The sequence below is a fragment of the Musa acuminata genome, chromosome BXJ2-1, assembly GCF_036884655.1.
Source record: "Musa acuminata AAA Group cultivar baxijiao chromosome BXJ2-1, Cavendish_Baxijiao_AAA, whole genome shotgun sequence".
NCBI classification, from domain to species: Eukaryota; Viridiplantae; Streptophyta; class Magnoliopsida; order Zingiberales; family Musaceae; genus Musa; species Musa acuminata.
In genome coordinates this window covers 7,746,754-7,805,009 of record NC_088338.1, presented here as the reverse complement: position 1 = coordinate 7,805,009, position 58,256 = coordinate 7,746,754, and the positions used below count along the sequence as shown (strand labels likewise).

General features: G+C 38.5%; 7 protein-coding genes across 8 annotated transcripts; 4 read left to right on the top strand and 3 right to left on the bottom strand.

Moving 5' to 3' along the window:
* The first annotated feature begins 468 nt into the window (after positions 1-468).
* On the top strand, positions 469-2,367 carry LOC135597949 (putative pectinesterase 10). The gene is made up of 5 exons (XM_065091460.1): positions 469-683; positions 749-926; positions 1,112-1,309; positions 1,659-1,897; positions 2,148-2,367. The coding sequence occupies exons 1-5, from the start codon at positions 469-471 to the stop codon at positions 2,311-2,313; spliced, it is 996 nt and encodes a 331-aa protein (XP_064947532.1). The 3' UTR covers positions 2,314-2,367.
* Positions 2,368-10,164: 7,797 nt separating this feature from the next.
* On the top strand, positions 10,165-11,828 carry LOC135598724 (3-ketoacyl-CoA synthase 3-like). The gene has a single exon (XM_065092986.1). The coding sequence runs from the start codon at positions 10,298-10,300 to the stop codon at positions 11,687-11,689; it is 1,392 nt and encodes a 463-aa protein (XP_064949058.1). The 5' UTR covers positions 10,165-10,297; the 3' UTR covers positions 11,690-11,828.
* Positions 11,829-12,313: 485 nt separating this feature from the next.
* On the bottom strand, positions 12,314-16,418 carry LOC135598725 (peroxisomal membrane protein PMP22-like). The gene is made up of 7 exons (XM_065092987.1): positions 16,161-16,418; positions 15,937-16,035; positions 15,020-15,121; positions 14,839-14,914; positions 14,087-14,157; positions 13,916-14,001; positions 12,314-12,637 (listed from the first exon to the last, which is right to left on the bottom strand). The coding sequence occupies exons 1-7, from the start codon at positions 16,230-16,232 to the stop codon at positions 12,595-12,597; spliced, it is 549 nt and encodes a 182-aa protein (XP_064949059.1). The 5' UTR covers positions 16,233-16,418; the 3' UTR covers positions 12,314-12,594.
* Positions 16,419-22,399: 5,981 nt separating this feature from the next.
* LOC135598723 (cyclin-dependent kinase inhibitor 4-like) lies at positions 22,400-24,744 on the top strand. Its single transcript, XM_065092985.1, has 3 exons — positions 22,400-23,222; positions 24,031-24,225; positions 24,340-24,744. Exons 1-3 carry the CDS (start codon positions 22,726-22,728, stop codon positions 24,407-24,409), a joined length of 762 nt encoding a protein of 253 aa, XP_064949057.1. The 5' UTR covers positions 22,400-22,725; the 3' UTR covers positions 24,410-24,744.
* Positions 24,745-24,926: 182 nt separating this feature from the next.
* Positions 24,927-28,042, bottom strand: LOC103992693 (large ribosomal subunit protein bL28c). Its single transcript, XM_009412506.3, has 2 exons — positions 27,664-28,042; positions 24,927-25,263 (listed from the first exon to the last, which is right to left on the bottom strand). The coding sequence occupies exons 1-2, from the start codon at positions 27,923-27,925 to the stop codon at positions 25,031-25,033; spliced, it is 495 nt and encodes a 164-aa protein (XP_009410781.2). The 5' UTR covers positions 27,926-28,042; the 3' UTR covers positions 24,927-25,030.
* Positions 28,043-28,796: 754 nt separating this feature from the next.
* LOC103992704 (phospholipid--sterol O-acyltransferase) lies at positions 28,797-46,192 on the bottom strand. The gene is made up of 16 exons (XM_009412518.3): positions 45,799-46,192; positions 45,453-45,588; positions 44,021-44,165; positions 41,836-42,005; positions 41,671-41,747; positions 41,293-41,506; positions 41,046-41,220; positions 38,762-38,861; positions 34,469-34,563; positions 33,301-33,352; positions 33,097-33,168; positions 31,235-31,403; positions 29,842-29,946; positions 29,684-29,768; positions 29,457-29,539; positions 28,797-29,232 (listed from the first exon to the last, which is right to left on the bottom strand). Exons 1-15 carry the CDS (start codon positions 46,132-46,134, stop codon positions 29,458-29,460), a joined length of 2,013 nt encoding a protein of 670 aa, XP_009410793.2. The 5' UTR covers positions 46,135-46,192; the 3' UTR covers positions 28,797-29,232; position 29,457.
* Positions 46,193-53,663: 7,471 nt separating this feature from the next.
* On the top strand, positions 53,664-57,183 carry LOC135598722 (very-long-chain aldehyde decarbonylase GL1-6-like). Of its 2 annotated transcripts, none has more exons than XM_065092983.1 (10): positions 53,664-53,818; positions 53,981-54,204; positions 54,295-54,527; positions 54,627-54,846; positions 54,968-55,343; positions 55,414-55,521; positions 55,603-55,806; positions 55,894-55,992; positions 56,438-56,611; positions 56,805-57,183. In XM_065092983.1, the coding sequence occupies exons 1-10, from the start codon at positions 53,759-53,761 to the stop codon at positions 56,967-56,969; spliced, it is 1,863 nt and encodes a 620-aa protein (XP_064949055.1). In that variant the 5' UTR covers positions 53,664-53,758; the 3' UTR covers positions 56,970-57,183. The 2 variants fall into 2 exon arrangements, with proteins under 2 accessions (XP_064949055.1, XP_064949056.1); XM_065092984.1 differs by having other exon boundaries at positions 56,719-56,838.
* The last annotated feature ends 1,073 nt before the right edge of the window (positions 57,184-58,256 follow it).

The following is a 58,256-nucleotide window of genomic DNA, read 5'->3' as shown; positions in this document are numbered from 1 at the left end:
TAATCTGAAAAGAAAAAAATATTAATATAAATTTGACTTCCAATGTAATTGACAAATATTAACTCTAATTTTATTATATATGCAAATTCTTCAGCTTTGCAATATGCAATTTTTCTCCTAACATAAAGAATTGAAAACTCTTTTATCCTTAGAAAAACTCACTTAGTTACATTTATGCAATGCGCCAAATGGAATTCAAATTCTCTTTCTTCTGTTAAGATAGAGTTCAGATTTTTTAATTGCAGCGAAATTGCCAAATCAAAAGAATAGCAACAGAAAGATTTTTACAACCGTATCTCTCTCACTGTATCTAAGTAGTATTCCCTTCCGCTGCCGATCCATTTCTCGCTTGCATATACGTGTTTCCAAATGCTCCAATTGAGGTGGCATCTCTCTCACTGTATCCACACTAAGTAGTATTCCCTTCCGCTGCCGATCCATTTCTCGCTTGCATATACGTGTTTCCAAATGCTCCAATTGAGGTGGCTCGTCCTCTTCCTCTCCGTCTTCTCCTTCGTTTCACTACGTGCTCCTGTGGCCATTGCAGCTGCCTCCATCGCGAGAACCATCGTCGTCAACCTCGAGGGCGGTGGCGATTTCAAGAGCATTCAGCAGGCGATCGAATCCGTTCCTGACAACAACAGCAAGTGGACGAAGATTCACGTCGCTGCTGGCGTCTACAGGTAGGTTCTCCTTCCCTTGCTTTATACCTTGAAAGAGCTGGTCGTTCATGCGGTGGGGTAAGCAGGGAGAAGGTGAACGTGAAGAGCACCAAGAGTTACGTCGTACTGGAAGGAGATGGAGCTCAGACGACGTCCATCGAGTGGGGAGACTACAACGGCGACTCCAGTGGCCATGACACTAACACCAGTGCAACCTTCACGTCATATGCCTCCAACTTTGTTGCCAAGAGGATAACCTTCAAGGTTTCACTGATCTATATCTCACAGTCTCTGGCCCGAGTAGCTAAAACAAGCATACAAATCAATCCATATACTGTTCATGGCCGTGAAGCGATCTAATCATTCTACTGTAATAATCGACGAAACAGGTTTATGTGCATGGATTAGGAGTTCAAACGAACGATTTGATGAGTCTATATTTGATGCAGAATACGTACAATGGATTCGCCAAACTGACCCCCGCGGTGGCCGCTTGGATTTTTGGAGACAAGTCTGCCTTCTACTATTGCAGCTTCATTGGGTTTCAAGACACTCTCGCTGATACGCTTGGAAGACACTACTTCAAGGGTTGCTACATCGAAGGTGTGACCGACTTCATCTTCGGATATGGCCAATCTATTTACGAGGTATCATTTTGATAATTTTAGATCATGTCTAAGTTACATCGATCCGACTCGACATGCAAATATAAATAATGCATGTCCTAATGATACTTACTCTCTGTACATACTCTCCTAGTTATCTCATTTAATAACAATTGCTCGTATAAGCCTCTTTTATCTTCAATTTATTCCTTCTATTGTGTACTTTTCAGATTGAAATATGTTGGTATTATATCTATTAAATTTGGAAGTTTTGACCTACAAATTTCGAAAATAGCTCTTTAAATCGACCTACTAATCAAATAAAACATGCATGAAACATGATTTATAGTTTCATATGTTGTGTCTGATCAAATTGTTGTGGGTCACGCAGCGATGCAAGATATCAACAGTTAAAAGCCTTGAGAAGCCAGGATATGTGACGGCTCAAGGGCGAAACAATGCCAGTGACAATAGTGGCTTCGTGTTCAAGTGGTGCACCATCTCAGGGCCTCAAGCAACTTACTTGGGGAGGGCATGGAAACACTACTCGAGGGTGATATTTTACCATACCTTCATGTCAGCCATCATTGTTCCAGAAGGATGGTATATTTGGTTTTCTAAAGGTTACGAGTAAGTTAACGAATGGTATTTCTATGTTTAACTTTTATTTATCGAAAAAAGATGATCTATTACTAATTATAATTGATTTTTCTAAGGTTTCTTAGCAAGTAATCAAGTGACATTTTTACGTTCGATTTTAGTTTATCACAAGAAAAAAAAATGGATATACTGCACGAGACTTACGACATTATTTTGTATGTTATTCATTGTAATTTTTTACTGTTAATCTGAATTTATCTTCTTTTTTTTTGTACATCAGAGGTGTTGTAACGTTTGCAGAATCGGGATGCACAGGACCAGGATCAGACCTCTCAGGTAGAGTGACGTGGGAGAAGCAGCTGAGTGACGATGAGCTGAAGAAGTTCATTGATATTTCATATATTGATGGGGAAGGATGGCTCGAGGCACAGCCTCCACTTGATTAGGGTGCACACATCTCGTTCCCCCTTATCACTAATTGCAACTTACGGTAGCTTCTATCCCATCCACTGTGTGGTTTGCCTTTGTTGTTCTTGGAAGCTGATAAATAAGAAAATTTCTGGCTTTCTTGATCTTTTTCTGGCGTGAGTTGATGATGTTTGCAATGGAGGAAGACATTTGCTAAGTTATGATTTAAAAACAACAATAATAATAAAGCTGAAAAGTCTTAATTACTCGAAATACATAAATATTTTATCATCATCAAACTCTATAAAATTATAGTATTTTAATATTTAAATCTTTATATATAGTTTCTACTAGTAAATACTTAGATTTCTATAATATCAAACACTCAGATTTTGCCATCATCCAATCATATACCATCTTAGATGGTACGATTCCTCATTTTATCACTTACCGAAGCAACACAACAATAAGCATTCTAATCTGTTCTATAAAACATTACTGGTCTAACAATGATAATATAATTTCTAGTGTGAAAAAGCACTTTCTTTCCTAGCATTCCACTGAGAGAATGCCACCAGCCATTCTGTTGCTTATCATTGTTGGTCAACAACAAGAGCATCTAGCATGTATCATCATTGCTCTACAAATAGCATCATCATTGCTCGGTTATTGTCCTCGTTCAACAGAAGCAAATTTTCTTTGGTTGAGAACTTTAATCACTTCAATCCTCTAGTACGAATCAGAATTTGAAAAACTATTTTACAAATCCCTAAACTTTCAAAAACTCTTCGTTGGATACTTTTTTCAATATAATGTCTTTACTCATGTTATTTTTGTAGGGACTACCTTTTTATTTCAAAACCCTGAGTCTCCTACTATGCGACCTATTCTAAATATATATATATATATATATCATTGGAGTACACCGTTGATCCCATCAACCGATTCTCCCATAATAGATCTATACTCTCTTCTTCTCCCGATTCAACAGCTCCTCACCCCCTCCATTGTGTCTCTCCCTTCTTCACAAGGTTCCCCTACTATTGAAGTAATGCCCTTGGAAACACAACCACTATCTTTATCCTATCCTAGGACCAATAACACTGAAGTCTCTCAGCCTACCCCAACCAATGTTAATGCCTTTCCACTGCCCATACTTATAACACACCCTATAGCCCCTGGACATCCAATGATAATACACTCCAAAAGTGGTATCTTTAAACTACGATAAGTTCTTGACCTATATGCTATCACAAAATCCTCATTAGAGACCAATGAACCTACCATAATTACTCAAGCCCACAAATCTCCATACCGGTGTAAATCCATGTGTGAAAAATATGATGCCCTCCTCCGTAATTCTATATGGACCCTTGTACCTTCTTATCCCACATAAAATATCATCGAGTGTAAGTGTGTCTTTCGAATTAAGCAGAACCTAGATTGATCCATTGCCAGATATAAAGCACGTCTAGTGGCTAATGGGTTTCATTAATGTCCTAGCGTTGATTTCACAGAGATATTTAGTCTCGTTGTTAAGCTCACAACAATCCGATTTATTCTGAGTTTAGCCATCTCATAAGGCTAGCATTTATGACAACTCGATGTTAACAATGCCTTTTTACAGGGCACCCTAACTGACGATTTCTTCATGCAATAACCTCCTAGCTTTATCTACCCTCAGTGTCCAAGGCATGTTTATAAACTACAAAAAGCTATTTATGGACTTCCTTAAGCTTCAAGAGCTTGGTACACCGAACTTGGCTCGTTTTTTACATCAACTAGCTTCATCACTCTAAGGCTGATACCTCCCTATTTCTCCATCCCCAAAGTGGTAATATAATATATCTTCTGGTATATGTGGATGATATTATTGTCATAGGCAACAATCCTATGGATATCAAGGCATTTCTCAAGCATTTAGTAGATCAATTCTCCCTTAAAGATCTAAGAACCTTGAGCTATTTTTTTGGGAGTGGGAGCAACATACACATCTTCAGGACTCTTTCTATCATAAAGAAAGTATATTCAAGATCTATTATCAAAGAGGAACATGCAAGATGCAAAAACAGTTACAACTCCTCTATCTACTAGCGAGTCACTCAAATTATCTGATGGAAGCCCTGTTACGGACCCAACTCAATACCGCCAAGTCCTTGGCTCCTTACAGTACTTTTCTCTCACCCGTCCAGATATCTCATTTGCGATCAATAAATTATCATAATTTATGTATCGGCTATCTACTATGCATTTGTCTACAGTCAAATGAATCTTGCGATATTTTCACGGGACTCTCAATCATGGCCTCTTCTTCCGTAAACACTCCCTCATTCATCTTCATGCCTTTGTTGATGCTGATTGGGTAGGGAATTTTGATGACAAAACATCCACGTCGTGGTGTAAATCCAATCACTTGGAGTTCTAAGAAGCAAAAGACAATTGAACGATCTACAACTGAAGCTGAATACAATGCCATTGCAACTGCTACTGTAGAACTCAATTGGGTCACGAATCTACTCTCACGAACAAAGTAAAATTCGATGATTATATGCTTCATTCAAGAGTGAAATACAGGATTAGCATATAGATATGTTACTTCGATATTGTCACAATGCATATATGGAGGATCAAAAAATATGATAAATAGTTCGTATAGCAACAATTGAATCCAACAATGGTAAATAGTTATAGAAATAACTGTTCAATATTAAACCTCCATAGAAAATCTTGTAATAGAGTATTTTTTTCTTGGAATTCCAAGAGATTGGATTGTGACCAAGAAATATAACATAACCACTAGTAGATGTCCAAAAAATGCATGAAGCATTAGAGGAAAGATCTTTTGAAGAAATTAGTCATGATTAATTGCGTCCTTTAAGTACTGGAGAAGATATTTAACGGTGATCTAATGGTTGGAAGTAGGGTTGTGTATAAATTGAGATAATTTATTTAATGTATATGCAATGTTTGAATGAGTGAATGTCAAATATTATAGACTACCAACAACTTGACGATACTCAATGGCGTAACTAAGATTAACTCTATCCGATAAGGTAAGAAGAACACTTATAGAGATCAGTATAGTAATAGTATTGACTTTAAATATACTTTTATTAAGGAAAAAATAGATCATCTGTCATGTGGATGACTTAAACACTAAGAAAATAGCTTAAGAACCCATGAACATTGATAAAAAATTTGTTTCCAAACTACTGAATAAACTGATTAATTATTATTAGTTTATTACTAGTAATAATTACGTCATCTATATAAACTAGTAATAATTAAGTCATTTATATAAACTAGTAAAAATATAATTATGTCCTCATGAGAATAAATGAATAATGAATTATCAAATTAAAAATTATAAAATCCAATTAAGACTAGATATATTCAGAGTTTATGATACCAATCAAGATCAGCAGGGACTTGATTAAGACTATAAAGAGCTTTGGGTAACTTACATACATAATTAAGCGATGATATTTCTTGGTGGCATAGTCTTGCACATCACATATTTGACAAGTGATTTTACTGTTGAATTGTTGTTGATTTTATTATTGAATTGTTGTTCTAATTTATTGACACTTTTGTTGTGGTGTTGTTGTATATTAACTTTGTTGTCTTACTAGTTGTGGATCTTACTTTTGTTGCTAGAGGTGCATTAGCAATACCAAATGTATCTATTTGAGTTTTGATAGTTTACATAATGTTAAAAATAGATTTTATATTTTTAGAAAATTTAAAGAGAGTTTTTCTAAATTGTATAAGCTATTGATTGACATATATTGTTTCAAGTTTAAACCACATCTTATACGAGGATTTTTGTAGATGTTATTATTGAACTGTAGGAATATATTACGAAAGTAGCAATGGCGACGGGCCGCTGGCTTTGGTGAAAAAGATGACAGGCAGATGGCAGATGGCAAATGGCAGATCGAGGGGCCATAGTTGGCGACCCCCGAGGATGAGGAGGCTGAGAGGAGGTGGCGGGCGCTTGGCCTGTCGTTATGCAACAGCCGAGAGGTGGCGGCGGGTGCTTGGCGGGCCTCTGGCTGTCTGAAAGCTGGAGGGCAAGACCTCCGCCGAGCTCCGCTGGAGGAAACAAAGTAAAGGATGCTAAGGGCAGGGTAACAGTTCGGAGAGGACGCTGTTGTTGCCGCCAACGACAGTGAGAGATGATTTTATTCTGCTCGGGGCAGAGAACGCTCGGAGCAGTGATCATCAAAGTGTGGTGGTTGGTGAGGAAGAAGAGGGAGAGTCTCGCCGGAGTTCCATGAAATGGGCAGCAGTGAGGATGGAGGGCAGCACCGATGAGGAAAGAAGCATCGGTGAGGGCAGCGCTGGAGGCGCCACACTGGGAAAATCGATCGCAGTAGAGGAAAGAAACTCCTCGGATGCTGCGTTTTAATGCTAAACAACCGAGGTCACCACCGCTCGTCGAAGAGGAACTCGCAGCGGCAAAACTAGGTCTCGGATCGCCGGCCAACAGGGAAGGGGGGACTTTGCCGGTGAGGAAGAACTGCTTCGCCGATCGACGCTTTGCCAGTGAGGAAGAACAGGCGGGCGCTTCGCCAAGAGGAGGATGCTCAGAGAAAACTGAGCACGGCAGATTAGCAGAGATGAGGGACTATCGTCGTCGCACGGCGAGGAAGGGAAGCGGTTCTGAGAGCACTCTGTGAGAAGAAGGGGGAGCACTACTTTGACGGCTGCAGATTTGTGAGCAGCGTCGATGGAGGAGGGAGTGGCGGTCGACGAGGCAGAGGTGCCAAGGCTTAAAGCAAAAAGATGGGAGGCGGAGGGTGCGGTGGATGCTGAGGGTGAGGCGGCTAATGCGATGCTCGGTGCAAAGATGAGCACTCGAGAAGTGAGCGTTCGGGGCATAGAGCGGTAGTCGATGGAGTTGCAGCGTTAGAGAAGACACCGACATAAGGAGGAGAGGCTGTTGGCTGTGACAAGGGGGAGAAGAGGCGGACGCTCGACTCGCTTGAAGTCTGCCGGTGAGGAAGATCGCCGACGGCAGAGAGCAACCACCAAAAGAAGAAGGGGGAGCGCTTCTTCTCGACGATGCTCGCCTCCTGCGATCCGTCGGTGACGAAGATCGATGGAGGTCGGCCCATGACCGGAGGATCATGGCCACCAAAGGAGGAGGCTGTTTGGAAGCAGGCGGCCGCAGAAAAAGCCGTCGGCTCAGGGAGGAAAGGGGAAAATGCCGACGTAGGGAGGAGAAGGTGACTGTCGGCACAGAGAAGAAGGGGGGAAGACGGCTACGACAAGGCCGAGGGAGCTTCGCCGAGGAAGAAGCGGGCGCTCGATGCAAAGGTGGGCCACGCTCTTCCAAAGGTGAGGGGCTGTTGCTACAGTGGCAGTAGCAGTAGCAGATCAGAGAAATGTCCACCTGGCAGTTCAGGGAGAAGATGTTGCAGGAGCACCACCGGCCTTTAGCACCGAGGGCGGTGAGGGTGGCGACGGAATCGCGGGCGATGGTGGCAGTGGCATGGTCCTGGGTGGAGAAAGCCGCAGGCCGATCGACTGAGAAATTGCTATCGAGAAGATGGACCACTGAATAGGGGAGAAAACTGACAGCCGGGAGAGGAGGGATTACTGTCGTCGGACAGCGAGAAAGGGGAATTCTTCGATTAGCGGTGGCCGCAAAGAGAGGCGAGGAAGGGTAGAGCAGGGGATAACCATAGCACGAGAGGAGGAAAACAAGAGGAAGGAGTAAAGGTCAGAAGGGCGGCAGCGACGAAGAGGGCCGAGGAAGTAGCAGGCCTGGTCTAAAGCATGGAAGCTGAATAGGTCATAGCAGAGAAGGGAGTGGAGGATTGGGACGGTGATAGATCAGCAAAGGATCGTTGAGGATCGACGAAGACCGCCTAGCAGAAAGAGGTAATCAGCAATGGTTAGAGTTCGACACTGTAGGGAACAGCTACGAAGAAGAGGTAGTATAGTGATCTCGGTGGCTTGAAGTCCGCAACTGGCGGTAGATCAACATGTGTTATCGGACAGCAACAAAGAGAATTCTTACTCGAAAAATATACGAAAGGATGAATATTAGATTTGCATATATGCCTCTGTCATTATCTTTTATTAAAAAATAATTAGAGCAGAGAGACACTGATAGTAATTTTAAGAATATGATTTTGATAAAAATATATATTTAGGATTGATAATTTTAAGATTATTCTCTCTATTAATTTATAGAGGACAAGTGATGATATCATCTACATAACCTATAATATTATAATCGATTAAAAAAATAAAATTAAGTATATGAAGAGATATAGTTTGTGGATGTGAGTGAGTATGTTCACACCTAAAGAAGTTGGGAATGATAGAATAAAGGACTCAAGTAGCTTACAAGAAAGATAGGCTTCTTAAAACAGAAAACTCAATAGAAGTTATGTTGATACCTTCTACAAGGATGAGATACAAAGCAATAGTAGCAAGAGAGAGGATCAAAGAAAAAAAAAAAGTTAAAACAATTATTGATCTAATACCATAAAAAAAAAGCCTAACATAAATTTTTATTAATAGTGTGTAAGAGTTTATAAGATTATAAAATATGATAATTATATATTTTTTAATCAATAATAGATATAAAATATTCATCTAAATCATTTAAGGAGATCATCTTATGATCCTTATTATTGATTGAATCATGATAATATATTATCATAGTTTTTATAATTTAAAATTATTAAAATTATTATAACATATTATCAAGATATTAAGAAAAATATAATTTATTTTTCTCGATAATATCAATTATCCCCTAATACGTTGATTTCTAATCTTCGTGACGTCAAATCCCATTCATTAGTACGTTCAGTTCTCAGACAACGTCGCTATGACAAATCAATGCAACCACAATGACCTTGTCGAAGAATGGAGTCCGTGGTGAGGGCAGTCATCTTCTTTAGATAGCCTATGAATGATCGGCACGCCTTACCAAGCCAGCCATCATCAGCTTGTCTGAAGTTTTCTTTTTGACCTTTACGGACAAACGTAAAATTATTGTTAACGAACAAATACATCGTGACTATTAAGTCAGCACGACTAAGTCCGCGGATCGATGTTGGGAGCTTTGACTATTCTCCTTTACGCAATGGATGGCGCAAATTTCTTAAACAAATATAAATAATTATATTTATATTTATATTCATAAAATATAAATAATTAAATGAACAAATCAGAGACCTCATGTTTGAATCCATATGAGCGTCTGATATAGTGAAAATTTCTTGTGATTTAAGAAAACATAAAGAATTAGATAGCAAGAACTCGAAATATAAGGAATAGAAAATAACCTAACCCAAATCCACACTGACTGTATTGCGTGTCGTGTAAAACGATGACCAACTTTGACAGGACAATCAGTTGATGAAGTCGTAAAATTTATGGGTACGATTTGCCACCAAGGCAGGATGGCCCACCGCAAGGAATTATGTGGGCAGGAAAAGAAGATTTATATCACCAAAAGATTTCCTTTGCTCACATCCTCCAATGCACAGTACGAGATTGAATATGAACAAACGGCGTAGAGGCGCTTTCACAAGCAGACTAATCCACACGTCAACGAGAACTGTAATGTTACTACCAAAAGCTGAGAAGATCGAGAGAGAAGTGCCATGGCAAACCTCCGGTGTCCCTCTCAGATCTTGTCTTATGCATGGCCATGTGTATTTTAAGCGTAGACCAAGTTGGATCTCAGTCCACCGCGGGGGTGTTTCCACGGCAGTTGGTTGTTCGATCACCTTCCATCACCAACCTCTCTCTCCCTCTCGTGACATCAACTAATGCTCTCGCTGCCCTCCTCTCTCTCTCTCTCTCTCTCTCTCTGTGTGTGTGTTAAACTAATAGTGATCTAAGAAAATTTGGTGGGGAAGTTGGAGATGATGGTTATGCATTTATAGCAGCTCTCTCTGAAGCAATTCACTACAAATAACTCTTCAGCACCTCTCGACAGCAAGGAGGAGTCAGACTGATCGATCTCTAACTCTTCCTCTCTTTGCTACTGTCATGCATACAGTACTGTCGGTTGATGCCATGGAGCTCTTGTGGATGATCGCCACTGTTCTTTTTCTGTACTCCTCTTTGTCCTTTTTGTGGAAGGCCTTCGATTGTCGGAGGAACCAAAACTGTTATCTCCTTGATTATGTCTGCTACAAGCCTTCCGACGACCGCAAGCTCTCCACCGAGCTCTGCAGCGACGTCATCAAAAGGAACAAGAGACTGAGCATGCCTGACTACAAGTTCCTCCTCAAGGTCGTCGTCAACTCCGGCATCAGCGAGGAGACGTACGGCCCACGGAGCATCATCGAGGGCAGGGAGGAGAGCCCCACCCTTGACGACTGCGACGACGAGGTGGACGACTGCATGTACAGTACCCTCGACGAGCTCTTCCACCGAACAGGGATCTCTCCCGGTGACGTCGACGTACTGGTCGTCAACATCTCCATGTTCGCTCCGGCCCCATCCCTGACGTCGAGGATCGTCAATCGCTACAAGATGAGGGAGGACGTCAAGACCTTCAACCTGTCCGGAATGGGGTGCAGCGCGAGCCCCATTGCCATCGACCTTGTCAACAACGTCTTCGAGACCCGTAAGAGGACGCTCGCCGTCGTCATCACGTCCGAGTCCATCGCCCCCAATTGGTATTGCGGCACTGACAAGTCCATGATGCTCGGGAACTGCCTTTTCCGCTCCGGCGGCTGCTCCTTCATGCTAACGAACGATCCGTCGCTGAAGCACCGAGCGAAGATGAGACTGAAATGCCTGGTCCGGGCGCACAGTGGGGCCAACGACGATGCATACAGCTGCGCCATGCAGAACGAGGATACAGACGGTCGCGTCGGCTTTCACCTCAGTAAGAGCCTTCCTAAGGTAGCGGTGCGGGCCTTCACCGAGAACCTCCAGGCTCTGGCGCCCAAAGTGCTACCGGTGGGAGAGCTTGCGCTTTACGTCATCCGGGGGCTCCGCCACCGGCTGCGGCGGTCGAAGGAGACGAAGGCTTACGCCGGGACGGCGGTGAGGGTGAACTTCAAGTCGGGCGTCGAGCACTTCTGTCTGCACACCGGGGGCGCGGCGGTGATTGATGCAGTGGGTAGTGCCCTGGGGCTAAACAAGTACGACGTGGAGCCGGCGAGGATGACGCTGCACCGATGGGGGAACACCTCCGCCAGCAGCTTGTGGTATGTGCTGGGCTACATGGAAGCGAAGAAGCGGCTGAGGAGGAAGGACCGGGTCTTGATGCTCAGCTTCGGAGCGGGGTTCAAGTGCAACAGCTGCCTGTGGGAGGTGCTGAGAGACCTGGAGGATGGAGGGGCGTGGGAGGACTCAATCCAAGCCTACCCTCCACAATCCTTAGTCAACCCCTTCATGGACAAATTTGGGTGGGTCAACGAGGCGTAAGCAGCACTGCACCGCCGTCCTATCTTCTTTCTTCTTCCATTCGTACAGTCGCTTCTGCTGCTGTCATCCGAAGATACAAACTGTCCTTCTACTACTTAGCTCGTATCTCATCGTTATCGTAGCACATAATATGTCCTTAAAAGAGAGTTGAAGAATAATATATCATAAGGTTTTCCTGAGAACAAGTGTCGGAGTTGCTACGGTGGTCTCGCAATCAAGGTGGAATCCTGTGGCGTGGGATCATCTCACTGAAATGGATTAAATGCATGCGTCCTGCGCGAGGACATGACAAATGTGCTAACCTTTTGGGTTTGCTATACTGCACTATTTATGCATATGCTCGACCTTATTTATTAAGCAGGAGAGGGACAGATATAAGATTCGAGTTCGATCCTAAGGATTTGAATGGGGGGTAAGGGAGAGCAAGAAGCACCGGCATAAATAACCCAATCGATAACCCCACTAAGATAATATATTAGGGAGAGTAACGAGTTCTCTGGGAAGGAAAAAGGAAGGAGCAATTTATGAACAGCCTCACTTTGGCTTAAATCATGATCATTACCATCGACGAAGAGCAGTGAGACATACTTAGGACATCGTACAAGTGAACATTGGAAATCAACATGCTGCAAAGTTGGACAAATTTATTCCCAAGTCATCTTCTTCTAACATAGAAACGAGTCATCTAATTTGGTAAATGGAAGAAACAGAGAATGATAATGGCCACTTGCTCTAATATATAACACGCAGGATTACTGAAGAACAAGCAATATTAAATGTTTCCATCCCGCGTAAGTCTTCTAAATAATGCCGCAAGGAAGGCTTACTAGTGTCTAAGCAGATGACAGCGATTCCCAAAGTTCAGAGGTTCTACTGGCACAATAAGGAAATGAATAATATTCCCATCATTCCCTTTTAGCAGCTGCTTTTAGATTCAGAAACACAGCCCTGCATATTACAATACAAGGTAGCCATTAGCTTCAGATTACAAAATCATGTGTCATAAAACTAACATTAAATCCACATAAAAGATAAGCAGAAGGATGAATGATGCTAGTACATATGATGCGTGGCTTGCATTAGCCATGTGGATGATGAGGTGGCATCTTGGAACCATGATGTGTCGGCACTAGGGATCGCAACATGAGAGACCTCCGGGCTACTGTCAAAGGCACTATGGCGAACCCGATGAACTCTCGGCCACGAGCGCCATTGACCCCTCATATGAACGGTCCCTTCAAACCCAGTCTAGATCATGGTCACCAGGCACTGCTCTCATACCATAGTTTAGCAAAAGACCGACTCCACTACTGGACAAACTTACACCCATAAACAAAGCCCCTTAATGCTCCAGATTTAGCAAATCCATCTATTTGATTGCAGCATTAAAGGGGACTTGCAAAAGTTATCTGTTGTCCGTCAGCAATGTATGTGCTGAATGCACATGGCACTCAGGAGTTCTCTTCCACTTATCTTTTCGATACTACCGGAAGACCAATATCCAAGCTACCATCAGAGGCATCAGGCAATCCATCCTCTGGTTACCATTAGCAACTCATAAGAAAATGCTTCTGTCATGTAAGCTCACTTGACTGTCAACCATTTCACTCACCATAATTAGTAGTCTCAAATGGAGCGAGGCTTCACAGAATAATTCTTAATTATATTGTCAACTGACATTGAGAAACTAAAACAATTATCGTAGAATAAAATCTTAAATTTTATCTACTGTCTCCTTCTCCTTTTTCTATTTGCATGGATCTACACTGAAGATCAAAAATTTTATCAGCACTTAAAAGTGTACCAGCATATATGCAATTCTGGGAATACCTAGGCACTAAACTGCCGTTTTCAGCTTTTCATAACTCGTGCAACAAAGTTTTCACTCAAACCAACAAAATCCTCAGATGCATGGATGCTCACCAAGATGGTATTATTATAAGGACAGGTAAATGCTGAAACATAAATACAAAGAAAAGACTAAACATCAATTTTAACCATATTTCTTACTATTTCTGTTCCTATTTGCGCATGAGAAGAAAGGATTCTAAGCATCAAATGCTAATTTGAAGCCAATTGAATTTATAATGAGTCTCAAATGAATCGGCAAAGAAGAATTTACATAATCATGCATCAGAAAAAGTAATTAATGCTGTAATAACTACAAGGAAATCAATTAGAGAAGATCTATAAGAAAGTTAATTCAATGGAATGAGTCACACGAACCAGCATGAAGCAACAAAACTCTGGAACAGAACACGCAGCTGCAGAGGCATATACTGATAGTTTATCCAACCAACTACAGGCCAGAACTGCAGATGAAACCCCAATAAGACTTAACACACACACATGAGATGTCAGGCATACTAATAACCAAATATTGTCAGGAAATAGTACCTTCCATGCAGTCAACTGGACAGATGGGTAATCATTCCTTATTTTCCTCCTCACTAAACTAAATGATCTGCCTGCACTCAGAAACAACACAACAAGTTGAACAAATGCATATTTAAATTACTTGGTGTAGTCAATGTGTTCAGAAGCTTACGCCACAAAACATCACACTGTGCATAATTTTGAAGCAGGAAAGGATCAGAGCAAACAATGATTATCTCCAAATTAAACCATAAGCAAAAGAATTCTTTAGGTCTGACATTTGTATGTTGATAAATCTAGCAACTAAAGTTTTGACCTGATCAAATAATTTGAGTTGTAAAAGCTTAACAATGCTACTATTTAGAATAGGGAATTGAATATAGTGGTCTGAAAAAGAAATAGCCAATATGATCTTCATAAGACATCATATCCAACATGAACAAGATGAGCTTATTCACTCAAGAGCCAAATGCCTTATGGCTGAGCCTGCCAGCAGGAAAGATATTTGAAAACATAATCTAAATTTAAAGGTTTAAACAAAATAACGAATGACTAGGAAACAAATTAGACGAGTAAAAAGAATTTCAGTGAAGCACAGAGTGCATAGTTCGAACATCTCATAACAGGCGGCGGACAAGTATTGTATACAAAAAGATCAAATGGTTATGGCTCAGTAGACAACAAGCATTTGTCAATAACACAAGAATGAATTCCAAGAAAGAAATTTAGCCGAAGCAATGTTGTAAAATAGGAAAATTCATAGCAATGCAAACCTTCAACAACCAATCCATAGTAAGCCATAAAGAGAATATTGTTCCAAGGTGAGGCAGTAAGCTGTTCCAACAGTACCTGAAAATATCAAGTATTTGATGATAATTCAAAAACGCTACTCATACTCAGGTACTCGCTATATATTTTGTTTTCAGAGAAAAACAAGCATTGCAACATACACACCTTTTTTGCAACAGTTTCCTTTCCTTTCTTTCCCTCAAAAATTTTTTCCATGAGCTTGTGAAAGAAGTGACCAAATGGTCCAGAATGGAGAAAACCATAAAGCTGCAAAAAATTTGAAAGACTAAGTATGCAAGCTAAAATATTTGCAAGACTCAATCTTTTATTGACAGATAAACAATGTTTTATATAGTACATGAGAACTATCGAGCTAAAATCTTTTGCCATTTCCACAAAAAGAGAAACCACAAGGTCCACAATTATCAAACTAAAACCATTTTCCCTTCCCTAAATATGAAAATAAACAATCTAATCTTATTCTCTCAACCCAAATAGCTTTCTTCAAGGCCAACTGCTGCAAAGTGAAGGCCTAATTCTCCACATACTTCTTTATTTTTCAGTTGTAAACAGCACGCGCCCAATCTTGACCCAAAGATAATTAACCCTGGAGAACCGTGCTTTCTTTTTATCCTCGTATCCATTACATCAACTGACTCACATGGTTTCCTTGAACATGTCAGAACATCTTGTACACTTTTTCTTACTCCAATTAATGTTCCCTGTAACTTATCAGCATTTCAATCAATTAATATCCTATCTTCCTTAAAAACACCAACCATCTATCTCCAAAATAAGGACTAAAATAACCTGGACTTACGTCTTGACGAAAATGATGAACTGACAATTTGGGATTTTGGAATATGTTCACTTTGAATGGACGAACCAAAGTTACTGAAAAGTAAAATTGATGACCATGACTCGCGGAACATGACTTTTTATATTATACCGAGATCAGTCAGAGACGTCAATAGCAGTAATCTAGCCAAATGTTTCACCAATATAGAGCAAAAAATTGATACAGTGAAAAAGGTATTTTCGACCCAAAAACAGAATCGACCGAAAGAGTTGGAATATCATACCGCGATGAGAAGCAACCTTCTCAACTGGAGCTTCCTGATCCCAGAGATATACTGGGCAATCGCATCACTGCACCCAGCCAACACCCCTGAAGTGATGGCCTACCAAGAAACAAGGGAACCAACAAAGTAAAACACCAGTACGCTATCTCAAGGCACTAACTTTGACATGGCAATAGCAGGACCGAAGCAGAGGAAACGAGAAGGGCATGAAAACAAACAACAACCTTAGTTCTCAGGGGATGGGCTTGGAGTAGCTGAAGGTAGCGCTGCCATGCGACGGTCACGATCTCCGACATATCTGGGAGCAGAAGAAGGATCAGCAGCGCGCCCTTCCTCTCGGCTGTTGGGGTTTTGGGAAGAGGAAGGGGAGGAAGAGAGTGAAGTTAAAAAGGAAAGCAAAGACGGGGAATATAGGAAGGTTGGAAGAAAGGGGGGGTGGATTTTGAAGGTGACGGAATGGGTAGGTGATCGAGTCAGTCAACTGCGTGAGATGTGATGTGATGAATGCGAGGGGGAAGTATCCAATTAAAACCGGTGGGGGCAAAGCCATAATGACCACGACGAGTCAGGTGCGAGCTACCCTTCATCATCTTATTTCCCATTTGCTTTTCCTTTCCTTTTTCTTTTCTTCGCAAATTCTATTCCCCTTATATATATATATATATAAGATGAATTCATGAAAAAAAAATATTTTTAAAATTTTGGTACATAATTTTTGAAATAACACATTGGTTTTGCGAAAAAATCATTTTGCCCATTTTCTCATCGGATCTATCATCACTTTTGTCATTTTTTTGTCATCCGCAACCTTCGTATGAGGGTTTGCAATTACCCTAGCCCCCATTCCACTATGTGGGATCATCCCCCTCCGCAGGCTAACTGTCGTGATAATTAATCATCTCTTCCATTATACACAGGGTTATCGTTCATTGATTGTGGGTGAGTATTATCGTCACAATTTGTTGGGTTCCGATAAATATGACGACGAAGACAATAGCTAACATACTAGGTTGGGTAAAGATCGAGAGGATAATCAATAAAAGGATAAAATGATCATTTAAAAAATATTATTTTAAAAAATTTTCTATATATATATAAATATATATGATCGATTAGTGACATGGCGAATAACGGAGATTGAGAAATAAATTGAAAATATCCTTCCAAATCGAAGATTTATTCGACGTTCCATTCAAACATTTGACGAAATCAACAAAGTGTGAAATGTGCCCCATCTGAGTTGAATGGTGTGAGAAGAAGAAATTGGCGGGAAGATAACATCGAGAAAAGGGAGAAGAAAGCAGAAATAATATACGAAGGGGTGGACCTGCCTGCACAGCAAAAGGACTGCTCTCGGTCCGTCACCGTCTTAGGGGCGACTCGACCTCCAATCTCAGGCACACCTGTTGGGGACCGGAGTTGCTCCTGGTTTCTGGGATCAGATAGAGAGAGAGGTATAGAGAAAAAGAAAGCATCGAGTTGTGGATTTGTTCTCTTATGGTTAAGTTATGGGTATTAATATATTGAACGACTAATCTTACGACTAAGGGTGGCAAAAACCCGAACAAGTTTGATCCATCTAAACTCTCATGCAAAAAAGTAGATTGATATTTGATAAAGGGTTTTTTTACACTTGGACGATCTGATATCATAGTAGCCTCACTGACCGACGTTGATTCGATACAACATATATATCAATCATCTCCGCACATCAATCGGAACATTTCACTTCATAAGTCTACGTTTGATAATTATAATGCTCTGTGCTTCAGTGGACACCTTTATAATCGAATAATGATCGATGATTCTATGCAAATATCACATGGATTAATTCCTCATTTAATTTTAATAATTAATTGAGTTTTCTATAAAAAGGCCTCGGATGTTATCTGAAAATTATGTTAAATTACTTTCCACGTAGTCTATTCAATTAACTTAAGCATCGAAGAAATTTTTATTTAGTATACGCTTGATTCAGTTTTTATAAGATTTCTTATCGAACCTCTTGTTTTTCGATACTAAACCTATGACAAGATCGATTGAGATTGGTTTTGAATTTTTAATGTGTTGAATAATTAAAATTTATAATAATATTATTATAACTTATCATTATCATTAAAATTGAAATAGATATCAACTCAACGAATGCTCAAGTCATTAGATCACTTATCGAATCAATTGGATATATATATATATATATATATATATATATATATTAGTGAATGTTGGTGATGTCTAAATCATTTCAAATCAATTTAGGTCCGTATATATAGGAACTCTGATGTGACTAAATGAGAGACCCAAATGTGTACGAAGACTGAGATTGTGATTCCGATGAGATCTCGCAAACATTTTAGTTAGTTTCAATAGCATGATGAACTTAATATATAAGAATATTTTATGATACAAATAAAAAATTTAATAAAATTTTATATTAAATTAATACAATTATTGTTCGAGATCTGTTTTCATTAATTAACTATGTCGTCAGAATCATGATTGAACATATCTTTTTCCATCGCTAAATTATCTTTTTGCCGTATGAATCAAAGGACGAGACAGCCGAGCTATGTTTCACGAGTTGTACAGCGCAAGTATCGATCTTTAGCGAGATTGGGTGTCATCTTCGACACTAATGCACCGAATCCAACTTTAAGTTTCATATATAGATATCATATTTATACCGAATCGTATATATGGTATGTCCGATAGCATTGGACCGAGTGATGGGTGCGATGATCTCCTCACTAATGACCCAAATCGATGCAGTGAAGTGATGTCTCGTTTGACCATTTGGATCACGCGTGTTTACATGACAGATTTGTGTGAAGAACTGAACGTATCACGAGACCTGCATGGCATGGGGAAACCCATCGGTCTCACCTCTATCTAACTCGACGACATAAAAAGTCACAAAGACATGATTGAAATAACCCCCACGGGAGCGCCGTACATTGGAATGACGTTTGTCTACTGTTGTGCAGACTTCTTTTATCACGTTAACTTGACCTCACCTACACCGGCAGAGAGTTGAAGGGGGGATCGCCTCGGAAGCCGCATGCCAGCGACTTGGCTTCTCAGTGACTAGTTGAGAACTGTTGCAGCTTTGACTTGCCATTGCTGCTCCGAGCTGGGAAGACGAACGATGTGCGGCGTGATCGTGGTGGTTTGCAACAACACGCTTCATTGATATTTTACGCATCAAGTAGCAAAAACGGACAACCTGTTTTCCTCCGCCGCGTGCATGCAGTAGTACGTATACTGACACCAATCTTCGAAGCTAATTATATATTACGTTAAACCTCAGCAATATTTAATTTTTTAGATTTAAAAAATTATATTATTTTTTTAAATTATAAAAGTAAAATAATATATAAAAATAATTTTAATTTTTTAATTGATGGTGATGGACGATAGCGTCATTGAAAGCTGCAGATGGTTGATGTAGATGAATAGAGCGACGACAACGACAATGAGAGATAAGACCCGCTCTATATTTGTATCGACGCTGACGTAATTGTCCGGTAGCCCTTTTGTTGCTTTGCATCTGTGTCGACATCGAAGTAGTTGTTGAGTGATGAAAGTGCCGCCAATGCAAATGTCGAGCGGTGAAAGTACCGCTCAATAATTACGTCGACACCGACGTAAATGCAAATGCCGAGTAGTCATTTCGTCACTTGACAACTACGTCGATTTCGATGCAACAAGTCACCCTTTAGCCACTCTGTAATTGTGTTGTCGATATCGATACATCAACATCGACGTAGTTGTCGAGCGATGTCTCTCTGCATTTGTGTCAACGTCGATGCAAATGTCGAGTGACTCTTTCACCGTTAGTAATTGCATCAACGCCAATGCAGATGTAGAGCGACGAAAGGATCGCTCGACAACTACATCGATGTTGATGTAGATACAAAGTGACCATAATCTCTCGTTGTTAATTTTCTCATCCACAATAACCACTTGTGACCCCTAATGGTGCTGTCGTCCGTCACTACCAACTAGAATATTAAAATTAAATTTTTATCTATTAATTTCTTATTTTTTTCGTAAAACCGATGACACTATGTTAAATGAACCTAAATCTTTTATTTTCATAATTATAGAGATTCCTATGTAATTAACCCAATCTTTGTCATGTGAATTAATTCATTTAATTGTAGTCGGATCATAGAAGATTCATTAATTAATTAGATTGTATGATATCACATGCATACCTTTTTTTTTTTTTTTGAAAAAACTTCCTATATATAAGATAAAAAGAAGATGCGTCAAGGGAATGATCTCAAGGATCGGGGAGTTAAGTTACAAATTTGGTCCATAACCTAATAAATTTAGATTTTTGGATTGATTTCATGTTCAATCTAATATATGTTGACTTTGATCGGCTTAACTTAAACTTTATTCGATTTATAACATGGCATGACAGAAGGGATTGATAGGTAAGTCCAAGATATGGATTTGACTGAACAAATTGGAAAAAAAAAATGAAGTCATTGTCAACTTGTAAGTTTTACTGAATGAATACGAATACGGACAAAGCTGAATGAGTGAATCATCTCGTTGTGTTAGAAAATATACAAAGTAAGTTTGAACGAATATGAGAAAAATACTAGTATGATTACATAACGCATAGACGCAGATAGTATGAATATGAGAAGACATAAAAAAAAAAAATTTCATGTTAGATAAAAATAAATGAACCAAGAGAACAGTTATATATCATTAATGATTGAATGAGTGGAGGTTATATATAATGAATATAACATAATTATAATGAGATCTATCAAATTGATTTAATTAAAATTGAAACCATGTCAAGAATTTATGATTGGAACTCCTCCATACAAAGATGTGAAACAAACTCTTAGAATTTATGGTTGGAGGTTTTTAGTTTTTCTTAATCGATTCCCTTTTCTAATATAGATTAATAACCAACAAGCCATTTGCACTATGACTTTTCTCGTCACTCTCTTTAAGTGGATTGATGAGTCATTAAAGGTCAGACATTAACTCAATCCAAAGACTTAAGCTATTAGGTTATGAGTCAAACCTATTATATATAACCTAATGTTATGAAGCGGATTCACTCATCCATATCTACCACGCCATGATGTTATCTATCTTTATTCGATCAAACCATAGGTCAAACACTAATTCAACATAAAAGCTTGAGCTACTTGGATATGGGCCAAATAATATATATAATACAATATTTTCAATTCTTAGTTCTCACTCCGTGTCTTCTTTATCTCAATACTATTTGATTCAAGGAAATATATGATTGTTTGTGATCAGATTGAGCTCCATTAATATTATACAATCTCAGATAGATTGAACTTTTGAGTGGAATACCTCATATTCAAGCTTGAATTTTCATGAACAAGCTATCATGTAGAGCGATTAAAAGATGTTTTAAACAAACTCGACAAAACAATGTGGTGAAATAAAATGTTTCGGTGAAGATGGCATATACCATAATGTGTCAATAGTTTCAAAGATATAGGGAGAAAGAGTTGGTGAAAATGAGAGCAAATTGCAATTTCCGACTCGAGATAAAGCAAAATTCAATGATCAGTAGGAGATATTACATTACAAATAAATGTGATATATATATATATATATATATATATATATATATTCAGAAAACAGAAAATAAGAAATCAATTATCCTTTTTATTTTTTTATTATTCTCCAAAAGTAAATAAAAGTTGAACCATTCCAACACAGACCATTTACTTATTCTCTTCAATTCAATATGCTAATGAAAGAAAAAGGGCTTGTCATATATCACTAGTTTTTTTTCAACCAAATGAACACTTTGGTCATCTATTCAGATATGAAATATGTTTTGGTCATCTATCTAATCGGACCAATCCATATTGATGTGTTGATACATAATATATTGATATGTTTTAAGGAGAACAAAAGAAGAGGAAGGATAGTTATTTTATTTGTGGATCATATCAAATATGTTTTGGTCATCTATCTAATCAGACCAATCCATATCGATGTATTGATACATAATATATTGATATGTTTTAAGGAGAAAAAAAGAAGAGGAAGAGATTAGAAAGGAAGAGCATATAAGAGAAAGAAGAAGATAATGAAGATAGGAAGAAGAGTAAATAGAAAGAGAAGGTGGTGGAGGAATAGGTAGACGTAGGAGGAGAGATGACTAAAAAGAATAAGAGAAAACATACCTTTAATAACAGATGATGATCATTAAAGGTAGATGAAGGAAAGAGAAGACAATGATGCTCATATAACGAGTTAGAGTGAATTGCCCGAGGATGATCCATCTGCCGATCTACACTTAAGCTAATATTACTAATTATTTCATATCGATCCGAGTAAAACGATAATCTTTAATTTTTTATATATTTATTCTCTATAAAATCCTTAGATAGATTTTATAACAATAATAATGATGGATTTTATAATAATAATAATAATGATGAATTTCATAAAATCCGTATCGACGGAGCAAAACGAAGTGGACCTCACCACCTTATAAATAACCTCCAATAATAATAATCCCTTCAAGCATGCGGGTCTTCTTCTCCGCTTGGGTTTCTTCGCTTCCCCGACTTGGCTTCGTTCCTTCTGCTCCCATTTCTCCCTTCTCACTCATCTCTTCTTCTCTGCACCCTTTTTGACTCTTCAATCTTGCTTCTTCTTCTTCTTCTTCTTCTTCTTCTCCCTTTGTTCTTCCGTCACCATTTCATCATCTTAAAGATTTGATCTTTGCGGTAAAAGATTTGATTACCGCCGAAAGATCATACTTTTATGACGAAAGCTCCGGGTTCGGGGATGGCGAAGTACGCGAGGCAGGTCAGGATTAGCGGGGAGGCGGCGGTTGCGGACGCCGCCCACCAGCAGTCCTCCTTTGGGGTTCACACCAGGGCCAAAACCCTGGCACTCAAGCGCCTCCAGGAGTCCTCGCCGGCGGAAGCCTACTCCTACCTCCAGCTCCGGAACCGCCGCCTCCAAAAGCACCTCCCCGCCCCCTCCTCCGTTAGGTCTAGGCCCGCTGCCAAGAACACGCTGAGCGCTAACCCTAATTCCGGCCCTACCCCCAAGTTCAGCAGCAATCCGCCAGCAGGAATGGGGGAGAGTCGAGTGAATTCGGACTCCGCGGGGTCGGTGTCCATGAGGAATCGCTGCTTAAAGAAGGCAAAGGCGTCGTCAGAGGCGGCGGTGGCTGTTCCGGAAGCCTCATCTAAGGATGATGCTGGTTCGGAAGCTTCCTTTGGGGAAAATGTTCTTGAGCTCGAGGCAAGCAGGTTGGTTTTCTCAAACCCTTCCAAGATTTGGATTTGGAGTCCGTTCTTTCTTGTGCGTCACCATCTCGGTGGCTACCGGCATTGCCAATGATCACTTGTTCTACTTTGTTCCTCCGGATTTTTCGGCTTTCTTAGCTGATTAGAAGGCTTTTGGCCGCAAAAGGCACGCCTTTTTCAACCATTGTTTATTTCTCTGTCTAATTTCTTCGATTCCACTGTTTACATGAGACATCTGAAGTGTGGTTTTCTATAAAGCCCGTGAATTAAATATCTTTGCGAACATTAAGTACCGTAAGCTTCCTTTAAGACACTGTTCTTGGGATCATCAAAGTCCATGTTCCAGGTTGGCCTTCGTTGATCTTTATCCTCCCTTCTTACTTGCTCCAATCTGCTTTGCTTCAAATTTCCTCCGGTAGAACCAGTTGGGTCTTTTTTTACCATGATTCACGAAACCGAAGTACTGTCAGAAGACGAACTCGTTGTGCATGGTACACACTGCTTTTCTTACCATGTTCCTTTTCTACCCGTCACTGCTTTCACTATCAATCTGATCCCTCTGGCTGGATTGTCCTCTACTGGTGCTGTGACTGCAATATTGTCTTTCTTCTTACCATGTTCCTTGATAGAAAATTGACAAGTACTTGATCAGATCGGTACTGTTTTCTTGTTTGGTCACCTCTCATTAGGTTTCAAGAACTAAAATGTCATAAAAAATTCTCTTAAGCTTGCATGTGTGTTTTGCCATGCATGCTCACTGTCCGTAGCACTAGAGATGATTTCGTTGCTGTTCAAACCTTCTTGGCTGCAGGAGTGCGAGAGAGTCCACACCTTGCAGTTTGACAAGGAATTCGGACACCATTGGCTCGCCTGGTTCAACAACTCGGCCTACTAAGTTCACTGTCAGCAGTAAGAGGCAGGCATCGCCCATCGTCCCAACTGACCCTGAAATGGAAGAGCTTTTTGCAGGCCCCGAACAACTCCAACAAAGTAGATTTATAGAAAGGTACGAGTTTATCTGTGCTTTGAACTCCTCGCAGTTATTTGAGGCTTAGAACAGATTTATTGCGAGAGTAATCAAACGTTGCGGTCACCTGCGATTGCTGTCGCCTTTTGTCAGGTACAACTTCGATGTGGCGAAAGATCAACCCCTTCCTGGGCGCTATGAATGGGTGAAATTGGACTCTTAGATGCTTTGCCATTAACCTCTCTGCCTCTGACCGAGATACATTTGAACGAGGGCTGCCTGCTTCGGAACGGTGGCATCACTAACCCTTCCTTTCTCCAGAAAGGATGCTCGCACCAAAGATTAGTGTTTCTCCAGAAAAGGACAAGAACCCTTGAAGTGGGAGTGGGAGCCCCATCCAATAATATAACATCATAACAAGTGTCATTACCCCTGTTTGTATCTTGTGTATACGAGTGGTGGTGAAATTGAGATGTCTTTGTGAGGAAGCATGACCTGTTTGTATCTTGGAGACAGATCAGTTCTGCTGCTGATATTGGGCTTCTTTGCCATTGCCTCCTTGGAAGCTGTTCTCTCTTTTTCTGGGTCATAAGCTGCACCTATTGCTGTCGAAATCTACCTTGTGCTTTTCTATCATGCGCATTGAGATTCTTCCCGACGCTGCATAAATAGCACGCATTTGTAATAAAATCCAAATTCCTGAGAAGAAGCAACTCACGGGGAGCGATACAGAACAAAGATGAAATGCAAATGGCCGGAGAGCGAGATTATCCTTTGATATATAGATGCCTTGCGAGCAAGAGAATTGAAGTTAAAGATGATGGAAACACAATTACATGGTCTTTCATTCTTTTCGGAGATCGATTCCAGCCTTCTTAGCAACAGCATCCAAGCCATTCTTCTCGATGGTCTTCAGCGCCTTGGTGGACAACCGCAGCTTCACGTATCGCTTTCCAGCTTCCCACCAGACCCTCTTGTACTGTAAGTTAACAAACTGCAACTTCTTCGTCTTGTGGTTCGAGAACGAGACTTTATTAGCCCTGTTTGCCTTCTTCCCAGTGAACGGGCACACCCGGCCTGAAACCAAGAGAAGGATTCAGTGCCACCGGCCTTTAATCCTCCTCCATCAGGAAGTTCTAGGTCAAGTACTTGTGGAAGCAGAGCGTGAGTTTTCTTTTTTGGTTGGGGCACAATGATTAGCTAATGCTAGCCAAGATGCAATCATAGAAATGCTCTAATCAAAATTACCGTATTGTACAATAAATCAATAACGATGCACACAAATTATACAGTTCATAGGATGAAATAATATAGATGTAAAGTGCATGGATGCATATAGTGAATAAAGCTGGCATGATTAGAACAACATTTATTAAAAGAGGAAACATATGTGATGTACCTAATCTACAAAAGATAAACAAACAAATGGTCAGCAACATATGTTAGCTGACATAAGAAAAAATATTCAACAACAGAATATATAAGAAATCCATATACGACCACAAAGCGTCGAAGAAAAAGAACACCATTACCACTCTAGAATCATAAGCTACAATAGAGAGAAACCACGATAAAAAATAAAAAAAAAGAAAACATGATATCCTTTACAAAAAGAAAAAAAGAAAGTGGTGGAAAACTTAAATCGCTACTTTACGTGAAATTATTGGCAATGGAACTTGACCGACCTTACCAAAAAAAAAAAAAAGGAACTTGACCAATTTATAAATGTGCCCTTATATTTTTCAAGAGATTGGAGGTTCATTTTTTTTTTTAATTTGTTACGTCGCACCAAAAATAGAGTTCGCACGGATTTCTCCTAAACTTTGCTTTGCATGGGTGTGAGAAATAGCCTAAGATTTATTCTTCCAACAAGGCATCTGGATCATGGTAGAAGAGATTTCTCTTTCAGAACTAAGCAGAAATGTTAATGTCGAGATGGCTTTGAGTATCTACCTGCTTGATCTCTAAGCAAACCAATAGTATCCTAAATCTGATAGCTACCATAAAAACATCACCACACTTGAATTGTGTTATTACCTTAATTATTTACCAGTAAGACATGAAAGAATGACACAAAATAGCAGTTGGCAGCTTGACATTGCTTCCGTCATCGATCTAGTCTTTACTGCTACAGAACACCTATGCGTAAGGCATAAGATGAGGGATGCACTATTACATGTAAGATGTCAGCTCCAATTAAGTAAACAAAACGAATTGTAAAGCTATCATGCCCGCAATACATGACATCTAGATATGTACCAGATGGGCCTGTTACCCCTTCTTTAAAACAAATTAAATAGATCAAACAGCAGAATACAACACAAAGATAGGACTATTTTTGGAAAATGGAACATCAAACCAACATTTTGTTGGAGTATAAATCAAACTTTGTGATTAGATAAGATTTGAGTTTAGGAGTCTTAGTCAAGATAGGATTCCCTATTGTAGTTAATAGTTAAAATCTTGAATTCACCCCTCCATAAATAAAGAGTTCATGTAATGCTTTAGGCATACAACTGAGAGAAAAGATGAATTAAATTAGAGGTTCAGAGATTTAAGGTCTAAGAGAGATGGTAAGTTTTATGTTTAATAAGAGTTTTTAGTTTTTGAATATTCTCTACTCCTCGATGCTCCTTTATGATTTCTTGATGCCCATTATCTTTCATGAGAAATTTCCTAACATGGTATCAGAGTTTTGTGATTTCTAACACCTTTCAAGGATATCAAGATTCAATCATGACACAATATGCTAAAAGTTCATTTAAACCATCTAAGGCAATAACAAACACATCTTATGCATATTTGAAAAAAAGAGAGCATATTTTATCCCACCAACTAAGGATCCAAAAATAATCAAGACATTAAACTAGACAAAGTGAGATGTTATATGCTAACTTCACAAAAAATGATTCTATATGTATGAATATTTTGACTCCAAAGACTACATCAGGAATCGAATGGCTAAAGAAATAGCCACGATTTGGCATATTTGCTCGTGTCTGAAGTTCACAAGCCTAAATGTTGCCTATAGGTCCCCTGGCGAAATTAGGAAGAAGAAAGATAAAAATTTGATGCATCAAACAGTGACATACTAATGAGAGTCAGAAATGAAAATTTTCCCTCTATCGACTGAACATCCAATCTTACACTCTGGGAACGAGTCTTGTCCCTGAAGCAGGACAGCACTTGACTTCACATAGACGATCCGTGTAGATGTGAAACAGTACTAACCACATGACACTAGGAAGGAAATATTAAAATCGCTCCCCTTCTTCCTCCTCTTTTTTTTTTTTTTTTCCCCTCTGTTACTAAAGCAGCAAAACTAGTGGCTTCTTTCGAATTTCGCAACAATTCGACCACCGAAACACTTGACAGGGAGTGCAGAAGAGCAAAGAGCCAAACAAATAAATAATTAAATAAACAAAGAAGAGCATAGCACGAATCGGACAAGGGAAAAGGGGTCGAAGGGTTCGTTACGGGCAACAACGGGGTGAACCCGAGCCGTAGGAAGAGGGAGAGAGGGTCGGGAAGTGACGACGGCGGGGGTGACAATGGGGGAGCCGACCAACTGGGACCTCCCGAAGCGTAATGCTCGCATCGAAGTCGGCCTCGACACAGAAGACGCAATCCCGGAGACGGTCATGGAAACCCTAAGCTTGGCCGCAGAAGACGGAGGGGGAAGAGAAGAATAAGTCCTTCCGAAGCAAACCGCCAAGTGTCCAGGCAATGTCGCCGCCATTCTTTGCACCCTCGATTTCTTTTCCGTCGCTTTGTTGGTGTTATGTGAGTGGCGGAGGCGTGCGAGGAAAGCAGAAAGGAAAAGCGAGGCAAAGATAGGGTGCGGATAGATGAACAAAATATGGAGATAAGGTGGGCATTGGTTTGCCGTCCATCATGTCTAGACTTTGCGCCGAGAAAATTCTCTCTTCGCGAACCCGGCCCATATCCCTTCTCATGGTGAGTGTCCAGGCCCAGTCACGCTAGATCACCAGAGCCCGTTGGCATAGCCAGCTCGGCGCTGACTCACTTTGCCCTGCTCCAAAGAACCGGCAAGAAGCCGACGCTTTTCTATGACCAAGAAAAATGCGTTCCATTGACGAACCAGCGTCGCATTTCCTCGTTTCGGTCCCAAACGCGCATGAGTTTTTCTACATTACCAGAAAACCATCATCATAGAATGTGCAGCAGAAGCAAAACGGAGAGACTTTCTTCGATTACGAATGCTGTCGCACGATTTTTCTTCTTTTTTTCTTGCTGGTGTTTAGATCGCTGGTGCATACCGGCGGCGTACTTTGTCCGCTCGATTTCCCCAGCCAGCAGCGCACCATTCGCAGCAACGTCTGCGGATTAGATGCGCGTGCATAAATCTTGCACACATGTAAAGAAAGCAGCGCTTCATGTTCAGGAACTTGAAACAGATTTAAGACAGGTTCAGTCGGCCTATCGGGTGGTAGTCCACCAACCAACAGACATGGGAAATCGGGTGGTAGTCCACCAGCCAACAGACATGGGAACATGGTCCGCTCCAGTAGATTGGACATTTCGTACCCCCAATAATATTGACTAGTTAGAGATATGGTACCATTGACAACATAGTTGCAAACCATTGCTCATGGAAAAGTTTCAACATCACTTTTAAACAAACATACTGTCGTAAAACTACAATATCAGATGGTACACCGACAACTAGTTTACAATGTACTCCGAACAATATCAATTCGTTACTTGTACTCATCTCAAGTTCATGAGCATGTGCTTCCTTATGATACATGCATACAGCTATTTTCTAGTGATGCTGATGGTACAGGCAGCACTAAATCAATTCTTAATGTTGAAATGAAGCAACAAAAATTTAGCAGATCAAAATATAATTTTGATCACATATGCCATGAAAGACCTACCCACCGAGTTGGAGACCCACCTTTCTTACCCGACTTTATGATATGAAATTATTAGTAAAAAAATTTGAAGTCTCTGTATTTTGCTGTTGTGCAAAACAAATGATCAACCACCTCATGGAGTCTTCTAAGCTTACATGCATCTGCCCTACAATGCAGTACAAAATCTCATCAGAAACTAGGAAATATTAAATTGTGGTGGAACACATTGTAAAGAAACAAAATTGCAGAATTAGTCATCTAAAATCATAATTAACCAAACAAAGAAGAAAATGGAACACATATCATATGCCTGCAAAACCAGTGCACACAGATTGCTCAATGAAAAGGAAAGACAAGTGTATATAACATGAAGAAAAAGCGATAGCTTACACTATAAGTAGAGTGAGAGGAGGTCTTCAGAGTAAATTTTCAATCTGCAGCTCTGTCCGAGGTGAACATCCCCAAACATATACCTGGAATAAAAAAGAGAGTTCTGTAAAAGGGGCATTCCCACTGCACAAGGCTCCGGCCAATGATAAAGAGAGCATTGTCTTATTGGAAATAAATATAGTAAAATGAGAGAGAATATGCAGCAAGAAAAAGGGAACAAAAGGAACCTATATTCACAATACTCTGGCCAAGCACATCGAGCTTTTCCATAATCCCAATAGCAATCCACATCTCTAAGTGGACCTCGTCTGGCTGTTCACATGCCATTTTGATTAAATGCCAAATTCCTAATTGAAAAGAAACTGAGCAAACTATGGTATGTTACCTTTTGATACAAACTTTGATTTTGCATCTGGATGTATATCATGCCACATTTGAAGCCACAGCTCACGCATTACAACAGAAGATCTAACTATGTTCCTATGATACACTGTACACGAGGAATAACAAATAAAGTATAGTGCAGATAATGACAACATTTAGTGCTAGAAAGCAAAGATTTATTTTTTGCTGGCATGAAATGCTAGTAATGTGCAGGCATGATATTTTGCCAGCCAGTCACACCTACAGTGCACCAAATGATGTAACTGCACCACATTTACATGACATAGACAACACTTGTACAAACTCAAAAACATGCCATGAAATTTATACACATATAGGATGACCTCGGAAATGACTAATGAATTACAAAATCAAAATGCTAAGAAAACTTCTTGCTACTTCTCTTGTTACGAAAACTAGTAGTTTAGTCCATCTTTCATACTGTTTCTTCCATAATCTATAACTTAGACATGACCACCATAGTCCAAGCAACTTATAGGATCATAGTCGCTCACAGAAGTTAAGGATAAAAAAATGGTTTACAATCTCAATTCACAGAAACCTCTATGCAGATTAGTCATTGGAACTTCAAGACTACTTCCAATGTGCTAATAGTGGAGAGACAATGAGATGTTGCTGAAAGCATGCAAGCAACAGCAATCTTTACCTTGAAAGAGAATGGTAAGCATCATTTTGAGTAAATCTGTCTACTTAGACAATTGCCTTTAGTCCCTTAAATGTCCATCATTTAGACAGGTTTGCCATGGTTCAAGCTACTTGCATTAAAGGCATAAATCATTGAATTGGTTTACAATTTTGATTTGCCCAAATCTAAGTATAGGGGCTAGTAGTAGAAAGAGAGTGAGATGCCGCTGAAGTTTGCATTCTACAGCAGTATTTTGTTTCTCTATTGTTTTGCATTATGATACAAAGTGAATCAGGAAAGAGCAAACATGACAAGCATCTTTCCAAGTCTATCTGTCTAATTAGGCAGTATAGCCTTTAGTCATTTCAAAATGTTGACTTTCAGTAAATATCAGCACTATAACCCTAATGACTGGTTTTGTCGAATTTCTTTGGAAGCCCTCATCCTTTTGTTTCATTGTGTAGTCTTGCCAATATAAACCAAAGAATGAGAAAAGAAAACAGTATAATGGAAAGAATTGCAGAATCCAGTCTAGCAAATAACATTTGGCTGGATAAAATTCAGATGCAAAAGTAGTTCATATCAGTAACACATAAAGTTAGGACTAATATATCAGCATATGAAACACCTGTTACATTCACCTTGATGAGTAGAACAGATAAGAAGGTGGATAGTTGAATAGCTTCTATGGTATATTATAAAATGACAAACATATCCACAAATTTTACAGTCAGGCAACAGTTAATACCTTTTTCCACTTCCCAAACTGCTGTCCTCCTTCCTGGAATACTTTCAGAATCTTCATAGTAAGTTATATACTTAGAACGAGAAGTCCTAGTTATGTTTGGAAGTATATCTTTGCCCTGATGGTGCTCTACATTGATCTCTATTTGTACATCAGATCCATCATGTTCTGACTGCATTAGCATAAAAGATATATTATTTTTGCAATAATTGATTCAACACTTCTGGAGATAAACCAATGTTGTTATACTTGAGGAATCAATATGTATCAAAGTACAATCTAGCTTTAGAATAGAGAAAGAGAAAGATGAGAACTGAAAAACAGTTCTAGAAACAAATTTACCAAAGCAAGTAGACTACAAAGTTCAAATACTGAAAAAACTGTGCAAATGTTATCCCATCTTTACGAAAACTTCAAAAGTAATAGTTCATTTTCAACTCATGCTCCGATAATTTTTCGTGTGAACTAACACAAGTGTCTAAGTTGCAGTCTCATCCAGTTTAACAGAATTTATCCATAGTTTTATGGCGAAAAACAAACAGTAGCCAAAGCAGATGGGTACTAATTCCAACTGCCATATGTGAAGCAACTTGGGCCATCATTCCAACTCAAGCATTGGTATTATCCAAAAATACAAATATGAAGGAATGTGCTGATTCCCCTTTTTTAGATGCATCTTTAAAGCTGAGCAAAGCAATACAATTTCTCGTTGATCTTGCATTTGTTCTCATAGAAACTCTTACATACTGTGGAGAAGTTTCGGCTGTGCCCATGGATTCTTGGTCATTGTATCTATATTGATCATAACTCATGAGATAAATAGGTTACAGTCAAAAGGCCAAGCCTGTGAAGAACCTGCTAGCATAACAGTAGCACAATTTGGCAGCAACAGCCAGCAAAATATTACTGTCATCATTAGTCAACAGAATACCAATATGGACTCAGAGGTATCTCTCTCAAGGAATCTACCCATGGGCTAGAGGAATTTAACTAGCTCTTTATAGTTTGTTAAACTCATAAAACTATATGCTGGATAACCCAATTTAAGTAAATCCTAGCCAAGATCATGGTGCCCAGATGCAGAGGAAAATTGTAGCTAAAAAATTAAGCCAAATGGAATCGGTCCGGTCCAATTTGGAATTTGCCATCATTAGGTTTGGGTTTTATCCAGTCCCAAACTGAATGATCTGGAGCAGTTAGAAAGTTAAGGTTGGTTAAATTTGGTAGTTTAAAGCAAGCTTTGTTACAGAAGTTTCATTGCTTGTATGTGACCTGTGAGACTGGGATTGGATTTGAGTCATTGAAAGTTAGAAACATCCTTTGAACTTGTAGAGGTAAGGTTGCATATATTGACTCTCTCCATACCCTGCCTCAGTGAGACCCTCATGCACTAGATCACCTTAGAAAGTTAAGATTCTTAGTGTCCTTTAATGAGAAAATATAAAAACATTACTCGGGCCATAATGAAATTTAAACAAAACACCAATACTCTTAAGCAAAAATTTCAAGTCAAGGAGTTCAAAATTAAAAGGTACTGTAAGCATTAACCAGTTTGTCTTACTATTATAAATCCATTGTTAGGCAGTTAAAGTCTGTAACAGATACTATTAGTTTTAGATTTAAAATGGCATGACATAAACCATTACCAGATTTTAATTATCTAAATCTACTGAAAGCATCTATACTAGGAAAGAAACTTCAAGAGAGAAACTAGAACAAATGATCATTATGCTGTCTGTATTTCTCATTGGTTCGTTTATTCAAGAAAAAACACCATATGATCAGCGACTTTTAAAAACCTTGCCAGTAAAGAAAGATCAGCAATTATAATTCAGCATAAACAAGCTTTGATAACAAAAGCATACTTGTGGAGCTCTGGTAATATTTACTTTGGAGCCAAGCCATGTTTTGCACCATGCAAGGGAATTGTAGGGCACCTACACATAAGATCTGAATAATACATGACAAGCCACTTAACAGAATTAAGATTCAGTGCCATGGTACTGTAGTTTCATTCTAAGGTGAATATAAAAAACATGTTTATTAAGATGACAGATTACTTATCATACAGTTCCATCACCGCTCATAGCTCCAGGATTCCCACTAACTGAATTACCAGATCTGAAAAGAATATATCCAAACAATGATTCTCAACAGCATAAAAATATAAACTTAAGTGAAAAATTCCAGTAAACACAGAACATATCAAGTTCAGAAGTGCAATTTTGTGAAGAAGACATAATCTGATGAAATTATATCACTATTGTTGTTGTGCTTATGCCAGCCAACTCAAGGCAAAACTTCTTCAGTAAAATAAAACCCAACAGTCAAGCAAAGACATATTGTGATAGTCATAGTTGAATATTGTATGCTAGAATTCTTGATTTGACTGTCATAGTTAAGACCTAAAATTCAAGGCAAAATCTTGATTTGACAGTTTCTTTATATATGCTAAACTTTGATAAATTCAATTTGAATTTGACTGTCATCTCTTATGCATGTAATCATAGTTAATAGATTAATATTTCTCAAAGAAGCTCCATGGACCAAAGTTCACTTTGTGGGAAACTACAGTGGACCTCACTGCACACACCATACAGGATAATGACATTATAATTTATAAATATTATATCTTGTGCTGATCCATCTTAATGAATCTCAGAAAAACAAGATAATTGATCTTCATTTGGAAGCACCATAAATTCACTCATATACATACAGCATGTAGAATGGATACCGTGTTTTGCATTTGCATGGCACACAACAAAGCAATGACCGCCACATTGATAACATCCAAAATGTCACATAGTTTGATGAAAGAGAAAATGTGCACTAACTTAATTGCAAAATAAAAACCAACCAATTCATACAGAACAAGGCATGTTGGTTGAGCATGGCTGTATGAACTTGATGACCACATACAAACAATAATCCTAAACAAGTACATTAAAAAGATCATTAGACACATCACTCATCCTAATGCCCACAAAAATCAGACCACAAGCAACAGAATGAATAATTGATCATAAAATCTTTTCTCTATCTGATAACAAAGAAGCTTCTTCTAAAATCCCTGTTTTGGTTGTTGATGACATCTACCAAGCTAGATTACTAGACTAACCCATGAATTAAGCACAACTGAGTAGATCCAATCAGTCAATGTCCATAAGTCATTCAACAAATATGTTACCACTGCTATTTGTTACAAAGCACCATCTTTATTTTGGTGTAACTTGCCTTGAAAGCAGGGTTCCTTCAAATTCATAAATCACATCAGTAATAATCCAGTTATCAGGATATGGTTTGCCACTTGGGGCAAAATAGTATCCAACCTGTTTTACAAAAATAATAAAATCCTTATGATCAGTACATAGTATCATTGCAAAACCTTTTTTTTCTAAATAGATACAGAAATTTAAACAGTGATGAGTAGAAAAATTAACTCAATATTGTATGAAAACTGCACAAAAACTATGTATCATTAATTGTCATCTCTACTGACTATCTAGGAGCTCTAAAAGCAAGCATTCTGAAGGTACACAAATATATAAGCCACATTATATTTAATATCAATTGATTTTCATTCTTCCTAACACAACAAGAGCCTAGCCAAAAAAGGCCTATATGATGCTCCTGCATTCCCTCATCTTCTTTTTAGCACAGGTCACTTCATTTTTGCCACCAAGAGTTGCCTCTGTCAATTTCTGTTTTTGAATGCATCAAATATATATTTGTAACTGAGATCCATCCTATCCATCCTTTTTGTCTTTTTCCTTTGTCTTTTTCTGTGTTTCTTGTACACGGGGAATAAGAGAGGGAGAAGAATGCAGGAGAATAGGAGGAAAAAAGTTCACCGAGAGCCTATGGGTAAGAAACTATAAGAAGCTATAGTAGTGAATACTCAAACAATTAAAATGTGGACTCCACAGCAACAAAAAGGAGAAGCAAGGGTTGGAGCTACAAATCAAGAACACAATAGAGCTACGAGAATAAGAATAAGAGAAAGAAAAAAAAAAGGTTCCGGTGAAAAGTCTGCAACATTCAAGAGTCCACAAAAGAATGTAAACAAGAAGAGAAGATAAGAGGGTTTAGCTATCAAGCACAGAGGGCAGCGATAGGGTATGAAAAGAACAACAAAATATAGTGGCAACAACAGAGGAAAAACTGCAAGAGTATATTTAATTCAAATATTGTGCTTTACAATAATATTGTGGTACTCCACAAGATCGTGAAACTTTCATACTGACACATTTACACCATTAGACAAAACAAATGCATATAATAAATCTTACTCATGAAAACTAGAATTGCTAAAGTAAATAAGAATAAAGTCAAAGTGCATGATCCCAATAAAATGGGATACAAATTCTTTAAAGAAATAAAAATATACAAATTACGTAAGCCAGAGCATACATTCATATTGGATAAAATGGTATCTAGTGGCCCATGTGGCAGCACTGGGATGAGCCGACCAGATACCTTAATTAGGAGAGGCATATGTGCAATGTCCATCCTAGGAGGACAAGGGCCCAAGGATAGGCCATTCCTCCATTTCTGCATGCCAACTATGTACTATTCTGAGCATCTCAACATGCAGATTCAAAAAAGTACTAAAGTAAGCGTCAAAATAGTCTTCTAGTGTTTATTTGAATTATTCCAAAGGTTAACTAAAAAAATAGAATATTTAAATTTGCATCCTACGTTTTCACATATTACAATTTACAACCTCCTTATCGACTATGACATTTTGCACCTTATGCTTTCAAGATATAATCACATGATATCGGCTGTGGTTAACATCCGTTGGCCAAAAGGGATATTTCGACTGTCAAACGAAAAAAAAAACTAAATTATAAATTGCTTTTTCACAATTATAAACAGCATCCCTAGTTAGCATGAAACAACATTTTCAACCCCAAACACCATCCTATATTCTCTTCTTCCTCGCTTGGGACCATCCCCTCATCTTTTTTCTTCTTCCTCCACTTACATTTTGGTTAAAGTCAACACTTTCTTTGTGATGAGAGGATATCTTATTACTTATATTCAACCACTAGAGATGCATAAAATAACTCCACAATTATCTAGCAACCAAAGATGTTCTACCAACATATTTCTTCAACTCAGAGGTTAAACATTTCTAGTGACACGTAATTATGGGGGAAGACTCGATAGGGTGCAAATTATGAATCTTGAAAACTTTAAAGTTCAAAAATAAATACATCATAAAACAAAGTCAGTGGCCACACAAACTTCCATTCATATATATTTTTTTGAAATTTTCTTTTTTCTCTGTCCTCTTCTTTCTTATTATCCTTGTGGCAGACTCTGTGTCAGCATGTCAAAATTTTGGTCTGCACTATTGTACCAGACCAATTACTTAGCCAGCCACATTACAGTATAAATCAAGATCAAAATCTTTATAAGGAAAAACATAGTCGGATCTCCTGAGACCAAAGATTGGCTTTATAGTCATATAATGTCTAGACCTTAGATCAAGCATTCTAAGTCTCATGCCTCAAGGCATCTATGAGAACTTTCTTAACCTGGCTACTATAAGATGCAAGTTTTGCATCACATCTATGAGAAATATATTAGTGCACTTTGGATGGTACTGATCAAGGTTTACAATTTCGGTTCGTACCGAGGTGTACCGACTATATTTTGGTATGGTACGTATCGAGGTGTACCAATGGTACACTCAAAATTATCAAAAATAACTCCAAAAAAATGAAATTAAATTTAATATAATTTTAGCAAAAATATATAAATTAGGAAAGAATAGTTACACATATCTTTTTCAAGCTTTGAGAAGAAGCTTTGTGATACGTTTCGGATCATCCTTTCGTTATTATCTACAAAGAAATAATTTGAATTGTTAGATTCTTTTTCAAACAATTAAAATTCAATATTCAAATGAATTAAGTAATCAATCGATGGATACACTTAGTTCAACTACCAAAAAGAACGACAGGACTCCATGAGCAGTGGATCAAGGTCCTCGATCCTGTATATTAATATGATATGTTTGTCAGACCTAATCCTGAAATTGATCTCATGATATAATGTACTGATACTCCATATGTCATTGGTGCATTAATGTGCCGATGATCGTAGTCTGATTATCGTGAACCACATATGTCCGAGATGGCTCCTAAGGCAAGGACGAAAATAGCATATATTGGTGTGACGAATAGAGAATATCAGAACTTCTACTTTCGCTATTGATCTACTGCTCTGAATCGTAAGATCGATTATTGTACTATTGCTCGAAAAAGTATGACCAACTATCACCGTACTAGTGTTGGCTATAAGATTCTCCATAATATGATGATTGTAAATACAATGAGCCTCTATGTCTACATCGTATAGGCTCTGTCGCATCTGCTTAAAATCATCCACTGCCTTTCGCTTTCCCTTCCGTGCATAAACTTGACCAGTACTTAGTCGAGCTCCATGATCTAATCTTGGGTGGTATGTGTAAAATACTGCTCCTCGGCCTATGCACCACTCTCAAATTATGTAGACGGGACCATCGACTCCCCAACGTTGCCGCCATCATCGGTTGAAGCACTGTTGTCCACGTTGCTGCCATGTCTCTGGACTAAGCAGGTTGTTGAATGTGATTCATAGCATTGTTGAGTTTAGGAAAGTAAAAATGTAAGAATGAGAGAGAGATGTGAGTGAAAAATAGTTTGAGAGAGTTAAAAAGATTGAGAGAGTGAAATGAGTTGAAAGAGGGGGGAGGAAAGGGTTTAAAACCATTTCTAAACCCCAAACGATCAATTTGATCGTTTGAAATAGGGCAATCTCAGGCCTTGATCGGTAACGGTCGAAAACCGATCGTTACTAATCGGTACAGGTCGGTAACGATCAGATTTCGTTCGTTACCAACCAGTACAGACTCGTATCGCCCGATACAGGGTCATGTGACGGTGTCGTCCGGTAGAGGGTGGTCCGCGTACCAGTATCCTGTCGGACCGGTACATACCGCTTGTACCAAGCCATACAGGTCGGCACGACAAACCCTAGCACTGATATATTGCTTCAATGGATCTTAAAAGAATTATTTAACAATTGTTCATAACATTGCATTTATTTTGTTTCACATTTCAAAGAATAATGAGAACTGTGGATGATATATCATGAGACCTCATAAATTATATTTCTAGGGTTATACACTGACAGTTACAAGTGAACTTAAAAAGTACTGTACTTCTTAATATCATGAAAATGGAATCCCTTGCTCTTATGCACAATATAAAGAAATTAGCAACAATCATCTGTCTGCTGGAGTTGGATTTGGAACAATGGAACAGCTAACCACACAATGGTAGTGCTGTGCAGTATGTAAAATGAACCATAATCCAAGATCCACAACAGATAATTTGTAATACGGAGATTGCAGCATATTTTAAAGCATTTGTGTGCACTGCAGAAACATAGAACCATTCACACACACACTCTTTGAAAATTAAGAAAATGTAAATACAAATTTTCTGCTATGTTAAATAGAACTTTTTTTGCTACCTCAGTCTTCAAATCAGTTCCATATATGCAGAATATGTTCCTCAGAGGTGGCCTATCCCAAGGTGTGAGAGGATTCAGCACCGGATCATCCTGGTAGAAACTAAAAATCATAACTTCAGTGTTATTCTGATTAAAAAATTTGTTGTTCTCCACTTCTCCTATAAATTATGATGCACATTTTTGAAAGAAAACTGATGGGAACTAGAACATTTTTCTTTCACGCAGTTCTATTTTTATTTTCTTGAACATCAAGGCAAGGAAGCAACCAAGTTTCTCTTCCCATTTGGAACTCAAGCACAGAGAAAGTGGCAGTTGCAATTGTTGGTCTTCTGACATGGATTCTTACAATTTTCTGATGACCAGCCCAGTAAAAATGTCCACAGACCCAATAACATAGATTGAACAGACAATTGAACCTTTATATCAACCCACTCCACCATCCACTTATGATGTTAGTCTAATTGGATTCTTTAATAAAAGCTTGGTATCCATTTAAGAGTGTTATATTTAGAAAATGCAAATCTTTTATACAACAGCATTTAAAAAAAAAATGCAAATCCTTAGATGAAAGCTCACATTCCTTGAAGTTCACTCTTGTAACAGACTGGTGTTCTACGCTTAATGGATCTCTAAGTCAAGGATTAGTTAGTTCTGCTTCTGCATACCTCACCTCTTGACAGCTGATTGCTGGCACAGCATGGATGTGCTATTGGAACAAGAAAGAGAAAATATAGGGATCGAAAGAAAGGGAAAGAGGGATAGAAAAAGGAATAACTAATGTTGCTTTTCATTATCCTTCCCAAGGTTCGCAATACCGTACCGTACCGGTATTTCGACCTGGGCTCGGTATCGGTACGGTACGGTATACCGAGCGGTACACCTAGGTGTACCGAGTACTGTAGCAGTCGGTCCGATAACAGTCGGTCCACGTACCGAAAACCTGTCGGACCGGTATGTACCGCCCGTACCGGGCGGTACAGTTCGGTACGGCAGACCCTGATCCTTCCATTGTTGTCCTCTAGCCTCCCTTCATCAGTTTCACCCTTAGAGGAGTTACAACTCTTATAAGGAGATGTATCGAAAGCAATTATATTTGTTGACATAAAAATTGATTTCCCTTTTATTGACATGCCACTGACAGATTAAACAGTTTGATTACTCAAAAGCTCTCCATTGATTTAAATTTTCAAAGAGCATGATAATAGTATCAGATTAAGAGAAAAATTATAATTAGAAAATGATTTATCCAAACTAAATCTTGACTTGGTAAAGAAGGACAAATATGTCCACTACAACTGTTCTAGTTCCAACTTAAAATTATTGCCTACCAGTCCTATGATTTACCACAAGTCTTGTTCTTTTCAAAATCTTCGTCTCTAAGGACAAAGTTTTTACTGCCTGGAAAGTGAGAAATTATCGTTGAAACAAAAAATAAAAAAAAGAACTGAACATAGAATATGAATTTGCCACCTTGGAAGTTGGAAGTGCTTATGCAAGCAAATCTGCACGATGATAGTTCTGGCATACCAAGTGGGACATACCAAAGCCCAGACTAGATGCTAATGCAGTTTAACCAAAATTCAAGTGTTTTCAGCCCAAATATAGAAAACAACCAATTTCAAGTTGAACCCAAGTTTTAAATACTGGTTCGATAACAATTTTGAGAACCTATTGGACTAATAAGTGTACAGAGATAACAAGCGATACCGGCCTATACTACCTAGTATCACTTATAAAAACTAATAATAATTTACAATGAGGGCGGGCCTTGGTACAACGGTAAGGTCACTCCTTTGCGACCTGGAAGAATAAGGTTCGAGTCACAGAAACAGTCTATTTAAATATTTAAAGATAATGCAACGTACACTGACCCTCCTTAGACAGCACATTGGCGAGAGCCTCGTGCACTAGGTACGCCCTATCGGTATTTTAAAACCCGACCAAATGACTTAAGTTTCAGCTGAAATTGATTGGGTCAAACCATATAAATGAATCCTGGATTTAACTCGTTTTAGTAGCCCAAAAAATGAGACTTATTAACCATGTCTCAGAATTTAAATTCTCCAAATTCTTTGAATTATCTGACAACACTTTAAAGCCATTGAGTCAAAATGAGAGAAGCACACTCCCCTACCGTATGGATCTTACAACATGGCAAAATCCAGAGCAGACCAAAATAGGCAATCCCTGATACCATGAAGCAATGACACAAATTCCCGTATCAAAGCCATGATCATTTGCACCTGAATTCATGAGATATATACTTCTGAAAGTTAAAACTTACTTCTGGAGCTGATATAGGAGTATTTTGGTCTCTGGGTTATAGTCTTCTATTGCTTTGAAGAAGGTGCCATCTGACACTTCTCTTGCATTAAAAGACATCTGAACAGGCCTTCCACACTCCTGGTGGGAATTAATGTCCTGATTGACTTCTGAGAATGATGGATATGCTTCAAAACCTACAAAATAAAAACCATCGCACATAGCATCTGTATTACTTGTTCAGAGTCAGATAGTCTTCTCAACAATACCATGAACAGAAGGAAGTTCGATATTAATAATATCTGTAGGCCATCCAGAGTACTTTGATTTAAACTCCATTTCATCACAGTGATGTGTGTGATGGTGACGTCTTCTTCCCTCATAATAATGTTTCCAATATATATTATCTGCTTTACAGTACTTTGAGAATGGGCTCAGCCATAAAGAAGAACCGAATGAATTAAACATCAACCTTGCAGTTCCCTGGTGAAGCACACAAGAAAGTTAAGCAGGATTTAGAAATGTTTTAAAAATTCAAGGATAAAGATGGAAAATACAAATAAGCTTGCAAGGATATGTGCCCCATGCTAAACCTCAGCGAAAAATTAAACCATCATCGTGAAAAATGAGAATGCAGAAAAAGTCACCTCAGCAAGTGGAAGTCCAAATGTCACTCCAAATAGAGAGGCTTTAATTGATTCAGTAGCACCAAGAAGCGGAGATCCTGAAATTAAATGCCCAAAAGAAATTATACAAAGAACATATATAGAAACCAGTTATGGAAGATGTCACAAAGGAACAAGAGAACACACCCACTGAAAAATAGGCATGTATATGGTCATCTAGCCACTGAATGTAATGTTTTGGTGCAATTTCAAGCTTTAACCACTCTAAAAAATACCGGAAAACATTATTTCCCATAGAATGAGCAAAAACTATTGATGGACCCCCACGAAGTTTGAGTGCTGTCTCAAAAGTTAACCTACCATGGTAAAAAGAACAGATGTGATTCACTTTCCAATAAGCAGAAGACTGTTTCTAGAATATACAAATGTATACCAAGCAACCACCTTTGCTTTGAGAAAACTATAAAGCAAGCTAGAGGGTATTGTGACAGATTAATCTCAAAAATGGCACACATGAATTTAATGGTTCTCATTTTCCAAGGTTATTCCCATTATTCTACATGGCAACCTGAACCAGTGATTTAAGACATACAAGCACAAAAATTAAGATAAAGTATGGGACAAATAACTACCAGAACAAGCAATGAAGATAAAACATAAACTTCCATCATGAACAAAAGAAAGGTACAAAGACTTATATGGTAAATGCATTTTCACATGTTAATGGAGACAAAGCACATGGTACTTCAAAGTTTACTTATCTTGCACAGTCAAGAAATGATTCCAGGAAGAGTCTGACTAAGAATTCAAATTTCTTCAGTTCAAAATATCTTGATTGCTTCATCTTTGCAACTTGATCAAAATAAAGGAGATTAAAAGGGAATAAAACTCTATCACAATGACACCATAACTTGAGAAACTTTAAAAAGGCTAAAAAAAAAGAAGATATCTCTCCAGAAAATCATTGCAACAGTTTCTGTACCAAAATTGAACAAATCTGGAAGGTTGAAGAATAAGAGTACTGCAAAGGTTGCACTTCAGAGAAACAAGATAGTGATCAGTTCTCACACTTCCACAATGCCCAACCCATAGAACCTTTTGATGGACCATAACTTGGGAAAATAAAGCAAAAGATATATTATTTAATCTAACATTTAATAAGAATCTTGTCCCAAATTCATATTCTATATACCTTCCAATAACAATTTTGCATCTCCTATCTCTAGATATTCATATTGTATACTCCTCACCTCCATTTCCTAAAACCATCTGAACTATAAATCAATATAACCATCTTCAAATTTCATCTACTTATTTCATTGAAAAATCAAACCAGTATATTATTTTCTATCAGCGCTCCATAAAATCATTGTAGGTGACAAATAAGTCAAATTTTGAACAATGAACTGCATTGATTTCTTAGCAAAACTCATACGTTAGACACCATAATTAATAATGCTGATTTGTTTGTATAGCATGATTATTAGCTCTCTTTATCCAACCAACAGGCTTGTTATCACTGCATCCAAAATGATTGAAGAATTCATAACCCAATCAATCCCAAAGTCTATTGAAATAGTGGGGTGAATATTCTAGATCCATTACCAAAGTATCAAACAACTAGTGAGATGTACTCAAATAACACTGATCATTCCTCTAAATTACAGGGCATTTTAACTTTACAAAAACCAAAACATTGTCCAAATTACTTTGACACTAAAAAAACCCTTCCACAGTAGATTCATTATCTTTAATCAGTCAATCACTTTGAAAAATAATATAGCTTGTATTCAGTAAAGGAAAAGCTAAGCAAGACATTGAGATATTTTATAAATATTAACCAATCCATTTTTATAGTCTACAAGAACCTGATCACAATATGATCAATCTGGAATAAGACCAAAGCAGTTCATACCATCATTCTAAATTAGATACAATATACCACACAAAGCCATTGATTTATCATATTTTTTATATTGAAAAGTTAAATATTAGAAGTAGCAAGTATTAACTTAGGACTCTACTTCAGTACAATTTATTGCCTAAATTTTTACAGGATGTTACATTACAACATTAACATTTACTTTACTCTCTCATAATCGGCTTTTTTCGGCCTTTAACACCAACTTGCAATCAACTTTTCGTATCTGGCTTGTTGCTCCTGTTGCTACTAAAAACAGCAAACTAAAATAAGTGTAATAGTGAGACCACAGAATCAACTACGGTTATTTCAAGTAGTATCAGATGACTTTAAGATGTGAATATGGGTAAGTAAAATGGTCCATGCACTAAAATTCTTCAGATGTTGTCAAGAACTACTAAAGAATAGAAAGAGCATTTCATCAATCCAGTGAAAAAAAGAGTTACAAACTTCAGTTTGTGAAAGTATAGGTCTCGCTCCTGAAGCATTGACGCTGATAGCCTCCAATCATATGGAACAGCAAGTATTGCATCAGCCTCAATGCCAAATTCGATGCACCATGTTATCCATTCTTTCCATACAGAAGAAAGAGGACCTGAACCATTTTTACCCAATAAAACAATTACCATGTAAGAAATGGAATCTCTATCCAAAGACACATTTGTGAATACAACGAAGTGAAATCAGAAAATTCAAAGGGATACCAGAATCATGTAAGCATTTTAATAAACCAAATAAGATAGCCTGAGATGTTTAGCTCAGAGTAAATGTAACTCACAGAACTTTTGCTTCATGGCATTTACATTTATTCTTCAATAATTTATAATTTAATTATTCTATGAGAAGTACTGACAATCCATTAATATACATTTTGGTCTTTTTATATGTTCACATTCTTATGCTCTTTAATCTGGTCCTACCAAATTGTGGCACAATTTGGTTGGGGCAGAGAGACTTGAGCGCTCATGTATTCCGTGGCCGGATACAACAAGATGCACAGAAAAAGTATTACCAAAATTAGGATAATCTTTTGCAATAATGGAAATAGAAAAGCCTAACTCTTCCTTTTGCTATAAGCTTCAGACATGGTAATACATTACAAGCCCAAAGTTATGGTAGCAGAAAGATCTTCTAAAGCCTAAATTTATATCTAAATATACTATTGATTCGCAGGAATTTGAAGGTCGTTGGACCTTCCTTGGACCAAATGCTCTAATAGATTTTAAGCATCAACATGTTGGACCGTTTTTCTCCTTGCACTTAAGAGCAGAGCAAGCTTATCCTAATTGATAAAAATTATAGGCTTCCTGTGTAACAGGATAGTAACAATGCATTTATGAGAAAAGGCCATTACAGTGCGAAGGCTTCATCATAATCTTTTGTATTAACATCAACGTTTGACGTATATATGATCAAGGTTCGTCATACCACGGCGTATCGCCCAATATGGGCGATACATACCGATCCAACAGGGGATCAGTATGAGCAGTACATACCAGTCTATCGGTATACCCCACTATACCAGGTGTCAATATGCTGGTACGTACTGTACTGATTGCCAATCAATAAACCGGTACAGACTGATAAGGCGAACCATATTTATGATACATTATTCACATTATTAATGTGTTCTTGCAAAAGATATGCCTTCAGTGATTTCAATGAAGAGGCATTGTATTACTTGTAATATTTTGATAGATGATCTCATCGCGGGTTGTTACAGAAAGTGTTGTCATGTTCTCTAAAAACCCTTTTTCCATCTCTTTTTTTCTCTGTCAAAAATAAAGATTACGTGGAAGACATTTTGTCCATCAAAGATAAACGAATTGCTGGCTAACCAACTACTACCTAACGAATTGCAGCAACAGAAGAAGAGGATTACCTGTGATATAACCAGGATCCAGTTCTGTAATAGCAGACAAACCGCTATCTGGCCTTGATTTGCACTCGGCATGATCCGTCTGGTTGTGGGGGTCCAGCAACATGCATTTGAGCCAACAGTTCACGGCAGAAAGAACCTGCACGACATAAGGATTTAAACAACCACACACGCATCTCATAACACCATCGGTCCGCAATAGACTTAGGATTAAGCATGTAAACCCACTCGACAAAGATAATCATCACAAGAAAGCAACAAAGAAGCATGCCGAATAGAAAGAGAACAACAAATAGAAAGCATCGAAGACACGATCGATCGAGGGTTATGGATGTGCGCGCGAAATTACTCTGGTGGAGTCGAGCCAGACGAGGTCGAGGGGATTGAAGTCGAGGGGAGAGTAGGGGCAGTCGAGGATCGACCACGCCCGCAGCTGCGTCGACGCGTAGCCGGGGATGATGATCCCCGACAGTTTCTTGTTGGACAGCCGCTCCCCTCCCCCTTCTTCTCCGATACCGACTCCTCCTAGTCCGCCATCGGACGCATCCGCCACGGCGAGGGCCTCCAGCCCAATAAGGAGGAGGAGGAGGACGACGACGACGTCGATACGACGGGGAGAAGGGTAACGCCGCCCCATTCGTCCCTCTTTTTGCCTCCAGCGAACGAGGGCGAGAGGAGGAGACATGGGTTCGATTCAAGTTTCAAGCAGCCCGGAGAAATAATGGCCCGATTAACAGAAACAGAGGAAGTATCTGATCAAGACGACTTTGACAACAAGTCCAACTTAAAAGAGCTTGGTTACAAGGAACAGCACTTCGTCGAGCCCCACATGGACGGATGCGATGGCTTCTTCTCTGGGCGGACGGGATTGATTGATCGGTCGATCGATTTATGACTCGTCTGCAGTTGGTCCATCTGGACCTAATAATTCACATGAAAAGCCAATCTAAGAAAAGAAATTACAAAGTATTATTTTCACTGATTAATAAATCCAGCAAATTAATGAATTGGTGTATGATCCCTAAGATCAAAATGTCATAAGTTAATTATTTCAAGATCAAAATTAATCGGGTTGAATGAATTAACGAATTAGTAATCTCATCGGATCTCGTGCAAGCAGGATTCATCATTTCATTTGTACAAATGGTAGTCGTGATATGACATAAATGCATATTATATATCTTTTTCTTGACATGATGACACGAACACAATCATATGAAAGAGTACTTTTTATGACAACTAATTTAAAGTCATGTCAAACGTGACAAATATGCTTGGATTTATTTATAATTAAACTAGATTTAATCTTTTTGATCATGTAATTTTAGATTTTTAGGTTAAAAGATCATTAAAAATGGTACCGTCATATCATCAAACAAACATATTGAGAGGGGGCACAGCTCACATTGACAACAAATATGTACCGTCCGATGTCAGCTGTGTCCACTGAAATGTCATGTTGTGATGGACGTCCACCACAGGGCCTTTTGTTTTTGGTTTTGCCTTTTTTTTTCCAAAGATAAAAAGTAAATTTATTGATTCAAAAATATAATAGGTTTTGTGCTATGGAGATCAGAGTATAATCTCTCTATACAAAACATATATTAAAAGTGTTAGATAAACAAAAATTAGCAAAGAATTTCATAAGTCTCAATACATTTATTCGTTCTTTATGAGATCAATAATGCACAAAGTGGATCAGTTTCCCTTTTCAAAATATCAATAACAATTATGGCTTCTTTGTCAATTCGCTCACCCCTCTATGTTTATAGTCAATATTAATCTTTTATGAATTACAATAAATCTATTATATAACGACTTATCTTTTTTTTTTATCATACCAAAAAAATAAACGATTTGAAGAAAATCTTCGCAAGAGATTTTTTCGAGAAACTAAAGATTGTTCACATTCTAAACATGTCAAAACGTCTATACAATTGATGGAAGAATCCAATAAAATAAGGATGATTCAGCCATTTGAGAAAGGCAGGAGGCATTCCAACCACTCAATTTTGTTGAACGTGTTAAACGTCAATAATTATTCTAACAAAAGTAATTAAAGGTTCAAAATGTTTAAATGAAAAGTGATTTTTTTTTCAAATGATAAATTACGAAAGCAGTATTGGGAACCCAAAACCTTAGATATGTTATCAAAATTTTTACCAGTTAAATTAGCTAACGTGACTCTCTTTAACATTAAGCATTTGACATATCTTTCTTTTTTTTTTCTTTAGATGTATGTTTAGGGTTGCATATTTAGCTTTTGATTAGTCGGCCTCTCAAATTCCTTAAAAATATCAAGTACTATAAGACCTTTTGTCGGTATAAATACATAATTTAAGAGATGACTAAGTAACCCAATAATGAAAAAAAATATAAAAATAAGGAGAAAAAGAATCCTTTCACAGATCCCTCTTTATGCTTTAGAATAGGACAGCCTTTTCACAACAAAAGTAATCCGCTTTGCAACTAAAAAGTTCAGTCACATGTAAGTAAACCAATTACAATATATGTAATGGCAACTAAGTAATGTTCAGGAAAGATGACCTATAAATTATTAGGGGATGTACAAAAATTAGTTGGGATGTCATTCCCCAACACCGGGAAAAATTAGCCAACGCATGGGTGCTCGGATGAGCTAATTACAGTGGTTAGATTAGCAAGTTCCAAGATGTCGGAGAAGATGGTTTTAGGATCCAAGGAACGGCAGAGTGGCGTTGACTCACGTCGATTAGCTGTTGTGAGTTTGCCGCAATCCAAAGGTCCGACAAACCTTCTTGCAAAGGGATGAAGCAGCTAACCAATGCTTGCGACTACAAAGTCTTCGGGAGTTTTGATAACATAACTTGTGTTGAAAACTTTTACGCCGTGATCGAAGTGTCAGCATAGCTCGATCTAATCCCGGATACGTAAAGTTATTCACATGAATGCTCGGATGGTGGAAGTGAACGTCGGGTTGGGTTGGGTTCGAGTCTCATCTCTCGGGGTTCACCTTCTTCCTTGGAAGGTTGTTTGCTTATTCGTCGTCGAGCTCTTGCACATAAACCAAAGTCGAAAGAAGGATTTTTTGACTTGAACCCTTCAAAGTTTAAGTTAGTGTTGAGTTGAGTAAGAGGGAGTTGAATGCTCGAAGTCTTCTCCCTGACGTTGGTCAGGGGGTTGGCTTTTATACCTATGAACAATGATCGATCGTACATGATCCATTAATGGTTGTCAACTTTTCCGACGACTGGCTTGTAACTTGCGAATGAGTGTCGATCGACTTATATGGACCCATGCCATTTCGAGCTTTTTAGAATAGCTCTACGATATACGACACCGATTTGGATGGCATCGAATAGTACAAAGACAAGTGGTTGCCCCGTTTGAGTTTGAAGTGTCACATTATATCAATCCAAAACTCCTTTGTTAGTACTATCATGGTCACCCATCGCTACCAAGTGGATGGTGTTGAAATATATCATATCAACCTATTTATACAAAGTAGAGGTCACAAGAACCGTCAAAAAGTAAGCTTAAGGAACAGCACTATTAACCAAAAGAAAAATCCCTTACATGGGCATGTGATATGTTCAGATTACATCGATTTTCAGTTTGATTTGATTAAGGTAAATTAGGTTTGAATCGAATTCAATTCAAATCTATCTACTCAAACTAGTTCAAAACTTGTTAATTGTATCCAGTTAATCAATTAATCAATTTATATTTTTGTAAATATTTTAAAATATTTTAAAATATTTTTTTTAAAAAAATAAAACAGTTAGATTTGATTGAACTAAAACAAACCAAAATCTTGGTGTGATCGAATCCACATAGTAAGATTTGTAAAGTTGAACCCATATTATTATTAGAATCTTTGGGCCGATTTGATATTGGGCCAAAATTATTATTAGAATCTTTGGGCCGATTTGAATAATCAATTTGAACCGATCAAGGGCTTAAGATAGTAAACTCGGTTAGACTGATATTTCTTAAATTAAAATCGATTCAAATCCGATCGAATCTGATTTTCATTTTGATTCGATTAAAATAAGTTAGGTTCGAATTGATTCTTATTCAAACTCGTTAATCATTCAATTAATTAGTTAACCGACTTTTATTTTTTAAAAAAATTTATTTTAAAAATATATTTTTAAAATAAATCGATTCAATTTGATTCAACTAAATCAAACCAAAATCATGATGTAATTAAATCGACATACTCATAAGATTTGTAAAATTATATCATTGGTATTGGGCCAATAGTATCTTTGGGCCGATTTGATTGATTAATTTGAATCAATTAAGGATTTAAGATAATAAACTCGATTAGAATGATATTTCTTAAATTAAAATTCTTGATGTTGGAGTTGTCAGGAAAGTAACCTCGGAAAACAATAAAGGATTTTGATGCATCTAGCATTAGATGCATCAAGATGCGAATCCAAAGCAGATGCATTCGATAGAATCTTGATGAAGATTACAGACAAGACAAGAAGAGGACCTGTCGGCATTGTGAAATCGGACAACCCAAGAAAACAGTATGTTCTTATAGACTATATTGTACGTTGACTTTTAATTTAAATATCCTCTTCTTCCTCTTCCGCGTCGAACCATTTCACTGTAGAGTTATTATTATTATTGTTTTTCTTTCCTTATCTGTCTACAGTCCTACAGGGAAATATGGCGATTCATGTACATCTATTCCTCGTACAGCTTTGCCAATAATACATTGGAGTTGCCAACGCACGTCTATTCGTTGCATTCAACGTTGCATTGTTGAATGTCTCGCCTGTAAAGGCAATCATTAATGTTCTGTCAAGGCAATTACTTTCATTCGATAAAGAAGGGTAACAAACAAATACGCTCTATTGCGTGATTTGTGTTAACTAGTAAATCGGACTATATTTGACTTATCTCTATCTTCTTCTCATTTAGCTCTTTCATCCCTTTTTTTTTTTTTATCCTTATTCTTTTTATTATCGTCTCGAAATATTTTTTTTTCTTATAATCATTGTTATTCGTATATCCCCATCATCCTTTTTTCCTTTGTATTCTTATTCTCCTCTTCTGTCACCTCCTTAATCTCTTACTTTTTATTCTCCTTCACTCTTGTTGTTATCCATCGTTCTTTTCTTTTCTCGTAGAAGAAAAACTTAAAAAATAAAGCATTTGAGTTGATTAAAACAATATTAACTTAAATTTTGGTTTGAAAAAAAATTCACTATAAGGTGTAAAGTGATAAAAAAAATTAAAATTATTAAAAAATTAATAATAAAAATATAGTAATTGACTTTTATCAAATGGTGGGCACCCTTCTTTTTTAATAAAATCATAAAAAGATAATAATTATTCTTTGATTAAGTTTAACTCATTTTTTTTATGACTTAACTAATTTTTTAAAGATGAATAGGACTAAACCGATTCAACTACGTTCTAACTATTTAATTTGATTAAGTATTAGATTATTCCTTAATTTTTTCAAATTATTCCAACCTCCTCCTCCCACGTCGGCTTCCCTCTCCTCCCTATCCTCATCTTCATCTTACTCCACCTCTTCCTCAATCACACTTATTCACAAAATATATTAATATATATATTTTTTATAAAAATAATTTTACATTTATCATAAAGCCAAAAAAACTCAAGTTATTATAAAAATATTATTTTTTTATTAAAAATTATCCTAAATTACTCAAAAAAATATATGCTCAAGTTACATTCATTCACAAAACTAAAAAAAATATTATAATTTTTTATTTTTTATTTTAAAAATAATTTTATATAAAATTTAATATATTTTTAATATATTTGTGAATAAGTATAACTTAATTATAACCTGAATGTAACTTGAATATAAAGGATCTGACTCAATCTGACCTGAATCAATCTAATCTAGGCTAAACTGATTCTGGATTGATCAGACTTAAAATAATCTTAGTTAAAGAGTAATATTCTTCTTATCTTTTATTATAATTATTTTTTATCTTTATTTTTTCCAAGAAAAGTAAAGGGAAAATATTTGGGTTGTGAATAAGTATAACTTGAATGTAAATGATTTAATTCGATCCAACTTGAATCGATCTAATCTAAATTAAACCAACCTAAATAAATTTAAACCAGTATTATCAATATATTTTAAAAAACATCTCATAAAAATCAAATACACAGACCATCTCGTAAAAATTTAAATTAACCTTCGCCGACACCACCAACCCCCCCAAATCCCTCCCTCCACCCCCAAACCATTACACCGATCAATCAATTCCTTTCGGGTTTGGAAAGTCCTTTCAAGCACGAGTTCCAATAGTGGCTCTTCAAGAAATGACAAGTCCCAAAGCTGGTCCTGTCATCTCAGTAACATCTCTGTGACTCTAAAAGATCTCCTCGAGAAGACGAAAGTACAGAATTTTCAAGTTCGAATAGTAACGCTCATATCCAACGTATGTAAAATATTCATTACTAAACCCTCCTTAAATCGACCGATTAAGTCTGTAGTTCATCGCTGCAAACATAAGATATGATGTTGGAAGATTTTTCGAAAATATGATATTATACTTTAACAAATCATAGTGGATTAATAATAGAAAAATAATATTAGCATTCATCACCGTAAATTTACAATTTCTTAAACTCGAATACTTACTCCATCTCTTCCTAATAATCTTAAACTAATATACTACCCACTCACATAATTTACTTTAATATAGAAAAGGTCAGCTTGTATGATGACCTTCTGCTAACCTCACATGATGCTGTCTTTCCTCCCACTTGTCCTCGCCGGTTTCTGTGCTGGAGCGCCATAAAGCTGCTCGTCCGGGACCGAGGGTCCAGAGGTGGTGGCCGTGGCAGACGCTAAACCGACCAAAGCTTCCGAGCCTCTCATTCATCCGTACTCAGGCACCGGGGAGATAATGCTGCCTCGGCCAGCACCACTGCATCACTATTTCATGTGCTATGGTCCTCTGTAGCCAGCCAGCTCATGTTAGACGCGGCCGGCTTGAGACTGTTTCCTTCTCGTAAGAAGTCTCGGAAGTCGATTAAACAAATAATACATACATCTGGAGGATTTGGGGGGGCATCTCATGAGCTGTACTCACTTGTCATACTCTTCAGATTATTCATTCATGACACCCCCCCCAATTTAATTCCGCATTTACTGCAGATTCTCAGCATGTAATTGAAGAGACTCACCTACCAACTTGTCCATCACTATCGCATTTAAATCGCCCCATTAATTCCCAAGTCGGCGAGCTATTATCGACCTCTGCAACCGAAGGGATTCAGCTGGCGATTGGTCCTCCTCCTCTGCTCACCATCAACATCGCCTTCTTTTCCGACGTCGGAGACGCGCTTGTTCATAACGCATCACGTGGCTGCTTTGAATAACCTCCACGAGGATTGGTTGGAGCTTTGTGCATTGGATGCCATCGCTAGTAGCGATGTGATATCCATTTACCATGTATTCGATCGATGGAAGGAAGTATAAGGCCAGCCAATTTAGTGTGAGAAGAGTCGATGGAACAGGAGCCGCTATCCAAATCAAACAGTCGGTCAAGGTCGTCGGCTGACGTTTCAGCGATAAGGAAAAAGAAAGGACGAGGCACTATCGCTGACATTTCATCGACAAAGAATTCGGCTCCAACTGTACAGCAAGAGTTTCTTAATGACTACACAGAGAGCGAAGTTAAGAAATAATAGGAATGCTATGTTTCATGCATGTATTTGTAGCGTTTATCTTTGTTGGTTGCGTTACTGAAATGACAAGGTTATGATTCAACTATTATAGATAATTTACGGGTAGAGCACGTGAATGCCGACAGCCATTCGACCGTGATCTTAATTCCACCGGAAATATGTCTTTTACTTGTCCCTTCCCGAAGGTAGATTTGCAGCAAGATCTTGCTGATTTCGGCATATATTAGTTTGCAGATTACACCACTATATATCTTTTACCATATATATATATATTTATATATTTATATATATCCAAATGATCTCGGAATATATTAGTTTGCGTACTACGTTGGAGGAAACCTCGGTCATGATTTCACAGTAGCCTCGTACGTTGTCTCTTAATGTCTTTTAATGTGATTACCATAGTAGAGTAGCAGGTCACATGAACCTTAACCTTTCTACGATTTGGTTACCATTTTATGATTATTAGGTTATAAATGTAAATATAATGCTTGCACTGGTAGTGATGTTACTAACAGTCTAGCGATGCAGGACGCATGGGAAATAACCTAAGCTCTGCTTATAAGTATCACGCAGAAGCAAACTTGCACTATGGACATCACAGAAAGGTGACGACGAGAAGGTCAAGCAAGATGGCTTCTCAACCAGGACCCCTCACCCAATGGCCATGGCAGAGGCTTGGAAACATGAAGGTATGGTTCCAATCCATCGCCACCCTTCCTTCCTTTCTTCCAGCACACATGCACTCCCTCCGGCCCTCACCTTTCTGACACAACATGGCTTGGTGATACCCTTGTTTTCCTCCTCCTCCTCCTCTTCTTCTTCTTCTTCTTCTTCTTCTTTTTGCGTTGCAGTACGTGCTCCTGGCTCCATGGTTGGCGCACAGCGTACACAAGTTCATGACGGTAAAGCCAGAGGATAGGGACATGTTCAACTTCCTCATCATCCCATCTCTGCTGATGCGGTTGCTGCACGCCCAGCTCTGGATCACCCTGTCCCGGATGAAGACTGCCAACAGCAAGCACAGCATAGTCGACAAAAGCCTCGACTTCGAGCAAGTGGACAGAGAACGGAACTGGTACTCTTTTCCTTCTTCTTCTTCTTCTTCTTCTAGTTTGTTGTTGTGTCGTAGACGCCACAAAGTGTGATGGAGTAAACTGGATGGCAGGGATGATCAGATCATCTTGACAGCCATCTTGGCTTACGTGGTAAACAAGGTGATTCCTGGAGCATCACATCTACCATGGTGGAATACTAGAGGAGCGATCCTCATCAGTCTTCTCCACATTGGCCCCGTGGAGTTCCTCTACTACTGGTTCCATCGAGCTTTGCACCATCATTACCTCTATTCCCGTTACCATTCTCACCACCATGCCTCCGTTGTTACCGAGCCCATCACATGTGAGACCCCTCTCTCTCTTAAGTCTACTTCTGCCTCGTAAAAAGAACAAGCTATATCCAAGTTTGCATGTCTGGCTTACTTAGCTTCGTCTCTCGCAGCTGTCATCCATCCATTCGCTGAAGAGCTGGTCTACTTCCTGCTCTTTTCGATTCCTCCTATAACCACAGCTCTAACAGGATCAGGTTCCATTATAACAATCTATGGGTATTTGAACTATATTGATTTCATGAACTACATGGGCCACTGCAACTTTGAGATGGTTCCCAAGTGGCTTCTCGACAGCTTTCCCCCGCTTAAGTACCTCATGTACACTCCCTCGTAAGTATGGACTTCCTCGGACTACAATCTAAGCCTCAGGCCGTTCAGTGAATCAAGAAACGATACATGAACTGAAAACCAACAGATTAATTAGAAGTAAGATCTTATTTTTCATGCGCAGGTTTCACTCCCTTCACCACACGAGATTTCGCACCAATTACTCGCTCTTTATGCCAATATACGACTATATATACGGTACGGTGGACGAGTCTTCGGACGAGTTACATGAAAGGTCTCTCAGGAAAAAGGAGGAGATGGTCGATGTGGTTCATCTGACCCATTTGACCACCCTGCAGTCCATGTATCACTCTCGAATCGGCCTTTCTTCCCTGGCATCAAAACCATACAAGCATCAGTGGTACTTGTGGATCGTCTGGCCCTTCACGCACGCACTGGTGCAGCTGGCATGGCACATCGGGACTACATTCACCGTGGAGAGGAATAAACTGGAGAAGCTACGGATGGAGACATGGATGGTGCCAAGATACAGTTTCCAAGTAAGATTCTCAGCTAAATTCCATCCTTCGGATTTAACTCTCTCCTGACTTGAGAAACGCTCGTTGACAGTACGCCACATTCGCTGGGAAAGAGAAGATAAATGGGTTGATCGAAGAAGCTATTCTGGAGGCCGATAAAAGGGGAGCTAAAGTCTTAAGTTTAGGTCTCCTAAACCAAGTAAGTTGCTTTGTTGTCGATCTTACGCGAGCATGTTAAATGACATCTCAGATTCTGTGACGTTGTGTGGTGTAACTGCAGGCCGACGAATTGAATGGGTGCGGCCTGCTGTATGTGAAGAGGAATCCCAAGCTTAAGGTAAGGATTGTGGACGGAACCAGCTTGGCAGTTGCTGTGGTTCTGCACAGTATCCCCAAAGGAACACAGAGCGCTCTTCTTCTCGTCGGAAATGTCTCCAAAATGGCTCTCTCTTTATGCTTGGCTTTATGCCAAGTCGATATCCAGGTCCGTAATGAATTCAAGTCTCTTTCCTTTGAGAATGAATTCGTATCAGACTAGGGTTTTCTATCATTTGCTCTTATCATCTCACAGGTAGAGATGGTTCAGAGGGACAAATTCAACCTCCTGAAACAGAGACTGCCAACACAACTTCAGAAATATTTGGTTTTCTCTGGGAAATACAGAAGCAAGGTGAGGTCTTTTCCAAGCCACCTCCTCCGTTTCTCTCTCTCTCTCTGACATTTCCCATGCCTTTCAGTTGTTAGATGAATTGTACAAATCCAAGGACTATTAATTTCCAGTCCAATCAAGAACTATTAATCTTTATTACTATAACATCGGTATCTATCTGACGTTGAAGGAACAGAGTAGCAGCTTTAGCAGCGAAGCAATAATTTCCGTTCACATTTAAACTGTTGTGGTACCATCTTCCCGACTACAATACTGCATCCCTTTGTACGGAAACATTCATGTAGACGCTAATTAGTTTGGCTGTTGACTCATCCTTTCGCAATCACGTCTGTCGTGGTCTTAACATTGGCAAATGAACAAGAAGTCTGCGTACAGAAGGAAATTATTGTACTAGAAACGTATCCTATCCTTTTGATCGCATAATAACTGAGGCTCACGCTTGCAGACGTGGTTACTTGGGAATGGAGTGAGTGACCATGAACAAAGGAACGCGAGTGAAGGCATCCATTTCATCCCTTATTCTCAATTCCCCCCCAGAGTAGTACGAGAAGATTGTATCTACCACTGCACTCCTGCAATGCTGGTCCCAAAGGCATACCAAAACCTGCACGCCTGTGAGGTATGTCGACACCCATGGGTGATAATTCCTTTCTTATTCGTATTATTACCCTCGATTACAGTTATATATAGAACGCCTTCGCATGCGTTTCATAGTTCAAAATGCAGGGAAAGCTTCTTCATCTTCTCCTCTGATTCATGAAATAAGCCTTCGCTTAACAGTAACTACGAGCTCTATTTGTAAATGTACGTAGAACTGGTTGCCAAGAAGGGTGATGAGTGCATGGCGTGTGGCCGGAATAGTTCATGCGTTGGAGCAATGGAACAAGAATGAATGTGGTGAGACGGTGAGCAACATAGAGACAATGTGGCGTGCTGCCCTCCGCCACGGATTTCTCCCATATGATGGTGTCCTGTAGCCAAGTGCAACGCCGAAGAAAGCTGCTTCTCTACTGGTAATTGCAATTATGCCGATTGGTATCTACTAGAGTGACCTGCTACTCCTGGCGTGGAAAACCTTCAATCTACCTTGTTTACTTGTGGAGTCTGAGACTTCGTTTATGCCATGAATGCAATAGTTGGCGTGTACTAGCTGAATAGTACTCAAATACGATCTACCTTCACATTCTCTCTCGTGTCGAATGCCTTATTTCGTAGGATGGTACAAAGTAGGACGATTTCATGATCTGGAGCAAATCTTTGAGGACCAGTGGGTCTAATGGGCTAACTGGTCTATCAACTTCGTTTAGTCTAAACCACTAAACAAAATACTTAAGATTTCTCCCATATGATGATGTCCAAGTGCAACGCCGAAGAAAGCTGCTTCTCTACTGGTAATTGCAATTATGCCGATTGGTATCTACTAGAGTGACCTGCTACTCCTGGCGTGGAAAACCTTCAATCTACCTTGTTTACTTGTGGAGTCTGAGACTTCGTTTATGCCATGAATGCAATAGTTGGCGTGTACTAGCTGAATAGTACTCAAATACGATCTACCTTCACATTCTCTCTCGTGTCGAATGTCTTATTTCGTACGATAGTACAAAGTGGGACGATTTCATGATCTGGAGCAAATCTTTGAGGACCAGTTAAGAAAGAATTTGCAAATTTCTTTCATACAATGTGTAAACATACTCCCTATTTCCCTCTGTCCTGGCATGGGCAGGATTTATATTGTAGATTTTTGTGTTATTTATAATCTTATTATTAACAACTTTCAAAGTTCCTAAAACATCTCTCTTCCCACCATCTCTTCTCGTTGATAGCAAATAAGATTTCCTCAAATGCACGTGAAAATCTTTAAACAATTGAGAAAAATTCTCTCTGCTAATACGTATAAATAGTCATCGAGTTCACTATCTCAAATATACTATGTAATTACATTTCATATTTTATCATGGTATCAGCGCTATTGCCTTAGAGCAATACTTATCTTCTCGTCGATGAGAAAGTATGGTATTTTCTGTCGTAAAGTCCTCAAGCAGCGGCGGCACCACTCCGGTCGGAGCTCCGAAGGCTTCTAACCGGCCTCCTCTGCTCCTACGACCGAGAGTCCAGACGAGTGCCACCGCCACGATCTCTTCTCCTATCTGAGCCAACGGCTTTCTTGCGGCTGCTTGCTTCGATAGCCTGCACCTGTGGTCGGTGAGTTGCTCATGCATCTCACAGATTGCATCTTACAGATTGCATCTTACAGATTCTTCCCC

What these genes read in the sequence shown, in the direction of transcription:
- LOC135598722 (XM_065092983.1), top strand. Translation starts at nt 53,759, where the DNA reads ATGGCTTCTCAACCAGGACCCCTCACCCAATGGCCATGGCAGAGGCTT. An exon ending in GTGGACAGAGAACGGAACTG is followed by an intron (nt 54,205 to 54,294) that starts GTACTCTTTTCC and finishes ACTGGATGGCAG; the next exon opens with GGATGATCAGATCATCTTGA. An exon ending in AAAACCTGCACGCCTGTGAG is followed by an intron (nt 56,612 to 56,804) that starts GTATGTCGACAC and finishes AAATGTACGTAG; the next exon opens with AACTGGTTGCCAAGAAGGGT.
- LOC135598725 (XM_065092987.1), bottom strand. Translation starts at nt 16,232, where the DNA reads ATGTCGGAGATCGTGACCGTCGCATGGCAGCGCTACCTTCAGCTACTC. An exon ending in GAAGGTTGCTTCTCATCGCG is followed by an intron (nt 15,122 to 15,936) that starts GTATGATATTCC and finishes AATTTTTTGCAG; the next exon opens with CTTTATGGTTTTCTCCATTC. An exon ending in AGGAAACTGTTGCAAAAAAG is followed by an intron (nt 14,915 to 15,019) that starts GTGTGTATGTTG and finishes TGATATTTTCAG; the next exon opens with GTACTGTTGGAACAGCTTAC.
- LOC103992704 (XM_009412518.3), bottom strand. Translation starts at nt 46,134, where the DNA reads ATGTCTCCTCCTCTCGCCCTCGTTCGCTGGAGGCAAAAAGAGGGACGA. An exon ending in CTCCTATATCAGCTCCAGAA is followed by an intron (nt 38,862 to 41,045) that starts GTAAGTTTTAAC and finishes TATGATTTTTAG; the next exon opens with TTTCTACCAGGATGATCCGG. An exon ending in GAAGGAACCCTGCTTTCAAG is followed by an intron (nt 33,353 to 34,468) that starts GCAAGTTACACC and finishes TATTCTTTTCAG; the next exon opens with ATCTGGTAATTCAGTTAGTG.
- LOC135598723 (XM_065092985.1), top strand. Translation starts at nt 22,726, where the DNA reads ATGACGAAAGCTCCGGGTTCGGGGATGGCGAAGTACGCGAGGCAGGTC. An exon ending in CTTGAGCTCGAGGCAAGCAG is followed by an intron (nt 23,223 to 24,030) that starts GTTGGTTTTCTC and finishes TCTTGGCTGCAG; the next exon opens with GAGTGCGAGAGAGTCCACAC. An exon ending in CAAAGTAGATTTATAGAAAG is followed by an intron (nt 24,226 to 24,339) that starts GTACGAGTTTAT and finishes GCCTTTTGTCAG; the next exon opens with GTACAACTTCGATGTGGCGA.
- LOC135597949 (XM_065091460.1), top strand. Translation starts at nt 469, where the DNA reads ATGCTCCAATTGAGGTGGCTCGTCCTCTTCCTCTCCGTCTTCTCCTTC. An exon ending in GTCGCTGCTGGCGTCTACAG is followed by an intron (nt 684 to 748) that starts GTAGGTTCTCCT and finishes TGGGGTAAGCAG; the next exon opens with GGAGAAGGTGAACGTGAAGA. An exon ending in ATGGCCAATCTATTTACGAG is followed by an intron (nt 1,310 to 1,658) that starts GTATCATTTTGA and finishes TGGGTCACGCAG; the next exon opens with CGATGCAAGATATCAACAGT.
- LOC135598724 (XM_065092986.1), top strand. Translation starts at nt 10,298, where the DNA reads ATGCATACAGTACTGTCGGTTGATGCCATGGAGCTCTTGTGGATGATC.
- LOC103992693 (XM_009412506.3), bottom strand. Translation starts at nt 27,925, where the DNA reads ATGGCGGCGACATTGCCTGGACACTTGGCGGTTTGCTTCGGAAGGACT. An exon ending in GGTTCACCCCGTTGTTGCCC is followed by an intron (nt 25,264 to 27,663) that starts GTAACGAACCCT and finishes TCTTGGTTTCAG; the next exon opens with GCCGGGTGTGCCCGTTCACT.